The 72,089-nt window shown below is 33.2% G+C and overlaps 4 protein-coding genes across 4 annotated transcripts; 3 read left to right on the top strand and 1 right to left on the bottom strand.

Moving 5' to 3' along the window:
- The first annotated feature begins 934 nt into the window (after nucleotides 1–934).
- On the top strand, nucleotides 935–10,381 carry LOC139486495 (uncharacterized). The gene is made up of 3 exons (XM_071271394.1): nucleotides 935–1,021; nucleotides 6,889–9,041; nucleotides 9,967–10,381. Exons 2-3 carry the CDS (start codon nucleotides 6,950–6,952, stop codon nucleotides 10,290–10,292), a joined length of 2,418 nt encoding a protein of 805 aa, XP_071127495.1. The 5' UTR covers nucleotides 935–1,021; nucleotides 6,889–6,949; the 3' UTR covers nucleotides 10,293–10,381.
- A 4,899-nt stretch (nucleotides 10,382–15,280) lies between these two features.
- LOC139486496 (sialate:O-sulfotransferase 2-like) lies at nucleotides 15,281–29,481 on the top strand. Its single transcript, XM_071271395.1, has 5 exons — nucleotides 15,281–15,411; nucleotides 18,204–18,419; nucleotides 22,556–22,683; nucleotides 25,954–26,092; nucleotides 29,339–29,481. The coding sequence occupies exons 2-5, from the start codon at nucleotides 18,239–18,241 to the stop codon at nucleotides 29,347–29,349; spliced, it is 459 nt and encodes a 152-aa protein (XP_071127496.1). The 5' UTR covers nucleotides 15,281–15,411; nucleotides 18,204–18,238; the 3' UTR covers nucleotides 29,350–29,481.
- A 5,585-nt stretch (nucleotides 29,482–35,066) lies between these two features.
- On the top strand, nucleotides 35,067–39,878 carry LOC139486497 (beta-1,3-galactosyl-O-glycosyl-glycoprotein beta-1,6-N-acetylglucosaminyltransferase-like). Its single transcript, XM_071271396.1, has 4 exons — nucleotides 35,067–35,229; nucleotides 36,482–37,224; nucleotides 37,847–38,076; nucleotides 39,240–39,878. Exons 1-4 carry the CDS (start codon nucleotides 35,182–35,184, stop codon nucleotides 39,554–39,556), a joined length of 1,338 nt encoding a protein of 445 aa, XP_071127497.1. The 5' UTR covers nucleotides 35,067–35,181; the 3' UTR covers nucleotides 39,557–39,878.
- Nucleotides 39,879–58,250: 18,372 nt separating this feature from the next.
- On the bottom strand, nucleotides 58,251–60,833 carry LOC139487161 (uncharacterized). The gene is made up of 3 exons (XM_071272138.1): nucleotides 60,321–60,833; nucleotides 59,683–59,842; nucleotides 58,251–58,685 (listed from the first exon to the last, which is right to left on the bottom strand). Exons 1-3 carry the CDS (start codon nucleotides 60,646–60,648, stop codon nucleotides 58,562–58,564), a joined length of 612 nt encoding a protein of 203 aa, XP_071128239.1. The 5' UTR covers nucleotides 60,649–60,833; the 3' UTR covers nucleotides 58,251–58,561.
- Between the last annotated feature and the right edge of the window lie 11,256 nt (nucleotides 60,834–72,089).

The following is a 72,089-nucleotide window of genomic DNA, read 5'->3' on the forward strand; positions in this document are numbered from 1 at the left end:
GGAGGGGGGGGGGTTCGGACGAACCCCCCCCCCCCTTTGAAAACAAATAAGCACTGTTAAAGTCAACGTTCTGTTCGAATTGTGACTGTTAATAAAAGTTGAGTTCGTGAGTCCAAATAACCCCCCTTTGGAAATTCCTGGCTACGGGCCTGATGTGTAAGTACTGTATGTATTTAGTCACAAAGCAATATATACATGTATGTACGTAGTTTGTATCACTGATATACATGTTGATCGATTGATATACGTAACCAGCAATATTAATGCCATTTTGATCAGTTCTGAAATTGTTTCACATCATGCGTGTGTTATAAATGTACACAGGGGTGCATATATAGGGGTTTTGAAAAAGCACAGTCACACAATTTTCTTTCACGTCTTTCAATTCGTATTCTGTCTTAAAGTCATGTTTGTTCCCGTTTGGTTTCTGTCACGTCTTTTTTAACGCTGTTCGTTATATCCCGTTACCATATAAAAGGGGGTGGGGGAGTAGGTCGGGTCCTGCTCCCGCAATCCCGGGCTTAGAAACATGAAATCCCGAGGTCCCGAATTTAAAGAAATCTAAATTCCGACATCCCGAAAATCGAAAAAATACCGAAAATCCCGAGCTTAAAAACATTCGATCCCGGAGTCCCGATAAAAGTCATACCCCCCCCCCCCCCCTCCCCTCATATAAGATATCCATATGTACCATGTGTACCCGCACAACGCTTCGATTTGACAATTTGTGTAAAAGTAAAGAACATCAAAATTTGCAGCGATTATGTCATCATGGTTATTTATCTGACTGATCATAATTTATAAAGGAATATCACCATGATAACGAGCCTGAACAGCGCTGTAAAAATCGGTTAATGAAGCATGCATGTAAAAGGCTAAACCTAGGATTTCAAAAGACTATTATACACAATATCGATTTAATGACCTAAATACTGGTTTTCAGAAAACGTATAGCACACAGTTATGTAAACTTAATGTATCATAACCGGATAATAAAATACGTAATCTATCAGGAAGTCGTGTATGTATAATGCATTTATTTCCTTTATATGCATGTGATCGTATTATTTTATTTTACATGAATATGCACTTTTCAATGTGTTATTGATTGCACTTTTATATATTCGATATTTGACTAATTAATGTCGTCTGTCCTAGTATTACAGTGGCGGATACAGGGGGAGGGTTCCGTGGGTTGAAGCCCCCCTGATTTTTATGATCAATGCATTTGAATGGTGACATATAGTTGGAACCCCCTTTTAACAAATGGCTGAATCCGCCCCTGTATTAGATGTACAGTTTCTCGTATGTGAGGGGCGTTAGTCCGGAAGATTTTAGACGATTACCTCTGATTAACATAGAATTAATAAATGTGTATTTTATCTTTTCTCTGACTTGTTTTTAAAAGTGCAATTGCTAAATTAGGAAAAGTGCCATTAGGCCAATTAAAATTAATTGATAGATTATCATCCCCGCCCGCCCCTCGGAAATCGTCCTGCCCTGATTTTTTTTTTATTTTAAAAATTTACGACTTCTGGATTTTGTTCCTTTCCGTCACCGATAATTGCCAATAATTTCGTCTCATTCAAAACTTCATGTTTCAAATTTTGGTTTTCTTATTTGGGCCTTTTTCAAAAAATGTGGATTTTCTTGTACAATCAATATTTCTAAAAAAGTGTAAATATTTTTATCCAATTTTTAGATACACCATTTAGTTTTTGGTGTGTGTAACAAGTTCCAGCAAATTCAATATGAAATTTAGCTACAGAAATTGCTTCCAGTGGGTTTCAAAGGGTCCAAAAACCCCAAAATTGCTTGTACGAAATTGAAAAACTAGTCTTTTTTAAATGCTGGTTTTAATACCCAGCGGAAATTATTATTTTTCTTTTGTTATTATAAATATATAGGTATCACTGCAGGTATGTATACACAAATACAGGGAATTATTAGATTTTATTAGCATTTTTTTTTTACTTTTCATTTCGTACTTAAAAATATGTCAACTACATAACACAAATGAAATAATGTTGCCAATAAACAACTGATTATATCTCTTGTAAAGTTCTAAGGAAGTGTTCTCTACTTACTCTTCATCCTCTGATGACGTTCTTAAAGTTACAGGATGACATCATTGATTCATTTCATTATAGATTAGTTTTGGTGAGTACAAATTACTCCGTAATTTTATTCTATGTCAACTTTGTAACGGCAAAAACATTGATAAATTTTGGCATAAATATTTTTTTTTACATAAATCATTCAAAGTCTATAATACAGACTCTAATTCAATAAAAACCATTTATCTGGTAGTATTAGGGTCAAGAAAAACATCCAAAAACCACAAATAGGTCAACTACATAACGGTCAACTACATAACGTTATGTAGTTGACAAAAAACGTTATGTAGTTGACAATGCTGAATTAAATTCACTTTAAAATATGTTTCTAAAAAGGGTTATTTTAACCATGTTAACTGTTTTGAAAAAAGTGTGATGATTTTTATGGAAATATATATCAAGCAAAATGTAAATATTATTAAAAAAAAATTAGGGACCGAAACTAAATCCGTTATGTAGTTGACATATGTCCCATACTTGTTTCTATGTTATTTTTTAAAATATTTTTGTAGTTGCATTTAAGATTGCATATTTTTATTTCAGGTTGTATTGTTGTTAAACTATTCAATTTCATATATTAAAGTTGAAAATTGAATATTTTTTTGTATTGTTATTTCACAACTGAAATATCCACATTTTTTGAAAATGACCCATTTCTGATTATGAGAAGGGCATGAACCATAAATTTCGGGTTACGAGTAAAACGCTGTGTCCAAAAAATGTCTGGATCAAAGAAATTGACACAGACACGAACTTGTTAGATTTATGACCGTATATTCAGTTCAAAAAGTTGACAAACCTACATATTTTATTATAGCATTTAAGCTCTTAGATTTACCCATGGCTGTCGTTTTTTGTTGATTATCCTAATACCCGAATAGAATCATTAACCACCTCCTTTTTTTGTTTATATAAAAAAGAAGATGTGTTATGATGCCAAATCAGAGATTAATTTATTTAAAAGTTTGAATAATTATGAACAATTCCTTATACATGATAAGCTTATTATTACACTTGCAGATATGAAGAACACATCACAAGAGGGTTTCAAATGTAATAAAATTTAAAAAATAAAATCCTCCCACCCACCCCATTTTTTTGTCTCTTTCTATTTTGAGATCATGTGCACTGATTCTAATTTTACATATGGCACTTCTCAATTGAAAATTGTTTAAAGATAGATACATTTCTTTCGAAAAACAAGTTTTAAGTTTGAAATAAGTATCTAATTTACTACTCTGTGTATCTGTTCTTTTTGTGTTCCAAAATTTTACAAAACTATTATAAAGTTTTTGCTTAACTGACTTGATAAAAAAGTTGAGCATCACCTCCAAATTATGAATATTCAGCTTTTTAAAAATAAAATGTACGGATGAATACCAGCATTCAATATTATTATTAAACATGTTTTTGTTACACATATAGGTATCATACAGTAAACCATCTTTCATATTCTTTATTCTAAACCAATATGTTAGCATTGATAATACAACTGGAAAATATAAAGGGAATCTACCAAGCTCTCCTAGCACAGCTAGGTTAGAAGACTTTTTGTTTAAACCTAATATACTTCATATATCTTAAATTGGATTTATCTAAAAAATCATTCATATAAATGTGCTGTAATAAATATTCACTTTCTTTCTGGCATGCTGCAGAGCTAGTTTTAAACATACCTGTAATTTCACTGCCATACATTAAAATGGGTTTTATTTTATGGTCATATATATGTAATAGAGTAGAAATACTTGGATTGGAAGATGACAAAGATCTTTGCAATTTGAATACAGCTTTTAGTGATTTTTTGTATAATTCTTACTTTCCTTGCTTAAAAAGTCCACTAGATATAAATTTTAAACCTAAATACTTATAATTGTTAACACATTCTATTGTATACGTTAGTGCACGCCAGAGGAACGCTAAGCAATCGTTAAACGTGCGCTGCATAAGTTTGAAGTACGTCGAAATACAAAGGTATTCGCTTGGTGAACGCTACAACTCATGGAAATTTTTATGCAGCATAAAAATTTTCATCCACCTAAAGAGTGTGTCTAGCGTATACATGTACGCTACACGCAGGTTATACATACGCTACAAGCGCGTTTAACGCGCTACAGATAAGTTTGAGACACGTTTAAGGCACGTTGTATACTCTTCAAGATCGTTCGACTTTAACTACTATGCGGGTGTGTTTGTAAGAAACACCCCATAATAGAACTTCCAAGACACGACCGGGAAGCGTCTCAAATACGTTCAAGAAACTTTTTTCCTTCGTAGCGTGCATTCCATCTACGTTAGACAAACGCCAGGCATACGCCAACATACGTTTCTTGAACGCCCGATAAACGCTAAGGTATGCTTCTCGTACGCCAAGTACACACTTAAAGCTCGTTGTGCACACCTTACAGATATGATTGACAGGTTGAATGCATCCAAAATTACTAGCGTATTGGCAGCGTACATGATTTTTAACACGCCCGGCGTACGTCGGAGCTATACGCTAATGTGTGACGCCGGTATACGTACGATAACAAAAAAATGTAACACAGCAACAAACGACAACCCCTGAATTACAGGCTCCTGACTGGCAACAGACACATACATAGAGAATGTGGCGGGGTTTAAAATGATAGCGGGATCTCAACCCTCCCGGGGTCTAAACTTGGAAAGTGGTGAAACCGTACAACATAAAACTATTTAAAATCTGTTAATAAAACAAACTATAAAAATCATACAATTCCTAGATATAAGCTGGACAGAGAAATTAAAAAAAAAAAGAAACATAGAATAACAATATGTTACCCCCAACTCCAAATCCTGGCTTCTATCTTTAATACAAATGGTTGTGTAATACATTTTGACATCACAATGCATATATCCATGACACAGAATTAGTACTTGCACAGCAAAATAACGTAAAAGTAACGAACAGCGATATTAATAAGACTTAGTGTTCTTTATCTCTTGAGTCATTAAGAGGCTGCCAACACGCAGCAAATAATCACACAAAAAGGGTCATCACTTCATGTATAAAACGACCCTAGCAACTATTTGAGAGGAATTCATACCAAACTGACTATCACAACTGTGGATTAAAGAAAAAAAAATAAAATATTATCAACATTTCAAATCTTGCAAGAAATCAAACATTGAATTTTATTGTCATGATTTAGACTGATGATCACTCCGAAGTTAATTTGCAAAAAGCATACAGAAAGCTGTATAAATAGACAATAATAGTGCATTCACTTGACATATCAACGATATAAGGATGAGGCTTAGAAACGGGGAAATGCGAGGCTGTGCCGAGCATTTTCCCCGTTTCGGGCCGAATCCTTATATCGTTGATATGTCAAGTCAATGCACTATTATTGTCTTTATACTGCAATCTAAAAAAAAAAACATTTTCAATTGTTGTTTATTGTGTTAATGTTATTTTTTTTATTTAAATATTGGGAAAAATCTCCCTTTAAAAAGGCCTCATATCAAACAGACGGAGAAATATAAAACACGATGAAATGTACATCATTACCGCAATCAATGGTGAACGAATTCGTTGCAGAATAAAATATCAACAATAAACATAAAACATAATGATTTATAGCTTGCAAACAAAAACATATTAAAAAGTGAAATATGTTTTCCCGAAAATTGCAAAAGAAACAAGTTTGATTCGTTAAACGCATCGTTGTTTACATTGAAAACAAGAACAGGTTGAAGAGGTCGTATGAATAATTAAACATAATTTCGACAATTTCTATTTAAATGTTCATGAGGAAAAGTGATATCAGGTCAGTGACTGTATATGACATAGAAATATACGGTCAACGTATTTTGACTGCTCAAATAGAACGAGTGCAGTATAAACGGTGTTATATAGACAATAGTGCATTGACTTGACATATCAACGATATAAGGATGAGGCTTAGAAACAGGGAAATGCGAGGCTCTGCCGAGCTTTTCCCCGTTTCGGGCCGAATCCTTATATCGTTGATATGTCAAGTCAATGCACTATTATTGTCTTTATACTGCAATCTAAAAAACATTTTCAATTGTTGTTTAATGTGTTAATTTTATCATTTGATTGAATTATTGGAAACTTCCCCCTTTTATAAAAAAAAGCCTCATATCATGCAGGCAGAGAAATAAGCAACTCGATGAAATGTACATTACCTGTTGAAATTCGCAATCGATGGTGAACGAATTTGTTTGAAAATGAACTAAATTATCAACAATAAGCATAACATATAATGATTTATAGTTTGTTGACCAAGATTTCATTGAAAACAAGAACAGGTTGAATAGGTCGTATGAATAATTAATTATAATTTCGTCAATTTCTATTTAAATATTCATGAGGAAAAGTGATATCATGTCAGTGACTGTATATGAAATAGAAATATACGGTCAACGCATTTTGACTGCTCAAATAGAACGAGTGCAGTATAAATATAGATATACATGTAAAAGTATTTATATTTTAATTACCAGTACATAGATCCACGCTGTACATGACAAATGATCACTTTGATACTTTTAGACATACTGAACATTTAGAAATCTGTGTCTTGCATTTACGATTGCGATTGTCTTTATTTTTTCCAAAAGCTTTTTCGTCGCAGTTTTTGCGAGATATTTGTTATATCTCATTTAATTTTTGTTTATATGTATTATTTATTTGAATTAAGCTTTAAGCAAAGTGCGTGAGATTTTTAACTTATATTAGTGAAAATAAAACAATTTAAATGGCAACCATGTATTTTTTTTACAGATGAGTCAAAATTAAGGAGTATGGTTGCAAATGGTGTGTAGTATTTGAATACATAAACAGGATGGATAGTACCGTCGTACCAGGATTATTTGGACTGAATCTCAATCTGATGTATGTTTTAGACATCCAAATGATTGATGATGAAATAGAAGCACTTAAAAGACGACTGAAAATTGAGCATAAGTGTGTACATAATGTTCTTAATAATATGATTGCTATTTTGAAAACAAAATTACCAAGATTGCGATGCTATGCGAAGGAAAATCTTGAACATATTCTAAGGGAAAATAAAAACAATTTAAACGCATTGTCTGATCTAGAACAGATTTATAAGGGATTACATAGAATATCGGACTCAGAAAGATGCAAAGAACGCATAGAAAAAATCCTTAATAGTACGCATGAAGAAGATATGGTCAATAAAGCTGTTTGTCTTTTGGAACAAGGATATGCCTTGGTGCACGATATGTCAGCTAATATTGAAAACATTGCAAACAGCAAATTGACTGATGCACATAAACTGCTACAGGCGGAACACTACAAAAGCGAAAATGAACGAAGAAAAATGCTCCAAAAATGTGTTTTCCACAACAAACAAGCTATCAGTAATTTAGAACAATCTATGCAATGCAGTAGAACAAACGAATACTTTCTTCGCAAAATAACAGCCCTTCAACAATTTGAAAGGGCCCAAATCATCTGCAGCACATACCCATACAGAATAGTATGGTCGTATTACATTGGCGAGGCATGGAATCGTCATGTGGATTCACTACAGAGGCAAAAAACTGAACATAGAAAAAAAAATGTCTTGGATGCTTCCTGTAAGGCGATTGAATTATTTTTGAATGTTGCAAACATGACAGATGCCATTGATAAGAAAAGCACTTACATTTCAAGATCACTTGCACAAATAGGCAATATTTTAATAAAACGTCACAAGACACTTGAAAATAATCCCACAGATTTTAAGTTCTTTCAAGACGAGTCATTTGTAAAATATATCAAAGACCCAATGATACCATTAAAAAAAGCATACGACATGCAGAAATTTATGCCAGATTCATTTGTAACGAATAAATATGGACGTGCCTTATTTCATCTTTCAAAAGAGACAGATTCGAGTGACAAACAACAGCGACTTCAGATGGCTCTGGAAATACTTACTAGATCTACAGAATGTTTTACCATGAACTGGTTTGCTTATAGTACACGCATGCAAGTTGCCGAAAGTTTAGGCGATTTGCATTTAACGACAAATCGAAAATTGTCATGGCAATACTTTCAAGGAGCACTCAGCGATGGACATCAATGCTTCGAATCAAAGGGATCTGCAATTGATATGGAAATATTGGCAAGAATATGCCAGAAGATTGCAAAGTTCCCATACACCAACAAATATGGCGCCCATGCGGTTAAGGAGAAGGAGTTTCTTCACTACGCTCTTGATTATTTGCAGCACGGTATAGCTTTATCAGGTCCAAGCGAATACAATATTGCCAAACGAATGGCATCGTGTTTATACGACTTAGAAGAACTCGTCACAGCTACTGAGTGGATGAAACGGGCATTATCCTTATGTTCATATGTTAAGATATATGACTGTAAAATTACGTGTTTATATCTTCTGAAACGATACGGCATTGAAAGCAAGATTAATGCGGGTGACAAACCCTACTATCTTCTTCGAGAAATAATTTACATACTGCTCAAATGCAAAAATCAGCAGGCAAATACGGATGAAGTGTATGAATACATTATCAGGACCGACTACTCTGATCTGTGTTCTCTGATAAACGATGTGGTCACGGTCAAACAATTGCTAAAACAAACCGGTCTTGCAATAATTACGGAAATTTTGCAATGTGAAACTGCAATAAGTAAATTAGATATAGGACGACAGAAACAAATGGATCAGTTCAAAGAACAAATATCATCTGTCGTTCCACTAGACGATATTGAAATGGTTCTTGAAGAGGAGTTCGAACAATCTTCAGCACCTATTCCGATTCCTCTAGAGACTCAACTGGTACCCGATGGATATCAATACAGTTTCTTTATATCTCATAGCAACAGAGACAGTGACTGGGTTAACAATATGCTCCTATTCGAGTTAGAAAAGAAATTTTCAGATGAAGACGAAGCATTTAAAGGTAATTGATAGAATTCTAAAGATACAAGAGAGTCGTAAAGGGGATACCTTCATCATTCATGACCAATATTATAACGTTAACAATTCTCGCCAAATGACGATAACAGTAAATTTTTGTGCATGACAATAAAATGTTCACTTTCATTTGACGATTAAAATTCGGCTGATTTTGACGAATCACAATAAGGAGATTTTGACATATCAAAGCCAAAATGGACCGTTTGAGGCCTGACATTAAAGGGGTATTTCTACCTTCATAATGAGCCTCGTAGTTTATCTTTAGGTCACCGGTAGCTTCTTAACACAAATGTTGTGTGTTTATGCACACTCCGCCCGAACAATGTAATGATTTCCACTTCCGTCTTTTTACGAACAAGAATATCGAATACTGTCAAAGACCTCTCGGCTTCAATGAATGAAAAAATTACATGCCTGTAATAGGAAGGGAACGACCATTTAACTTAAAAAAAGAAGGGGGTTTCTTAAAAAAATATTCTGATCCTCAATTAGATGAACAAATTATTGTCATGGTGGTCAAACTGATGACATAAAAATATCCTGATCCAGTTTTCCCCTTATACCTGATAGTGTTGAAAAAACGTCGAAAAAACTAAGAAAATAAATTTTACTCAGACTAAATAGCACCCCCTCCCCCTTTTGATGTTAAATGGTAGCTAAAACATTTTAGAAAATAACCAAACATTTATAATTATTATCCTGGATCTGCCTATGAAATGCGATTTTGGTGTAACGTCATCGACAATATCTTAATAACACCCATTCTTAACAATGTCATAATATCTGTTCCTGTTGGAACAAATATATATACCCTTTATTCCTTATAAGGACCAAATACTGTGAAAAAAATTCTTTATGTTAATTGTTACGTACCAGATGAATGTAATAATTCTGTAAATCAATTTCAGGTTGTATTGCAGACCGGGATTTCGTTCCAGGAAAAACTATAATCAAGAACATCACAGAGGCAATCAGAAAAAGCTATAAGATAATACTTGTGCTAACAAAACATTTTGTTGCGAGCCCTTGGTGCGAGAACGAGATGGAAAGAGCATTAGTTAGACATATTAATGATAAAGATAGTTGTGTCATTCCTCTTTTATTAGAACCGTTGTCAGATGAGCAGTTTCCTGATTGTTTGAAAAATATTACATATTTAGATATGACAGATGAAAGTACCCGGATTCAAGAAATAAGCAGACTAAAGCGGGCTTTGTTAGTATGTACCTGGTGACGATATAATATATGTCAGGGGAGACATGTGAATATTTTAAAAAGCTCAAAACGTGGCAATACAATACAATAAAAAATTGTAATTATAGATTATCATTGAGATGAACAATGCTAATCTTATCATTGAGATGACCAATGATAATCTGTTCATCGCTATTTTACCTATTTCATTGTATGATAACGAACGATATTCCTTAGTTTCTAGCAACAATTTTCATATCACTCGACTCCGCTGAGAAAGGAAATTATCAGTCAGCAAGATCAAAGAAAAAAATCGTAAAATGGCGATAATATAAAATCCCAGTCGTCACGCTGGACATGTATTAATGTTCTGCAAGTTTAACGCCAATTTTAAGCGCCATTTGTTGGCGATTTCGTGACGGTCAGTTTTTTTACCTACCGAATTAGACTTTACCGGATTTGTTATCTCATAAGCATCACGACGGGTGGCACATGTGGAGCAGGATCTGCTTACCCTTCCGGAGCACCTGAGATCACCCCTAGTTTTTGCTGCGGTTCGTGTTGTTTATTCTTTATTTTTCTATGTTGTGTCATGTGTACTATTGTTTGTCTGTTTGTCCGTTTCATTTTTAGCCATGGCGTTGTCAGTTTATTTTCGATTTATGAGTTTGTCTGTCCCTTTGGTATCTTTCGTCCCTCTTTTTTTGGTAGGGGAAGCCGGAATGCCTGGAAAAAACAGCGACCTAGTCGATAAGGAAGTTGACAACCCTATATCTAGTGAATCAAGATTGGACTCGAGTGCACCCACACGAGCGGGGTACAGCCACAGCCACACGTTCTAAACCTTTTATATATATATATATATGAAAGAATTTGGGAAAGTCTATTATACTGTTTTGTTTTACAGATCACTGTCTTAGTTTAGGCAGAGCAGATGGTTTACTTGCAAACATGTTTAATCCAATCGCATCATGTACCGGTGACCTCAAAATATGACTTGGGAATACACAAATGTCATTTTGGTGGTTTTTTTTGACCGGCAGTAAAACCCTGGCCGAATTTTGGGGATTGATTTTGCTTTGTTGGATGTATAAGTACGAGCTCAGTCCATCGAGTCAGAATGTGAATGCTAGATCCGATGCCTTGCGTAGAGAGGGTGTCAAGCTCTCTGCACTTTAAAAACCATTGCAACAACTATTTTGTTTGTGGCCAGTTGCAGGGCAAAATGTTTGTCTCTATACAATATAATATACCCTCATTAAATATGGTGGTAGTCCAAACTTCCAAGACGTAACTCCGGACGGTCTTTATTACAGGAACTACCTATTGTACAGAATGTGTTGTTAATTTGTTCTTAACCTTAACATGCATGCATAAAATATGTGCCAATAAACGTTGCAACCAACAATCAACCATTTTGACTATTGTCATTGACAAGGGAGATCCAGAAATTTTCAGGGCAATGTCACAGCTTGATGTTTTACCTAACTTTTCCGGTGATGCAAGGAATTCGGGGGATTAAAGTATGCTCACTTTGGTCTTCCTCCGACCGACAGTACAATTATCGCCAAATTGTGGCGTCCGTTTGGCTGTGTCAATACTTCATGTAGCAGCCACGCCCATTTAGATTTGACAAAAATATAAAAAATTCAAAAAATTTGTACCAACCACTTTGTCAGAAAAATTGCATTGGTTATCTATTATGGAATAACGCCGACCGTTATATAGCAGTTTGACGTACAATAATTTTGATCATTGAAAAGCTTTATATTTCCTTAACAATACAACGTGATTAAAACGTTGAGCTGATTTTACAGAGTTATCTCCCTGTAGTGTTAGCTAGGTACCACCATAAGAACCAGTGTTACAACTCTCTGAGTGGTCAATATATGGCTTTTTGCACGGCGAAATTTCATTTTCTAATACTAGTCTTAATGCACAACCCCAAACACACACACACACACCACCACGACCTCATCCGGATCAACTATTATTATAGGACCTTGCTATTGTATTAATTGTAAATTAATAACGTACAAGCATGAACATCAGTCGATCCATTTAGTCATTTCTATTGTATGTTTCAAGTTGAAAAAAGTATGCAGGAACATGAGCTTCCTATATAGATTCAAACGTTAACATGCTTGTGCTGACAATTTAAAAAACGGCAAATGTTTTGAAAGTCTTACTTTTTGAGTTTTTAAATGCTTGTAGTTGCTGACTTTTGTAACATTTAATTTTTATCATTCACCACAAATACAACGTTACCACACTTTATTTTCGAATGACAGTTTACTCGGGCTTAACAAGTCCGGCTAACAAAATAAAAGAGTTCGTCGGAGTAAAATCTTGACGATTTTTACAATGGCAAATGTTTTGAAAGTCTTACTTCTCGTGTGTCTAAATGCTTGTAGTTGCTGATTTTGATAGCATTACGTTATTTGTTTTTCACCACAAATACAACCACACTTTATTTTCGAATGATAAGTTCACTCTGGCTTAACAAGTCGAGCTATCATAAAAAAAGGCCTACTTCGATACCAGTTGTAAAAATGGAAGCCATTGTAGCGATGACGCGCTGCCAATTTAACTCTTGAACACCGATTAATTTATCCACATATCACCATTACGATCCTGATATCGCCAGTTGTATTTTAAAAGAATTTTATATAATCACAGAAATCGGAAATAATATCAATAAAATTCTGTAAACATTATAGTCGACTATCGGTAACCCTCTCCCCTTTTTAGCTCATTTGGCCCGAAGGGCCAAGTGAGCTTTTCCCATCACTTGGCGTCCGGCGTCGTCCGAACGTTCCGCACGATGTTCCTACAAGACGACGTTACAACACCACGACGTCAACGAGAGTTTTCTGAAACTTTTGACGTTCATTTATTCAATTTGCAAGTTACATTTGCTTTTTTATGTAGTTGGTTGATTCTAAATCTGTCTCTATTAATTTTGTGATGTCTATTTACCATGAATTTATTTACCTCAAGTTGTGGAAATCGATTAAATAACGTTTACCCTTAATTCACCTTAAAATGTTGTATTGTCGTAAGTAATGAATTCGAAGGAAGGAAAAAAGGAACAGAAGTATACGGTTTTCAATAAATGAATTATAACAAAACTTTAATCGCAGGCTGCTAAAATTGCATGGTGCATCTCATCTGTCATCGTAAATTTTTCATATCTTGATTTAACCCTAATACAAATATATCCGACACTCTGCAAGTAAATAAAACAATATTTACCCTTCATTAATTTGAATTGAATTGTATTAAAAATTTGCTTGACACATAACTTGTCGAAATACAACCATTAAATAAAATTATTATAACCCGATCTTGAAAATTATTTTCCGAGTCATTTGAAGTTGCTTGCTTTTAAAATGTACTAATCTTCTCCTGAATCGTCCGTATATTACGGGGTTGCATTAATTCAATGAAACTGTTTTGTGGCTGTTTCCGATAAGTCTTTCAGTTACCTCCGTTTCATGCACAACATGCACCGTGGGTTTTTTTTTTTCGACAACCAGCTTTTTTTTTAATTTCACCACTATCAGGAATATACAATGGAACAAATTTTGCACATGTAACGTCGAAAAAAAGCGTTTGTTTGGATTTTTCGACGTTTTTCGACGTTTGGACAAAACGGTAGCCCGTTTTGTAATGTTTCGTAGCATTTTATTCCTGTAAGACCCAAACATGCAGTTAATAAAAAAAGAATCTAGACTTTATGTTCTGTTCGTGTATCTAACTTTTGTTTTGGTAAATTATAAATTACTTATTGAAATATCAGGTAAAAAAACCGCATCAATTGCTTGGACAAATGAAATATCAACTTGGACAAAATGGCTACCGCTTGAAAATCGAATGTGGAAAGATGGTTTTATAGAATCTACAATTTTTGAACTCACGAACAATGAGGCAAGTTTTTGTTCTTTCGGTAGATGTTATAATTATCTCACTTTATTTAGACATGTTTATATAGCTATGTCTACTTATAAAACTACCTTTCAGACGTTAAGTCAACGAAAAACGTCATAGAACATTTTTCTTATTCCAGCTTAATGTGCAGACACCGAGTCAAACGAAATTTGACAAAAGAACGGCTTTAATTTAACCAAGATCTATCTGCCCTGAAATTTTCAGATGAATCGGACAACCCGTTGTTGGGTTGCTGCCCCTGAATCAGTATTTTACGGAAATTTTGCTGTTTTTGGTTATTATCTTGAATATTATTATAGATAGAGATAAACTGTAAACAGCAATAATGTTCAGCAAAGTAAGATTTACAAATAAGTCAACGTGACCGAAATGGTCAATTGACCCCCTAAGGAGTTATTGTCCTTAATGATCAATTTTTAACAATTTTCATAAAATTTGTAAATTTTTATTAACATTTTCCACTGAAACTACTGGGCCAAGTTCATTATCTTAGATAGAGATTATTGTAAGTTGCAAGACTGTTTAGTATTTAGTAAGATGTACAAACACATCACCATCACCAAAACACAATTTTGTCATGAATCCATTTGCTTCCTGTGTTTAATATTCACATAGACCAAGGTGAGCGACACGGGCTCTTTAGACGAGCCTCTAGTTAGATCCGCCCACTGTGGATCCGCCTCTGTCAAGAACACAGCTATAGATCTCTTGAATAAAGTGCGTGTTGTGATATTTTAAAATATGTCGCCTAATAAAGTGTCAGTTACCGTTTCTGTGATTATCAAATAACTAGTCAACACGTTAAAAAGTTTTTATTATAATACTAGTTACAAGCTTAATTATCATTCTGAGCCTTCTCGTGGGGATTTTGATATAATATGTGATTACTTGACCGGTTATTTTTAGTGATTATTTGGTTAACAGACCAAATATTTCATGATTATTTATTTATTATAATCTAGGACTGTATTTTTGATGATTTGATTATCTTGTTTAAAAAATATAATTTAAAATGATTATGTGATTATACTGGACACCCCCACGAGGGGCCTCAATTCTGTATCTTTTGACGTTATCAGTGCCCCTCTGTTTTGTGACGTCACCAACCATGGGCCTTTGACGTTCTACACAATACACAAGTGATCACAAGTGTGTACATAGCTTTTTGGAACCAAGAGGGTTGTCATTTTTAAAGTTTGTCTGAAAAGGTAAGTTAAACGATATATTATTGAAGAAAGAGTCGGTAGGTAGTCTAGGTAGGTAGAGATTTTTTTTATTTTACATTGAGTCTATGGGTGAGAAATTCTGACTTCACAATCCGGGATCAGCTTTCTGACTTCACAATCCGGGATCAGCTTTCTGACTGATAAGCAACTAAATTAATTTCATGCCCGTATTACACTTTAGTGGCACATTTGCGTATTAAGTGGCACAAATATGGAACGGGCCAGTTTATAAAAAGTCTATCACATTATTATGACACTAGTCCAAATAATTCAGTCGGAAAGCTGACCCAGGTTTGACCCCATAATGGACGTCATGTGATTACCATATTTTTTACCAAAAAAAGTGAAGTAGATACATTGAAAAGATGGTAGTTGAACTTTTGGACATGGTTTAGTGAATTGAGAGTAGATTACCGTGAAGAGGAACACTGTGGGGATTATGAAATTAGTTTAGTGTTAAAGGAAAATATTTACTGAATCGTTTCATATAAGGTAGGGATTTTTAGCATTAAGTTGAAGGGTAGAAAAAGCGTCCCAAGCGGAGACTGTCGTGACCTAAAAAAAATTTCGTTAGCCACCTTCTTCTATACACCTTATCGCTATTTGTCCGCCATTACTGGACATCACACAGGTTCCCGTAAAATTTTGACGTCATAATTCAAAATATCTGACGCCACAATGGAAAAGTGATTGTTGTATGACGCCAATAGTTCAAGCGGAACAGATTCTCGGGTCAAGCGGAAATAGCGATAAGGTGTATTTATATGGATAGTCGACCTTCGTATGGATAGAAACAAGTGCCTGTGGCTTCCACCTATAAAAATACTATATTTGTCTCATTAGAAATAATTCCTTCATGTCATGCTCTATGCTCATACACCTTATCGCTATTCCCGGCTGACCCGTCCGCTTGAACTTTTGACGTCAACAACAATCACTTTTCCATTGTGGCGTCAGACATTTTGTTTTATGACGTCAAAATTTTACGGGAACCTGTGTGATTTCCAGCAATGGCGGACAAATAGCGATAAGGTGTATTTTAACATGTTAAGATGAGCATAGAGCATGACATGAAGGAATTATTTCTTATTCTAATACTACGACAACCACCTTGATAAAATTCTCGATATATCTATACTTAGCGCATACTCCGAGATGTACATAATAATGGCTGTTAAAATATACCTCCCACGTAAATCCACATGTATCGTAAACTGTGATGTACAAACGCTATGTCGATTTCGCTTGTTAAAAATTACAATTAAAAAAACCCTACAGAACCTTTATTCTAACTCTGAGGCATAACAAAATGAATTAATGCATTAATTATAGAGATCGGAAAAATTTACAAAATCAAAATAAATTAAAATTCTGCGAATTCCACTAATGTTTTTGGCGCATTTTTGGTCATACGAATGACAACGACAAAGCTGAAGATTTTTCCATTGCGTTTACCTTCTAAACTCGGATAATATTGCATTAAAATAAAATTTTGACAGAGTTAGGTGCTACTTTTTTTCTATTCTATTTCTACTTTGACTATTCACACATTAACTGATTTCATCAAGTCAACAAGGCGGCTCCTTCGTTACAAAATGTCAATAGTAAATTTGACGGTAGTTTACACGAGAAAAAAATGAAAATTAAAAATGACAAATGTTGGGTTTGAGAATTAAAATCACATTTTTCTGGCGGTTATTTAAGAAATGATTCATGCGAGCTACAGATTTATTAGATTTTTGTACATTTATCTAACAGTGGGTAAAATAGAACAGCCACACACACGGCATATCCACCCTCGCTTCAGTTTAATGACACTATTTGTCCTATTAGATTCGAAATAATTCACGGAAGCCCTAGATTTGTTGTAAATTTTCACATGGTCTGGGCCGTGATATTCGTTGATTCTTTCCCTCGCTAACGCTCAGGATAAAATTTGAATAACATGGTGCAGGCATTTACAACAAATCTTTGCATGGCTTCCATGAATTATTTATTAAATTAGAACCGGTGCAAATTTTTAACTCAATTTTTCTTTTTACAAGATTTTACAAGGAAATGCATTGTAACCAATGTCAATGGGAAGAATAAGTGTTGTCTGATACCCATGAACATATAACATATATCACAACATCTACATGCGTAATCAGTACCTTTGCATGCAATATTGAATACTTATTGACTGGGTATGAGTTGAATAGTAAGTTTATTGTCCCCCGAGGTGCAACTATTGCCCTTTATAGACATAGCCGAGGGCAATAGTTGTATCCGAGGGGACAACAAACTTACTATTCCACGAACATCCAGTCAGTAAGTGTTTTATAATATCGAAAAAGACAACAGACAATAAATGCCAGAGACAAATCAACTATTGTAAAATAAGAAGATACATAACCATATTGTTAAACGTTTACTTCATGAAATATTCTGAAATGAAAAGGCTATGTTCTGTACTGACGACAACCCTAGATACAATAGGTCTTGAGATTCCGCGAAATATAATGACGCTTGCGGTCGAATAGTCTCACGGAGGTCCAATAGTTGGTAGGTTTGTCCCCTCCGTAAAATATCCAGTATGCCTTTGGAATATAATACAAATATATATTGTCAAGAATTTCAATAACGGATGGGAAACAGACTAAATCGTTGGAAACTTTTGACCGGTCAAATAGTGCAACGCTTGCAATTTGAAAAATAATCAAAATATTGTGTACTTATTTTATATAGAAAATGATAACTGAGGTATAATAAGTAATATACATTTTTTTTTATAGAAGTTTTCCGGTTACTATTGACACCGATCAACAGAATGAAGACCTGTTTAGTTCTTGTTGCATTCTTACAACTTGCAATAGTTGCAAGTCGAGGGGAACATAAACCGGTGGTCAGTATTACAATGGATAAAGTTAAATCCAGACTAAAAGACCTCGGTAGGGCAGTAAAAGGCTTGCTTAAAACAACTGACAAAGAGGCTGATCCGGCAAGTGATGGTTTGTATTTGTTTGTGATCTTCCATTTGATTTATATAAGGGGGAGGGAGGCTAGGTTGAACAAATATTGTTCTGCAAACCTGCATTTTTTTCCCTTTTTTCAAATTCTATCCTAGACCCCAGCCCCGATCTAAAGTGAACCGATCTAGTTTAAATCGATAAAAATGTCCTAGTGTGAACGGGATCTTATTAAATAGAAAATGGGAATAGATTTAACAGAAACATTAACAAAAAATCTACCATTAAATCGCAATTTTACAATAAGTCTAAACCAAAATAAAGTTAGCAATTTAAAACTTACCCAAGTCGTATTTCCCCCTTTCTTTACCCTACAAGCCTTCAAGGAACTTTCCTATGATCCGTGGATTGCGGAACATCGTCCACATCTAAAACGTTCTCGTAAATTAATGACGTCATGTGTTAAAACAGTTATTGGCCAATCAAATCGGTATAGAGGTTAATCTGCACGCTCAGGGTGACCCTCTAACCCGAACTCCTACGTCGTTCGGGTTAATAAGGGTCACCTAATCTGTGCAGATTAAATTCTATATACCGACTTGCTTGGTCAATAACTATAACTTAACATATCTTATTGCAGTAATAAACAATTCTGGGTCATTAACATATATCATGGGTGTTTCAAAGCACCAATTTTTATTTTTATTTGGTGATTCTATAGAACATTTTGGAAACTTTATGTACAGTAATAATGTTACTAAAACTTGTAGTACACAGGTAATAAACAGCTGCGCCATGAGCGCATGATACGCCCGTCACGTCCGTCAAAGAATAAAGTTCAATAACTTCTCAATGTCATATAATACAAAAAAATATCTTAGTAATAGATATAAATCAGTCACCAAAGTTTAATGAAAACTGCTCTGACATAGCATTTAAGGGATATAGTCCTAAAACTTGAAAATCACCCCTTTTCTATGAATAAAATTCCATAACTCGGAAACCTAAAATCTAAAAATTAACTCTGAAATTGAATGGAAGCTTACAACAATAGATATAAACAATTTACTAAAGTTTCATTTCATGTTCTTCTCATATCTTTTATGATTGTATGATACTAAACCCCCAAAGGGAGGGGTTGTACTTGATTTTCATGTAATGAAGACATAATCTTTTAATCAGACTCAGTTTAATTGAGGTCAACAGCTGTCATGTCAGTAACTGTTATTAGTCATTCGTTCACTTATGTATCATTGTCATTTTGCTACGTTTCTTTTGTTACCTATTCTGACATCGGTCTCGGACTTCTTTAAAACTGAATTTCACTGTGCGTATTGCTATGCGTTTCTTTATTCTACATTGGCTAGAGGTATGGGGAGGATTGAGATCTCACAAAATATGTTTAACCCCACTGCATTTTTGCGCCTGTCCCAAGTTAGGAGCCTCTGGCCTTTGTTAGTCTTGTATGTTTTTTAATTTTAGTTCATTTATCTGTTTAAATTTGGAGTTATGTGTGAAGTCCATTTTCACTGAACTAGTACACTCTTGTATTAAGGGGCCAGCTGAGGACCACCTCCGGGTGCGGAATTTTCTCGCTGCGTTGAAGACGGGTTGTTGTCTCTTTGACATATTCCCGATTTCCATTCTCAATTTTATTCTGAAAGCATTTTTGAGTTATTGTCCGAAAACTGGAAAACCCCAATTTTTTAATGATTGAAGCCGCATATAACCAGTTAACATAAAATCTGAAATTTATAAAAAATTATATATAAACAATTCACCAAAGTTTCTTGCAATTTGGTGAAAGTGTTTTTGCGTAATTGTCCGAAAACTCCCCCTTTTGTAATGAAAAAAACAAAAAAACTCGGAAACGTAGAATCGAAAATTTATAAAAATCGAAAAAGAGCTCACGTCAATAGTCTAGATATAAACAATTCACCAAAATTTCATGCAAACTGGTTAAAGCGTTTTTGAGTTAATGTCCGACATGTTGATGACGGACGGACAGACGGACAACGGTATACCATAATACGTCTCGTGAACGGACGTATAAACAGAGGTGAAAACTTGATTGGTTGTTGTCTAGTTGCATTATGTTTATTATTATAGAACTGAGTATGTTAAAGTATGTTGAAAAATCAGTCTGAGATTAAAACAAACCCCACTCTCCACTTGCGTTTGTGAAAAAATCGCCGTTTATTTGTATTGTCTAAACGATAAATAGTAGTCTCGGATTGAATACTGGAATCTTTATTGATATTTGTTAACAATTTAAATAATTCTATACATTTAGTTAATTTAAGCAGTATAATAATAAATATTAGCTTATAAATCCTTTTCATGTTTTACAAGTCGTACATCATAGTTTTTACTTGTATTCCAAGCTAACTAGATTTTTTTATTATAAATCCATCAAAGAATTTTTTTTTTACAACAATCAGAGAGAATTATATAGACAATAACTGTTTAGTGTCTTTAAATGTCAGCTGTATTTGTACGAGGCTAGGAAACAAGGTGTATGCGAGCTTTTAGCGAGCTACTACACTGGCGGATCTAGAAATTTTCATAAGTGGGGGCCCACTGACTGACCTAAGAGGGGGCCCGCTCCAGTCACGCTTCAGTGATTCCCTATATAAGCAACCAATTTTTTTGCCCAAAACGGGGTGGGGGGGGGGGGGGCCTGCCGCCCCCTCCCTAAATCCGCCTCTGTACTACACCTGTTTCGAGCCGAGTACAAAAACAGCTGATATTTGAAGACACTAAACCGTTATTGTCTTTATCCTGCAATTAATTCTGTATATTGGTTTTGAAAGACACAAAAAATAACATATTTAGCATTTATTTTCGATTTGTAATCCCTTGAGGCCCGCTTAGTAATATCAAAATCACACATTACGCTGAAGACGGGTTCGCAAAAAAAAGAATCTCGAATGGTCAACAATACATCGCTCAAGGTGAATAATTATCTATTTTAACATAACAACTAATTTCAACAGTAAAAATAAATAACAAAACATTGTCAAATTTGAAACAGAAGTGTACGAGTTGTCCTACGCTTCAGACTTGACATTCACTAAACATGCATGCTGAAATTGACATGGTTGATTTTGTAATACAATCATACACATATTCAAGTTTTGAAATCAAAAATTGTCATCGTCATTGGAATGCAACTGGAATACTCATTCTGAGGTCACACAGGTTCAAACAATACTCAGTCCGGCAGTGGGCGGAGCTTTAAAGCGAGTATACAGATACAGCATAGCGATATCTGTAGGTCTGTATCTGTTTAGTAGGACACCCAATTGCAGTATAAATTAAAGTATATCATTCAACAGTTAATGCTCCAAAACAAGCCATCGCCGGCTTTTAAATATTTCAAAGTTTTTTTCATGAACTTTAAGAATTTTGCATTAGGCACGAGGATAACATGGTTGTTACCGAGACTCACCTTTGATAATAATAATGTACCTTCTTGTATTTATTTTATCATTGACAATCAGAATTATTCCCATATTTTATATTTAAGTGTTTTTCTATTTGGTACTATGAAAACTTTGGCATGTCATTTATCATTGTCCCTTGGTGCTTCTTGCAGTCGGGTCACCTTACAATATGTATCAACCCCTTCTGCATCAGGCACGAGGATGACATACCAGGTTTATGCATCTGCTCAAAATATCATAACCAATTTTCTATTTTACATTCATGCATACCATACATGTGAGTCTATCTCCCACCTTGTCATGCAGTACCGTCCCTTGGTGGCTTTTGCAGTGCCAGTTAAACTAAACATCCAATACATTGCCAACTTATTTTAGAAAATTTCATGTCGGGGTGTACCTGAGAACTGAGCTTTTATTGTTTTACTTTTATGCCCCATTTAATCTGGTCTGTGCGTCCGTTCGTTCGTCCGGCCGTCTGTCCCGCTTCAGGTTAAAGTGTTTGGTCGAGGAAGTTTTTGATGAAGTTGAAGACCAATCAACTTGAAACTTAGTACGAGTACACATGTACCTATGATATTATCTTTCTAACTTTAATGCCAAATAAGAATTTTTACCTCATTTTCATGGTCCACTGAACATAGAAAATGATAGTTTGGATGGGGCATCCGGGTACTATGGACACATTCTTGTTTTATTTTAATAAGCTTCAGATGATTCTTTTTTATATTTAAGGTTACATTGGCTGTTACAAAGATGACGGCAGAAGACATTTGAAATATAGAATAAAGAGCTTGGGGAATTCTATAACCTTGGCTAAATGCCGTGAACATTGTAAAGGATATTCATACCTGGGCATGCAGGTAGATATGATCTTACAACCTAATTTAATTTATAGTCGGTTTCACCAAAAAAAATTACGATTAAGATTTATCGTAAGTATACTGAATTGTTCATGACTTACGATCAATCTTAGTTGTATGGTTTTTTTTTTGTGAAACCAACTCCAGATATTTAATTTGAAATAGACATTTGTCTTCAACTAAAATCGTAATTACTTATACTATTATGTAGATATTTATATTTCTACATGTAACAAGATCGAGGCAAAGCTGATATATGAAAAAAAAGTACCAAATAATGTATCATATATAAGATATAGATTTAGATTACCATTGTGATAGATATAATAAGATTTGGTATGAGTGGTACTGAGACATATCTCTATCCAAGTCACAATTTGTAAAAGTAAACCAGTCATGATAGGTCAAAGTACGGCCTTCAACACGGAGCATTGGCTCACACTGAAAAGCAAGCTATAGAGGGTCCCAAAATGACTAGTGTAAAACCATTCAAAACGGAAAACCAATAGGAGCCAACCTCTACCCAATAGTGAATACAATAGTTTAAAATCACAACATAAACAGACACACTATGAATTACAGTGTTCTAGGATTTTTGTACATTTGCAACTTTCCACGCAAAAGTTGGTATCAAAAATTCACTTTCCCACAAGTTTAATGAACTTTCCCTTAATTTTATACTATTTGAAAAATGTTTTCATAATTTTCTTATTCCTTTTATCGCATGTTTATACATGTAGTTAAATTTGAAATTATGAACTCTGTTATTTCCTTTGAAATTAATTAGTTGTCAAACTAGCTTCTGATTGTGTTGATAATTCAATGTCAAGTTCATCAAGATATCCTTCAGCGCGATGAGACGCGTCAAATCCTACCTAAGATCGACAATGGGAGACGAGCGACTTTCAAATCTATCTCTTCTTCATATACACCGACACCTCAATGTTGATGTTGATGCGAGTATAACTGATTTTATCGGCAGAAAAAACCGTTGATTTGACTTTGAGTAAATGTATCATTGCCTTTGTGTATGAAACTGGATCTGAAAGTTATCAGTCATAAAAGTTCAGAAATATTAGATTTGTTTAACCAATTTTTGCCCAAATTTGAGTTAAAAGATTCGTTCAAAAAAGTTGAAAATCTTTTCCTTTGACCCTCTGTGGGCCTTAATCTACAACTAGTCTGATCTACACTGGGCATATTGTAATATTTTTTTTCCTTCAGATTTTTGATTGTACACTACTACGTTAATTCAGGTGTTAATGTAAAATTATTCATAATTCTTCGAACTTTTCTTCATGAATATTATCATGATAAAAACCAATTAATATGATATTTTTGTACACAAAATTATGCAACTAAAATGCTGAAAACCGTTTTCCCAGAACCCCCTACCAGGGCTCTGCCCTGGACCTGCTGGGGGCCTTAAGCGGCCCCCAGACCCCCTGCCGATTTGTGCCTACAGTTGAGTTGATACTTAGCTACGCCCCTGGTCGTCGTCGTTAACTTTTACAAAAAAATATTCTCCTCTGACACTACTGGGCAAAATTAAACCAAACTAAGCCGCAATCATCATTGGGGTATCTAGTTTAAAAAAATGTGCCGGGTGACCCGACCAATCATCCGAGATGGCCCCCATGGATAAAAATAGAACATAGGGGTAAAGTGTAGATTTTGGCTAATAACTCTGAAACGAAACCATTTAGAGCAAATCCGACGAGGTTAAATTGTTTATCAAGTCAACATCTATCTGCCCTGAAATTGTCAGATGAATCGGACAACCAGTTGTTGGGTTGCTACCCCTGAATTAGTAATTTTAAGGAAGTTTTGCCGTTATTGGTTATTATTGAATACTATTATAGATAGAGATAAACTGTGATCAGCAATAATGTTCAGCAAAGTAAGATCTACAAATAAGTCAACATGACCAAAATGGTCAGTTGAACCCTTCTGGAGAAATTGCCCTTTATAGGCATTTTTTACCAATTTTTCGTAAATTTTGTAATCTTCTACAAAAATTGTCTTCTCTTAAACAACTGGGCCAAATTTAATCGAACTTAGCCAAAATCATTATTAGGGTATCTAGTTTTGAAAATATGTGCGCTGACCTGGCCAATCAACCAAGATGGTCGCCATGGCTAAAAATAGAACATAGGGGTAAAATGTAGATTTTGGCTTATAACTCTGAAACCAAAGCATTTAGAGCAAAATTGACACGCGGTTAAATTGTTTATCAAGTCAATTTCTATCTGCCCTGAAATTTTCAGATGAATTGTAAAACTGGTTGTTGGGTTGCTGCCCCCAATTGGTAATTTTCAAAGAAATTTTGCCATTTTTGATTATTATCTTGAATACTAGTATATATAGAGATAAACTGTAAACAGCAATAATGTTTAGCAAAGTAAAATCTACAAATAATTCAACATGACCAAAATGGTCAGTTGACCTCTTAAGGAGTTATTGCCCTTTATAGTAAATTTTTAACAATTTTCATTAATTTTGTAATTTTTTGTAACTTTTTACAAATTATTGTCCTCTGTAACAGAAGGGACAAGTTTATTATTGAAAGAGAAAACTGTAAGTGGCAAGAATGATCAGTAAAGTGAGATCTACAAACACATCACCATCACCAAAACACAATTTTGTCATGAATCAATTTGTGTAATTTGTTTAATATGCCCATATACCAAGGTGAGCGACACAGGCTCTTAAGAGCCTCTAGTTTGCGTTTAGATCAGATAGATGCTTGAAATCACGGACTTCCCTTGCTTAGCTAGCAAGCGTATTTATGACTGTGACCGCGAAACATGTGCGCACATTTCTCTCTCCCCTAGACATGATTTACACGAACAAAAACGATCTTGCTTTGAGACTTTGATTAAAATAAAAGAATACAATTGTTTCATCGACCGTTTGATCTGCATGAATTGGAAGTTTCTGTAATTTAATTTTATTTACCCACTGACAACAAATGTTTGAATTTCCACTTTCCCGTGACCTAAATCAACGGGTGACGGGAAATGGGAATTCTAAAACACTGTGATTTTCAATTGAAATGACCTATAAACTCAATCAAAAGACATATTAACAAACACAAGTGAATATTATTACTGATCGAATAAAGACTTCATTTTGTAAAATTATAATCATTACATTTTTCATATCCTTGAAATACGTCTTTTCATTCCTTTTTATTTTGTACACATCATATATACATGTACTGATTATTAATTCAAAGACATTACAATTTGTTTTGCATTTTAAATTTAGTATCGGACATTTTGTCTTTGTGGACATAAATTAGCAAACAAACGGTATACCAGGGTACCAGAAACAGATTGTAGCATGGCTTGTGCTGGTGAAAAAAAGCGAAAGTGTGGAGGTGGCTTTAGAAACTCCATATATTTAGGTAAGTAAATCAAATGTCATTATGAATAGTTGGTCCATCAATACTGAACGTTAAAAAATAGATTTATTTGATATAAATAAGGAATTAGAAATGACATTTTATTTATGTAATTGCGTCCGGATAATTGGCCGTTTCAGAATCTAAAGCATCATGGGTAATTTCATTGTTCGTACACCAAATTGAAAATAACGTTACGTCATTGGTTGAATTAACATTGTTTATAACGTTTTAAACCAATCAAAACGCTTTGGTGTACGCTTTTGAAAATATTTCCAGGATGCATTAGATTCTGAAACGGCGAATTGCATGATTTTCAATGAGAAGAACTATCCGCGACTAAAGGTAAGCAAACAGCTTTTGATAATGATAACAAAACAATATTGTAAATTTCATGTAGAGCTATTGTTTTCATATCTTTTCTTAAATTCCATATATATTACATGTATGTTTTTAAATGTATTTTCATTGATATTATTAATAAAAATTTTAGATTTAGATAGTTCAATTCGGAACTTGTATGGCATTATATGAAAATGACTGTTTTAGGCTTTCTGATTGCTTCAAACACTAACACGATGAATCTAAAAGAACACGTCACTAATGAGGCTCCTCATGGTGGTGTCCAAGTAATCACATAATCACAAATATTTTTCCATTATCGCTATTTTACGAAATTTTCCTTTGATCTACTGACTGATAATTTCCGTTATCATATACTTATAGAAAATAACGGTATAATTGTACCCCGTGATAAAACTTATTTGTACATATATTTATTCATTAAATTTGAAGAATTGCTTTAGCCGTGTGATATGACTTTAGTTATCAACTGCTTTCGGTTTATATTAACTGCGTCCGTTTTATATCAACTGCTTCCGGTTATTATCGCAAGCTCATCTGCAACGTTATCGCTTGACATTTCGACGTCATTTGGCAAATTTCGGAAAATACACCTCGATGGTACGTTTTTTTTAATGTAAAACATAACAAAGTTGGATTAAAAAATATTAGAAATCAGGAAAATGTATAATTATTAAAAAATGCAAACAATTATTACAACAAATGCATTGTTTTAAAGTTTAAAAAAATAGTTTTAGTCTGTACGTCTTCTGCTGAAGTATATGATAAAAAGAACATAACATGTCATTTTTCTTATCAGACCCCTTATCAGCCCCATGGTCATAATCATCCTTCGAGTCTGAAGATTTTTTTGTCATTTTTCATTAAGCACTGTTAAAGTCAGAATGTTGCTCCCATAGACTCAATGTAAAATAAAAACATGAAATAAAAAAAAAAACCTAACTACCTACCCTATTTTTTTTTTAGATGTAACTGGAACCACACATACTATTATTTTGCCTAATTTTGGTGGTGATTTATTTGTATGTGTTACTTAATAGTTATCAAAGGTACCCGGATTATAATTTAGTACGCCAGACGCGCGTTTTGTCTAAATAAGACTCACCAGTGACGCTCATATCAAAATATTTATAAAGCCAAACAATAACAAAGTTGAAGACCATTGAGGATCCAAAATTCCAAAAAGTTGTGCCAAATACGGCTAAGGTATTCTAAGCCTGGGATAAAAAAGTCCTTAGTTTTTCGAAAAATTCAAAGTTTTTTGTAAACAGGAAATTTATAGAAATGACCACATTATTGATATTCATGTCAACACCGAAGTGTTGACTACTGGGCTGGTGATACCCTCGGGGACGAAACGTCCATCACCAGTGGCATCGACCCAGTGGTGTAAATAGTTATCAAAGGTACCAAGATTATAATTTAGTACGCCAGACGCGCGTTTCGTCTACATTAGACTCATCAGTAACGCTCATATCAAAATATTTATAAAGCCAAACAAGTACAAAGTTGAAGAGCATTGAAGATCCAAAATTCCAAAAAGTTGTGCCAAATACGACTAACTTAAGGTAATCTATGCCTTGGTTAAGAAAATCTTTAGTTTTTCGAAAAATTCAAACTTTTACAATCAGCAAATTTATAAAAATGACCATATATATTTGATATTCATGTCTTAATATCCTTTTGTTACATTTAATATGCATCAAGTAAAATCTTTAAGGAAAACCTTTAAAGACAATTCTTCTTGCTGTTTGCTGTTCAAGAAAGGTAATAAAAAAAGGTCGAAGTACTAATTGCAACATATTCCCCTACACCACCCCCGCCCCACCGCCAACACCCCCCCCCCCCCCCCAAACTCTTCCGCATCATAATAAAAAAAAAATCATTCGAAATAAAAGGAAGAAAAAAACTATATCAAAACGTTATAGAATTACGATATATTCAAACTACTGCCATCGCCATAGTTATACTTTCATAGCCACAATTTCCCAAAAGTGACAATTTAATATTACATGTTTTTAAACTCTGTTTTACAAGATATTAATCAACGGCTGTGTCTCACTATTTACTTTGCGACTACACACATAGTGATTATATATTTTAACCGGATCAATGGCCATAACTTGACACTTCATTGATGAGTGTATCCCAAAACACCTATCTATAGATGGACTGGTCTATGATAAGCGAACCGGTTAAATCCCGCCCAGTCAAGTGGAATAAATCGATTAATAGAGTGATATGAAAAATTATCGCCATTTTATGAAAATTTCCTTTGATCTTGCTGATTGATAATTTCCTTTCTCCGCGGAGTAAAGTCATATAAAAAAATATCGCTAGAAGCTAAGGTGGCACATGGCGAAAGTGAGAAAATCAATCGATATGAGATGACCAATGATAATCTGCGTATCGCTATTTTACTTATAACAACGTTATTTTATTGACAACGCCACGTGCCCCCTTAGTTTTTAGCGAAAATTTCGTAAAATAGCGATAATCTATTATTATCGCTAGAAACCAAGGACGCACGTGGCGTTGTTAATGAAATTGACAATGAAATTGACAACGTTGTCATAGTTAAAATATCGATAAACAGAGTATCATTGATAATCTCAACTCGATTGCTTTTCCCACTTTCCCCGTACCAGCTCAAGCGAGAAAATCAATCTAGTCGAGATGATCAGCGATGATCTATAAATAATCAAATAATAAAAAAGTCCTGGATTATCCAATTAACAAATAATTATGAAATATATTTGTCGTGGTAATCAAATATTCACATAATCAAAAACCCAACGAGGAGGCTCATTAATTCATGGAAATGAACATTGATTTTGTTTTCTTAATTTCAAATTCTAATACATATATTTCTATTTTGTTTTTCAGTTAAACCGTAAGCAAAAAGAGAAATGCAGAAAACACGCAGAGATCATTTTCAAGATAAAAAAAGATAATGATTTATTGCTATTGTTTGTTGAAATTATTGCATGTTGAAAATTTTTAAGGGTTGAAGAAGATCTGTGAAGAAATCGGGTGGTTTGTTAGTTTTGTCTTCTAAGGATGTACTTAGCTGAAATTTAAAAAAGAACACCTAGAAATTAAAGTTGGTACTATAAATAAAAAGGATTTAAATTAAGGAACAAAATGAGCCGAAAATTATTGATAGGTTGTGGAGCTCCTTTTTCGAGATATTTCATTTTTTTTAATGGCAGGAACAATGGAAAAGGCTTACTTGGGAATTTTACCTTATATTTGAATTGGTATTAATTGGGTCATAAATCAAAAGAAGAGAAAGCTAAAATCTTCTTAAAATTTGGTATATGAACTTTTATAATCTATTGAAGTCTAATATGAAAAAAAAGGTGTTAAGGGCAAAATAATTTTCCATGTATCTTTGGAACCTAATCCTCACCTACTTATGTTCTTATTTGCAGTGTCTATGTTGTATATTCCATATCTCCTTATATTCATATCGTATTCTATATTGAAACTCAATCACTCTGTTCAATCGAACACTTTTTAGTGTAAGAGTTGTCCCCCGAAACACTGTTTTTCTCTGTGTGCATCAATAATGAACGTTGCAATCGTAAATAAAATCGACCAATGTTATTCTTTTCCGAATTGCTTGTTTATTCCCCAGGATGCTTCAGTCAAGTTTAATTGAAGCGATACTTGGACTCCAAATGACAATTATTTCCACTTTCGTTTTGACATGAGTGATAAATTAAGAAACAGCCCGTGAACTGTAAGTAAGAGAGAGCCAAGATATCTTGATTTGAGGTCTGGGTCCACTAAAAAGAAAGTAGTCTCAAGGTCATAAAGATGTCTTGAAAATTTTACTTTTTGCTTGTGTATTTATCTTATCTCATACTTTAAAAAGCTGGACGAAGAAAATGTACATTCAGTCCGAAGCGATTTGAAGATATATGATAGAAGTTATTAACTTTAAAAGTTAAAACTTTAAGTGCATTCATTATTGATTATATTTCATTCTCCTACAACTTAAAGCCGTATTGTCTTTTGCAAAGGATATGGTTATACATGCCTTTGAAAAGTTACCTTGTGCAATCCGGAAGTAGCCATTGTTGTACTTATGCGAGGACAAAATGCTAAGAAACAAAATGTTTTTTTAGTTCAGAATACAGTAACCTTAAACAGACACCAGAAGTCATTATAAGACAACCGAATCTAGCTAGTTATTTCCCTCCTTATTTGAAAGAAAAGCATACAGAAACTACAAAAAACTGCGAAATCAGTATAAAGTAAACTATCTAGTGGCAATTCGAATGTGACCTGTGGTAAACCGGAAGTGGATTTTCATTTCCCTTATTTCTAATTAAAGTACATATCTGGGAACATTATATTTATAGATTATCGTTGATCATCTCAACGAGATTGATTTTCTCGCTTGAGCTGGTACAGCGAAAGTGAGAAAAGCAATCGAGTTGAGATGACCAATGATAATCTGTTTATCGCTATTTTACCTATGACGACGTTGTCAATTTCATGTCAATTTCGTTAGCAACGCCACGTGGCCTCCTTAGTTTCTAGCGATATTTTTTCCATCTCAAGCAAGAAGCATGATATGAAAATTATCACAAAAAAAGATCAAAAGAAAAATGCACAAAATAGCGATAACTATGTTTATATAATTATATATATATATATGTTCCTGTACATATCAACCATATATTTTTTAAATCAGTGCAAAGAAAGCTGTCACATGAGACTGGAAGTGACATTTTCTTTTTATCGATTAAATTTGTTTTCCAACATGTCGCTAAGATTTGTTTCCTGCATTGAATCAAACAGTTTATGCGCTTACATTTGACCCTGCTTATCCGAACAATTTCCTTGAAAGAGTTATCTCCCCCTACACTATATCTTGTGTGTGCATCTTCTTTGTAACAAAACAAAATTATCGATTTTTTTTATCTGAAATGGTCGTTATCACCCCTTTTTAAGCTTTGGTCGACTAGGATCTGCTAACATTTTACAGGACTGGAGTAATCTACAGGTCAATATTTAATTTATCAATATTTGAGCTTAACTCACATGACGTAAGCCGGATTGACCTGTGTTCTTTTGATTTGAAACCCATTAGTCATACCTTGGAAACTAAGCTCAATGTCAATTAAAAAGGTAGATTTCTTAATTTTACCCTTTGCTCGTGTGCATCTCCTCCCAAAACTGTAAAAACTAGTTACAAAAGAACTGATGAAAAAATCTTTGGAATTTTCAAAGAAGAAAATGGTACATTCGGTTTAAAGCTATCTTGTAACATCTAACAGGATGGCTTTCAAACAATAAAAAAAAGAACCACAAGTATTTCCATAAAGGTCAACAAACGGTCAACATTACGACATATTTCAACATGCTGAATAAAATTGGAAATGGAAATGGGGAATATGTCAAAGAGACAACAACCCGACCAAAGAGCAGACAACAGCCGAAGGCTACCAATGGGTCTTCAACGTAGCCAGAAAATCCCACACCCAGAGGTATTCGTCAGCTGACCCCTAAATAAAATTGTGCACTAGTTCATTGAAAATTGACTTTACACTAAACTGCAAAACATATAAATGAACTAGAATTAGAAAAATATAGAAGACCAAAAAGGTCAGAGGCTCCTCTGAATTTAGAAAACTTGTAAATTTGCTGTAGAACTCATCAGCGATCTGCCTTCAGCACCATGTTCATACATAAGAACCATTAGTGTAGAGGTACTCCCGTGATAGTGTGGACAACCGCAATACATATGTTGGTAATGATACTGAATCATTTATCTTTAATTAACATTTTTGTCATAGGCTATCGATAACAACGATTTTCCGCTCACTCGGTCTGTCAAATGTGAGTCTGTGGGCGTTACAGACGAACGTTCATCTGAACTGACCCAGTCATTTGATAACCTGAGCGCACCAAGAAACGGTCTCGTCCATATTGTTATGAAAAAGATAATATTTCTCTACGTGGCTGTGACATAATGATATAATGTGAGAGCAGAAATTTAAAATCCTTACTATGCACTTAAGCTTAATACTGTTGAAGTGCAGTTCGTTTTCAGTATTTTGATTAATGTGTCTTTAATGATTGTTTATTATGAATTGGCCTTCCTCTTCCCCCTTTATTTTTGATTTGCAGGTATTAGTTGATACAAAAATATAATCTTTAACTGCACAAAACCGACAACATATGTTTTAAACATGATAAATGTTTGAGATTACGTGAAACATTTGATCTTGGTATTTTATTCAATCAATTGTATCCGGTTCACAGGGAAATAAAGGAAAATATCAGACGGTCACATTATAAAAGACATATTTTAAACGTGTTCGCTTGGTGGTACATGCATTCACAATGATTTGTTTATTTTTCTTGACACACAAATATTGACAGATACTTTAAACATTTGAATTCTTTATGCTCATTTTTGAAATAAAAAGAACCTACCTCATAAAAGCGTAAAACATACAAAAAGTGAGATTAAGAAAAGAGAAACAAAAGATACCAGAGGTCCATTCAAACTCATAGATTGTAAAAAAACTGAGAACGCCATGGCTAAAACAGAAAAACAAACAAATAATAGTACACAAGACACAACATAGAAACAAAACTAAGCAACACGAACCCCACAAAAACTGAGAGTGATCTCAGGTGCTCCGGAAGGGTAGGCAGATCCTGCTCCACATGTGGCACCGGTCGTGTAGCTCATGTTATTACACAACCGTTATATATTCTAATTCGGAAGGTCACATTCGTAAAAAGGGGAACGGGATAGTAGTTACGTAAATTATAGTTATACCTTCTGCACAGCTTGTTGTCGGTTTAACAGTTTTTGACAAGTATAAAGTCTTAGACCAGAAATCAGCAGCAAAATGTTGAAAACTAATCAGAAACACAGTGATGCTGAAAACACTTGCATGATAGCAGCCTCCGAATTTTATTTAGTCTTGTGTCAATACTCTCACATATCCCGTTGAGAAGTGTTAACACAAACTAATTTATTTTCCTATTTGTCAGCTTTATTCAGATATGGTTACATATTAAATTGAGAATGGAATTATGGAATATGTCAAAGAGACAACAACCCGATCAAAGAGAAGAATACAGCACAAGGCCATCAATGGGTCTCAATGCACCGAGACGATCTCGCACCTGAAGGCGGTCTTCAGCTGGTCCATAAACACAAATGTGTACTATAGTTCAGTAAAAATGCACGTCACACTAAACTCCGAAACATATAAATGAACTGACCTAGAAAAACAATAACAATACCCAGAGCATTATGCACAGGAAAACTTATTTTATAAGATGTCAAAATAGTTAACAGAAGAAATTAAGCAAAACCACAATTATTATGATGCATAAATTAATAAAGAACTTCTTGCAGTTACTGACATGCAAGCTCCAGACATCAGTTGAACTAATTGAAAGCTTATGTCGTCATCATATGAAAATCGAGCTCAATCCCTCCCGTTAGCGGTTTAGTATTATACCATCATCAAGTATATGAGAAGAACATAACCCGTATCATGCCATCAACTTGTTTTAGAATAAATGTGGTTTTTTTTTCGCTGTAAAGACCCTATGAGTGTATCAATATCAATACCAAATGACCTGACAAGAGTATCGTGCACGTGGCTACATCCCTCCTGAATAAGTGAAATAGTGTTCTTCTTCAATCTGATTAAAATATTTTTTTCCAATGGGTGTTTGTTACTTGACTTGTCCAGTGTTTTAAGCTGACCTGTACAGATTAGTGTTTTTTTTTTGGTGTGTGCATATGTCTTGATTTGCTTGGTTTGTCATGCAAGCAATTCCGATTATAAGTGTAAAACCACCAAATCATAGTACGTCACATCCGGTTGCATACGAAAAGGATCTGAATATATATATATTATATTCCCTTGAATTTCAAAGTTGTAGTAAATTAATCCTACATTTCATTACATTAAAACAATTCTTGGTCAATAACATATATCTTGGATGTTTCAAAGCAGCATTATGTTTTTATTTGTGTTTTTATAGAATGTTTTGGAAACTTGAGGTTACATGGTTATTAAAGCTTGTACATTCTACACAGGTAAAAAGAGGTGAACATTTTATAAGTTAACTTACAGTAATGATTATTTTGTTATATGCAATGAATTGTTATGTTAAATTTTTTGTCTATAGTACTGGACAGGATAACACTTTACTTATGCCAAGTATTTCTTAATTGGAAACCAAGATAAATTATGCACAATTTTTTGAAAAGTGCAAATCTAACAAAGACTATTAGGAGAAAATCAATGGTGTTATTACACCGATACACTCTCCTTCAATAAATTCATTTGCATTTTGTACCTCGTACAATGTAGTTTTGTCTCAAAATTCCTGTTCATAAAGTAATCATGCACGTTGAACATAATATATGCAACAGACAATCGCAAATTATCGAGAAATGATTCGCAAACTTTATTTATAAAACCATTACATAATGGATTATACAATGTTGACCCAGTACTAAATACATGAAAATAAAGTATAAGTTTAGTTTAAAAATATACAAATATTATTATAATCTGAAAGGATTATTTGCACCTGCTGCAACGTAAGTATCTAATAACCCACATATGAAAGTTAGTACAAACTGGTTTGAATTAATGACTGATTATTGAACAGAAGACCGATTTTAAGTTGTACATTGTAATGAATGACAAAACATTCAAGGGAGTTTTTCCCTGATGGTTACCTCTGTAACGGAACAGATACAAATATATCGTATGGAGAAGGTATGTAGGACGTAGCTTCAATCTTATCTTTTACATAATTTTGACTAATGTACCCCATTTTTTGACATTTTTACCTATTTTATCTGTCTGTTTTGCCCAAACATCGGTGTGTCAAAATAATGAAATTTTACAAGTGAGAGGTTTGGTTAGCTATAAAAATAGGTTTAATCCACCATTTGATACATACGAAAACGCCTGTATCAATTTATGAATATAACAGTTGGTATCTATTCGTTTGGGGTGTTTGAGCTTTTGATATTGCCATTTGATGAGGTACTTTCCGTTTGAATTTTCCTCGGGGTTTGGTTTTGTCTTTACCAAAATTTAACTTTTAATTTACATTAAAAAAAATCACAAAAGAAGTACCATACATAAAATGCAAACAAACCATTTTCGAATGAATATTTCAAATAAAGAAAGAAATGGACAAGTCTCAAATTAATGATTTAATCACATTTCCGGTTTCAAACGATAGCTTGCAAACAATAAAAAGAGTACTGAGATAATAGCATCGTTATTTCCCGGTTTCTGATAATACCAAGATGCATGACATAATTTGGTTTTGAGTCTTTGAGGTAAATCATGCTTTTTCAAATAATCGTACAAACGAATCATCTGTCTATATCTGTTCAAGCAAAACTAAGTTGAATTTCATTTACGAAAGGAGGACAAAATGACATGAAAAATATGTCGATTTAGTCATAAGTACTAATTTAATTAGATTAACCTGTTCCTTTTCGTATGTACATGATGATTTTATGATGTAGTGTTTTTCAAAATGTCCTTTCTTTTGAATATTCGTTGTCATTTTATAATTTAGAACATTACGAATCGTTTGGTGTATATGTATACAAGAATTGATTCAAACATTTTTTTTTATTATTTTCCCAAAATTTTCGGTTCAATATTTTATCAATTTATAGGTATTATTATTATGTTTTGTCGGAGTCGTTCCATTGTAATATAGGTATATTAAAGGCATTGTTAACATTACTTACTACAAGTATACCGGTGCTGATGTGTATAATAAATATGATAACCAGACGGTCATACTATACATCAGTAAAACGTATACAAAACCCCGAACAGACGGACATTCTGTTTTAGATGAGAATGAAACAATCTAACTCTCAATTCTAATTTGATTATACAGCTACAAATATTTAGTTATTTATATGATCAGCAAGTATATAACATTTTGAAGCTTTTTGACTTTTTCACAATGATGCCATTAATTCTGTGTATTTTTCAGTTCTTTCCCCCGAGATCTACAAATTTGATTGCAGCTTGTTCCATTCTAATTTTGATAACGGTGTACATCTTTGATACTGTGGTCATGCGTACTGATATGTTTTACGAATTTGATGCAAATGACAGAACACATGGGATGTTCTTCAATAAGAATATGTTAACGAAGAAGAGGCTCGTTGATTCTATAAATTGTCGTGCACTGCTTACAGGAAATAAACATGAGATTAACAGGGCAAACAGTATGGAAAACGAATATCTAGACGCGTTATCGCCTATATCTTTTATCAGTCGGACACGTGACTGTAAGAAGTTTCTCCGAAACAGAGGCTACTTTACATCAACCCTTTCCAGCGAGGAAGAAGACTTTCCAATAGCTTACAGTGTGCTCATATACAAATCAATTAATCAATTCGAGAGATTACTTAGAAGTATTTATCGACCTCAGAACTTCTATTGTGTTCATGCTGATACGAAAATGTCCGATGTGCGCCGAAAGGCACTTGAATCAATAGTCAATTGTTTTGACAACGTATTCATGTCTTCTAAATCTTATGACGTTAAATGGGGTAAAATAACAGTATTGCAAGCTGACATTATTTGCATGCAGAATTTACTGAGATATAAGAAATGGAAGTATTTTATAAATTTAACAGGACAAGATTTTCCATTAAAAACTAATATGGAAATTGTTAAAATTCTGAAAGCTTATAATGATGCAAATGATATCTCTATTTCTAACAATCAGTAAGTTAAATTTAGAATACAGCAAAACACTAGAACAACAATACTTATAACTCCTATGGAAAGGGGAAGTTTCATCAAAACTGACAAAATCAAACTTTTTCAATTAACGGAACATGTAAAAAAAAATTAAAATTAAAAAAAATGCCATATTCCTCGGTACAGGCCTTTTCCAAAAAATCATGGAGTTTATCTGCAATAAAGAAATTCTCTAATCTTAATCTCAACACAACAGGTCTTTATCTGTCTTGCATGTTTCATTCGAACTTGACGCCAATTTGATGGTTCATTGAACAGTGTTAGTTTATTTTGATTCCCATGATACTTTTACTAATAGGTCACAACAGATTGTGTATATGATTATCAAACTAATATCTTATCAGTCTGACCGAGTCTATGTGAAGGTGACTTTATTTGCATGAATTTGTGAGCTAAGTTTTGTAGATATTACTTCAAAACTGTAAAGAATGCAATTGAGGACTTTGATTTTATCGTTCGAATATTTTAGGATCTATAATCTGAATATGATCAACACCATTGTGTTTAATATTACAATAACCACCGAATACAAATAATGTCTGTTGTGTATAAATCATAAACATGTGATGACATTATATTATTTCAGAGCAAAATTTGCGCATCGATGGACAAATATAAAATCCTCCCCACCTGGTGTATTACCATACAAAGGTAGTTTACATATAACTGTTAATCGACAATTTGTGGAGTATGTCACTACTAACAAAACAGCCACTCAACTTTTGAAATGGTTGGTTGGAACAATTATTCCAGACGAAAGTTTTTTCTCCACCCTCAACTTCAATTCGAATCTTGGAATTACAGGATCGTTTCAAGGTATTTACTATAGTACATACCTCAAATGAAGAACTTAAAACAAACTAACTTTTTTTTTTAAAGAAATGAAAATATGGTATAATTTAAATTCATATAATAATTTAATTTTGGATGTAACATGTCTTATGATTGGCTGTAAGTTTTTTGTCTCTCAGCTCATGAACATAATTTTATCATGTAACCATGACGTTACCAACGTTTTTTCATCATTTACTCCTTAAAATTTGAATTTAGAATTAAATTATAAGGAATGACTGTAATATTCTTTCTGTCTATTCGGAATAACCTAAAAGAGTGTTGCACTAATTTTAATAACCCGCTACGCGGTTTATTCAGTAAATAATTTTTGATTTTATTTTTAAATGGACAGAAATTTTTTTTTCAGTTATTCTCAATTCTAATGATGTGTATAACTTTGCAATACTTTTGATTAATTTAAAATTAATTATCAAAGGTACCAGGATTATAATTTTGTACGCCAGACGCGCGTTTCGACTACATAGGACTCATCAGTGACGCTCAGATCAAAATAGTTATAAGGCAAAACAAGTACAAAGTTAAAGAGCATTGAATATCCAAAATTCCAAAAAATTTTCCAAATACATCTTTGCCTGGGATAAGAAAATCCTTAGTTTTTCGAAAAATCAAAGTTTTGTAAACATGAAATTTATAAAAATTACCACATAATTTATATTCGACATGAATATAAATTATGTGGTAACTGTGCTGACTACTAGGCTGGTGATACCCTCGGGGACGAAACGTCCACCAGCAGTAGCATCGATCCAGTGGTGTAAATAGTTATCAAAGGTAACAGGATTATAATTTTGTACGCCAGACGTGCACATTTGATATAATACATACAACTACATTCATGGAGATGGCATATATAGGCTTTTAATGTTGCCCAATCCAATTGGCATTTTAATTTTATAATTCAGTAAAGATGTTAATAAGAATATAAGAGCAACATTTTCAATAGTTATGGAATCTCGATAACAACAATTATACTTTCAATTTAAGGTTTACGTTTTTAGATACACACAATATACAAAAACTATCTGAAAAGATGAATTTTCTTACTCCTCCGCCTCCTCATCATTGAATGTTATCATGTTATCAGATCAATGTTATTAATATGCCTTTTGTTTTATTTTTGATAGGTGAATTGACTAAAGCTATGGTACTGTATAAAAGCATGACAAGATATAAAATTTGGAAGACGGATAAAAGTTGTAATGGTCAATATGTACATGACATATGTATTCCAGCGGTGGAGGATCTGCCCAAAATTCATAGTCGCCCGGAATTGTTTATCAACAAGGTTTACTGGGATTATGAGCATTATGTTCTAGACTGTCTGGAAGAGTCTATTCGGAATAGAACTATCGATAATATCCTCGGGATGATTGATCTAAATATATCCTATTACTCTAGTTTATATTTTGTAAAGCATGCTTTGAGAGTCCACAATATATGAAAAACCATTGTATGAGTTTTATTTCTAATATCTGATGTTGTATTTTTATTGAAACATGATTCGAAAACAGGGCAGTAAAAATCCAACAAAAAGTTTTCACACCTGTGACAAAGATTTATGTAACCGATATTCTATTGACAAACTATATCAGAAGTCATTTAACAACTTTAAGGCAGTTCTTTTACAGAAAAAACTGCGAACATTTGTGTATCTATCAAAAAATTTGATTGAGAATTAAGAATTCGCAACAACAAAAAACGCCATTTTGTTGTAGAAGTTCGTTTACCTATATTGCGAGAAATAAAATCAGCTACAAAATGTATACGGTTTCCATATACAAAAGGAGTCACGACAGAGGATATTAATTTCTGCCAATCTAGGAATGAGGAGAAATGTCTTCTGTTTCAATAACAGAGAAGTGAAAAATACCAGAGGGACATTCAATCTCATAAGCCGAAAATAAACTGACAACGCCATTTGCTAAAACCAGCAGAGTAAAGAAAGAGAACCACCATATAGACATAGATTTTAAAATGACAAAAAAATAACATTTTTGTTAAGGTAATTGTGCATGATGTATAATTGATTAAATTGAACATTTCTTTTAGAAAAAAACTAATATTACAGGATACTACATGAAAAACTTTTCAGGTTATGACGAATAGACAGAAAAAGTATATCAATCGTTCCTTATAATTCAATTCTAACTTCCACTTTAAGGAGTAAATCATGAAAAACGTTGATCATGTCATGGTTACATGATGAAATTATGTCCATGAAATGTGAGACCATTATTTTGTCCATGAACTGTGAGACAAAAACTTTCAGTCAATGAGAAGACATGCTACATCCAAAATTAACCACTGAAATACAGGCTCTCGACGATGACCAGCCACATAAATAATGTGGCTATGTCAAACATTCATCAAACCATCCCCTAATTATGAACAGCAGTTTAACAGATTAACAAATAACAGCAAAACCTTACTAACAAACAAAAACAGACATAAATAAGCATTCACGTCCAGTGAAGGATGTTTATTCAATATTGTCGACATCGCAATATCTACAATGTTAACACGATAAAGTGTCAACATTGTTTACATTGTTTGAACCCTTATATAATGTATACATCGTTGACATTGCGATGTATACAGTGTTAAAACGATGTTGTGTCAACATCGTTTACATTGTTTGAACCCTTATAGCAGATACATTTGCTTGCATTAGTTTACACTGACCATATTTGAAGTGCATATTAAAAAATATTAATCTGGTAAAAAAATTAATAGATTTGGTAACAGAAGATGTTGTATAATACCAAGGACAGCAACATTTGTAATAAAAAAATAGAATAAAATGTTTCATTCACTTTAAGTTGTCAATAATTCCTCAAAATATCCACTTACTACAAATAGTAGTTTTTATAATTCAAGAGTGTGGGTATAGCAAAAAATCAACTTATTCGGTAATTTATGATCAATAGTAAAATATGAAGGATTTAAAGAAAAGAGATTGAGTTTGAATCAGTTTAGAGTACCAATATTTTCTATTTTTATTCAGAATATTTTGCAGTCGCAAAAATGACTAGCTTTGACTTCTCAGAATGGTTTGTGTATAACGTCATTTTTTACACACCAAAACCACGTACCATAAATGAACTTTGTGTTGAAGATCACCAAGTGGTATGGTATATCAGTAAATTTGGTAACTCAGGATTTAATGTACATGCTTTGTTTAAATTAAAGCAATATATTTTTTAAAAAAAAGTACACTTTTGTGCAAGCCTGCATTGAAAAAACAGGTCATCAGTTATTTTCAAAATATTGAGCTAGTAACAAGACTTGGTGGGAGTTATATAGTGAACACTACTTTCCCAATGCCCATGTTGAAGAGCTTATGAAATAAAATCAAAGACAAATCTTGCAACGTCTTTTCCGACATAAAATTCCACAGGCACTTCCAAAATTAATAAAAAAAAACCTGTAGGAAGATCTATGACAAGTTAATCGGAAAACAAGAAAATATACATTTTCATATGTTTTAGGTATGTTTATAGAACCAAACAATATCAATAAAAAAAAAAATGAAACGGATAGATGCGTCCCCAGCTGTATACACAATCATTTTGAACTTTACATTTGTTAGCTAAGGATATATTTACAGAATTTGTTTAAATTAAAGCAATATCATTACAAAAAGCTTCATCAGTTTTTGTTTCGGTTGAAAAAGTCGAAGTTTTTTTTCAAAATGTTTAGCCAGTCAGTATTCTAGGAGGTAATTCAATAGTGTATCACTATTTCGAGGATGTAAATGTAAGAGAGGTGATAAAACAAAAAACCAAATATAAATCATCCAACGTCTTTTCTAAAATTGACATGAAATTTCACAGGAACTTCAGAAATTAATAAAAACAAACCTCGTATAACCTGAAAAAAGATCTTAGACAAGTTAATCGGAAAACACAAACTTATATATTGACATGTGATTTAGTTGTCTCTAGAACCAAGCAATATAAATAAAAAAGGTGTCAGCAGCTTAATTCACAATTTTGATTTTTATCTTTAAATTTCTTAACTCAGGATATAATGTTCATGATTTAAAAAATTAATGCAATATTTTTATACAAAAAATCTACATAATTTTTGTTCCGGTTGAAAAACACATCCAAATGGTTTTTTACCCCGAAATGTTGAGTTAGTCAGTATTCTCGGATATAATAATCTATTAAATCAATATTTCCCCCATGCAAATGTTAACCCTTCCCTTTCCTTAATGTCACCTACCTAATTAGACTATTTACCGGATTTGTTATCACATAAACAACACGACGGGTGCCGCATGTGGAGCAGGATCTGCTTACCCTTCCGGAGCACCTGAGATCACCCCTAGTTTTTTGTTGGAGTTCGTGTTGTTTATTCTTTAGTTTTCTATGTTGTGTCGTGTGTGCTGTTGTTTGTTTGTCTTTTTCATTTTTAGCCATGGCGTTGTGAGTTTGTTTTAGATTTATGAATTTGACCGTCCCTCTGGTATCTTTCGTCCCTCTTTTAAAGAGCAGTTAAAATCTAAATCAATAACAAATCATACAATTTCTTTGAACTAGTCAAAAGCATTCTTGGTATGTCATGAAATATTGTATCAACATTTTCCCTCATACAAGTGTCGAAGATACGAAAACAAACAAAATTAAGGACAAATCAAGCCATAGATAGATAAAGGCAGATGTGTCTTTTTTCCGATATTGACATGAAACTTTACAGGCACTTCCGAAAATGATAAAAATACCTTGAATGTCCCACGGGAAAGTCTAAAACGCGGAAGTTGGATAACACGAAAATCTTAATTGAAATGTGTTTAATTAATGTCACTGAGTACTCCAATTTGCTATCTTACTGATTAACTTAGAGACTACCCAGTTTGTATGTTGATGCCTTGTCAATATGTAAGTCTTTCAGTATAGCTAAAGATATTTTCAAATACACAATCGTTCATAATATGATTTTAGCAGAGGAGGTATCAATTGGAAAAACTTCAAGATTGAAAATGTACAGAAACGTCGACATGCGACGTCCAAAAAAACCAATATCTTTTAAAATTAAGCAATTAGAATAGGTTACAGGCAACATTTCTTAAAAAAAAATAATAGCAAACATGAAATATTGACAAGATGTTCTAAATATTTGTAGAAATAAAACAAAACGTCTGTTATTACATTTTTAAAGAATTGACGGCAACTGCATTACAGACTACATTTCGTCTTTCACTTTGACATGCATGTTGCTAAATAAAATGTAATATCACTGTTTCATATATGAAATTATAAAGAAAAAAAACCACATCGACATCACCCCAACCCCTAAATCAACCCCAAAACACCCTAATCGACGACCACCACCCCCAAAACAAGAATAAATAAAACCAAGAAAAAATAAAAAACATCAGTGTGAAGCAGATTTAATTTAGAACAATGATTTTAATCAATGTAATACACCCTGCACAACACCAGCCACAGTACTGATTGCGACATGTTCACGGCTCACAATGTAATACACCCTGCACAACACCAGCCACAGTCCTGATTGCGACATGTTCACGGCTCACAACACCAGCCACAGTACTGATTGCGACATGTTCACGGCTCACAACACCAGCCACAGTACTGATTGCGACATGTTCACGGCTCACAACACCAGCCACAGTACTGATTGCGACATGTTCACGGCTCACAACACCAGCCACAGTACTGATTGCGACATGTTCACGGCTCACAACACCAGCCACAGTACTGATTGCGACATGTTCACGGCTCACAACACCAGCCACAGTACTGATTGCGACATGTTCACGGCTCACAACACCAGCCACAGTACTGATTGCGACATGTTCACGGCTCACAACACCAGCCACAGTACTGATTGCGACATGTTCACGGCTCACAACACCAGCCACAGTACTGATTGCGACATGTTCACGGCTCACAACACCAGCCACAGTACTGATTGCGACATGTTCACGGCTCACAACACCAGCCACAGTACTGATTGCGACATGTTCACGGCTCACAACACCAGCCATAGTACTGATTGCGACATGTTCACGGCTCACAACACCAGCCACAGTACTGATTGCGACATGTTCACGGCTCACAACACCAGCCACAGTACTGATTGCGACATGTTCACGGCTCACAACACCAGCCACAGTACTGATTGCGACATGTTCACGGCTCACAACACCAGCCACAGTACTGATTGCGACATGTTCACGGTTCACAACACCAGCCACAGAACTGATTGCGACATGTTCACGGCTCACAATTCTTTATGGACAGGGTGTCTGAAATAAACAATGCAACACAAGTAAGTCACCCTGCCAACAATTTGATAATTATCCATATTATGAAGTTCAGATCGCCTGGTATATGTAAAGGATAAAAATAAAATTTGGTCATGTTGAAGGTAGTATGGGAGTATCTGCACAAATTACTTATTATTGGAATAATTAGTTAACTAAATGAAATGATGAAATATCAACATAAAATCGTATATCTTTTCCCACAAGAACATAACATAAAACACACTGTACATTCTTTTTACTGACATACCTACCCTTTGATTCACTTACAACATGTACAAGTTAAAAAAAATGAAATCGACAGAAATAATCTCCCTTTTCGAAAAGATCAATTTGTTTAATTAAATGAAATGTTTTCTTAGTAAACTGCATCCTGCTTTATAGTCTAGACCTATTGGATTTTTTTAAAATCCAAGATGGCGGAAGACTCGCAAAATCATTTTAAAGGCAAAAAAAAATATACGTTGAAAAATGCAGAGATGAATTGATTGATGATTTCTTAATGACGCACGCATCAGCACATAAACAGTTAAACCACGGAGAGTAAAGTAAGACAATTCTATCGTGTGATAAAACAAAATTAAATTAAATTAAAAACCAATTCTTGAGAAAACCATTGATGGTCTTTCCACCAGTAAAGATTTTTTTTTATATTGAAATATTAAAATTTGTTTTTAAATGTCAATTTTAGCGTCAACTGACAGCTTATTGAACGCTGATTCCAAAAATATATGGTTTCTAAACAAAAAGGTGAATATAAGGGAGATAATTTTTACTTCCGGTTTAAAAGATGATATTTCCGGTAATTTTTGATAGTTTAATTCACACTGATTCCAAAAATATATGGTTTAATATACTTTTACATTAATTTCGTTAAAAAAAAGCTACTTCCGGTTAACAAAAGGTCACTTCCGGTTGGCCTTTTCAAGATCACGTTTATTGCAACCTATTGCAAACAGTCCCATGTCTTTATTATGTATACATATGAGGTAAAAGCAAAGGTCAAAATCTAGAACGTTAATTTGACCTATGACCTTAAGCTCAATTTCACGGTCAACAACCAAGAACCTCAAATCCGAAGACCCTAGGCCTCTACTTTATACTGTTAATGAGTTATATTACCATACAACTAATATAAGATATTAATGGGGGGAAAGTCACATCAAATGATTACGTACCCTTTTAACTAAAATGTATGTGTAAAGACATGTCGCAACTCACAATTGTGTAAAAATATTTTGTTGATATCTTATATGATTTCTGAAAATAGGAGATAACAAGCCAAAATCAAAATTTTGAACATGATTGTGACTTTTGGCCTAGACCTCATTTTCATTTATTTTGGACCAAGGACCTCAAATCAAAAGACCCTAGGCCTCTGTTACTTATGTTTTTTTTAGTTGAAAATTCATTTCACCTATATCAAATACAAAAGGAGAAATAACTCTCATATGGAGTCTTCATAAATCTTCGGTCAAAATAAAACCAAACATCCTGAGGATATAACGAGCAATTTGGAAAAATGAATTTGTCGCTCTCTTTTACGGTTGCAGAGGAGATCTCATTACAAGAAAAACAGTGTTTGGGGAGATAACTCTTACAAAGAAAAGTGTTAGGTCAAACAGGTTCACTGTCAAAAGCGTATAGACTGTAGGATATCATATACAAAAAAACCAAGCGACATCTTTTGAAACATTGAAACCGCAAGAAAAAAATTAGGTGGAAGAAAAAAAAAATAATAATCAGAAGAAGAAATTCAATGGGTCTTTCCACAAATATATGTAGTACCATAAAAAACAATACAAAATAAAAGAATGCAATGCCTCAAAATGACAATCCTTACGCTTGTGTATCTTGACATGTTTTTTTTTTGAAACAGTACGGTCTACCATATGTGTGTTGGTGTCAGTTGTTAGGAAGCTGTTACAAAAAAATAACATAAAAAAAAAGAATAAAAAAAAATCGAATATCAAAAGACGTAAAAAAACAAACACGGTAAAAGAATGTTGATAGACAAACAACAGTTTATTTATTTCAGTCCATTTGTCAATAGGAAAAATGGAATGTCATATTTCAACAAAACTTGTTTAATATTATCCCTAATGTTCTCTTATTTTTCTGTACGTCAAACACTTTGGTTGTATTATTATATTTGACATTTCTTCTTATCCTTATGTATTTAAAAAAAAAATTCAGATGATAGCGAGTCATCTGTTTTTGTATCTGTTAAAATGCCTTGAACATTATGAAATAACACTTGTGTATTTTTTACCACAATCTCTTGACCTTTTGATGTCTTTTGCATGTTTTTCTTTTTTATAGTGTTGTCTGATTTACGTTGATATTTTCCTGCACTCATATATATTAATGTAGAGTCTACCAGAAAGATAATACCACGGTTAATAAAAAATGAACAAAAAATTTTGCGACATATTTCATCAAAATTATCTGACAAAATAGAAATGACCTGCTCCAAACGGAAAATTATTGAAAGAAAATGGACTATTGTCAATAGCAAATACAAAATTTCCATTATCATCTTTCAGATCATTTCCACCTTTCCAAATATTGGTGGTCGCAGCTACAAAAAAGTTAAAGACAGTTATACACAAGTGGTTGATCCATGTGGAATTGAGGTCGTACATTACCTTTGATAGCAAGAAAAATAATATCTGTTATATTTTTTTTACATTTATACGATTTTTGTAGTATAAGATCGTCGAAAGAACTATAGTTTTAAATATAATCAGTTAAATGAAATTGTCCCCGCCTTCTATTCAAAAAACAGTTACATAATCAAAATATAAGTAAGAAACAATTAATCTGAGTAAATATTCTAATTTTATAAGTTCCATTCAGTTAGTAAACGAGGAATGTATAACAATAAAGTTTTGATTTGTTGTTGGTCGTTTATGTCCAGTGGTAAGATTGTCATGCATATTTAGGACAACCGGGTAAAAAAGGCGTGGGTTTGAAAACTTTATACATAAACAAAGAAAGTTTGAATGCTAGTGGTAACTTTCATATAAAAGACAAAGGTGTCGATGTATAATATTCTCAACATGAGTACCTTATAATTATTTAATTTATATCTTATATCTTATATTATATAGTTTAATAAGGACTTAAGAAAATCTGTATATATCTTATTGTCATTAAATGACATACAAGAGCAGTCAAAATAGTTTTAGGCTTATTTTATCTTATAGAGGTAATACAATCATTAATTAAAACTGAAATTCTACTGTTGCAGACCCAACTTAATGAAATCAAAAATCACACAATGTTCCATCGACCAATTTCTAAGTTCAACGAGCCAATTTGAGAAATTGAATCATAACGAAGATCAATCCTCTAGATAGACCCAGGAAATTCAGACAAAACTATTATTGTAGAGTTTTATATCTTATATTTTTACTGTAAACAAATGCCTGTCTTAGTATTGATATGTTTACTTGTATAAGCATTATTTGAATCTAATAAACAGTCAAATAATTATAATGCAAACCAAAAAATTTAAAAATTGATACGCATGAATGAATTCAAGGTATATCTCAAAATGAACATTACATAATATATTTTAAAAACAGTTTTTGTCCAGATAGGAGGGTGCTATGCATGTATCTGTTATTTCTCTTCAACTCCATACATTTAATTATTCTATTATTGGTTAAAAGTCACTAATGTTTTAATAATATTGCGCTTTGAGACTTTAAAACATTGAATATATATATGTCACTTCAACATAGTTCTCACTATAACATATTTCAGGTTGCAAATGCCACCAAAATGTAATCTTTATCATAGCTTACGAAGGGAAAATGTTGTTCTAACTTCGTTGGCCTCTGCCTCACTGTTTGGTACCCACAGGATTGCCCCTTTGGTCATGGTACATGTCATCTACAATTAAAACGGTTTTTATAATTAATATTAGAAGTGGATGCCTTTTCTTCACTACAACAAGAAAGTGTCTTCGTTTAACTTGATTTTTTTTTGATTTTTATGTGTTTTAACGCCACTTTTAAGCACTGCTTTTGGGCTATTTCGTGGCGGCCATTATTTTGGTTTTTATTGGTGGAGGAAGCTTGAGTGCCTTGGAAAAATCACTAACCTTCGATACGAAAACTGACAATCATATTCAATTAAGATTGGAGTCGAATGAACCTGCACGCGTGGGGTTCTAACTCACAACCTCAGTGTTAACTGCCTAGTGATTAAATTAGTAACCACTTAGACTACTCGGCCACCGGGGCCCCTGATATTTGTTTAATGAAGTATATATAAAGGTAAACGGCAGAACTGGATTTAATGTCGACCTCTCCGCTATTATTGTACCTCTTGATAAAATCAACAAACAAATCTTGTGAAATAATAGACTTTGTAGAAATTATAGATATAGATTAAGAAAATGGATTATTAGGACATCAGCTTAAAGTCGAGCTCTTTTGAATTGTTAAGAACTACTTATGTACAGGTAGAGTACAACTCTTTGGTATAGTTATCAAGGTATATAAAGTACAATTCAGACCATTACAGAATTGCCGAGTAAGAATCAGTACAGTCGAGTAGAAAAACCGCCTATTTTAGACTTTATCTGGTTTGTAGTAATTGTATCTTTGAACCTAGTAAATGTTTGACCCTACCTCATACCTTCATGATGAAAAAGAATGCCTCAGAACAGTAGTTGCTAGAAAGAATCTTAAAAAATGTAAATGCGTCAAAATATAAATTTGCTTTGTTCTGAACATGTTTCATGTAAATATGAGAAAATGATAAAGCCTTAAGCATAAAAAATACTCACCAGGGCATCACACCACCTTTTCTTGGTAGTGCCGCTGAACATGTAACAATGAGGGCTGACATTTTGATTATTCAGCAACCTGTACCCAGCAGGACAACTTGATGGAACACATGGGCTATTAAAATGACAAACGAGAGGTATTTATTATTTAAAATAAATTGTCAGCATTAAACAACAAATTGATAAATTACACGTAAAACATGCAGTTAGATAACAGAGAACAACATGAAAAACATTAACAACATGAGCAATATTGTTATTACAACAGGAATATTTTTATAGATATAATTAGTTACTTGGTGTTTTAGTGACCTAATATGATATATATATATTCGAATCCCGGCGAGGGAAGAACCAAAAATTTGCGAAAGCAAATTTACAGATCTAACATTGTTGGGTTGATGTTTAGACGAGTTGTATATACATTATGTACACAGCCATGTATCGCCATCATTGATGGCGATCCGATGGATACATCTGTAACAGTTGTAGATTTGTCACTGAATCAGACGTACTTATATATATAATTATTTTCTGTGACTGTATATTACATTAATTTGTAGGATCCTTTACTATGATTTTCTTGATAGAGGGTTACTGCTCACAAGGAAGCTATTAAACCAAAAGTTCCAAATGGTGAAGTTGAAATCATCCCTTCGTAAATTTTACGGACGCCATCACGAGTTGGTTGACCGTTATGGAATAACCGTTTCACAAATGATATCGGATATGTTCCTTACGTCGTAACTACAATCCCCTTCCCTTTCATGAATGAGACCTACCGAATTAGACTATTTCCCGGATTTGTAATCACATAAGCAACACGACGGGTGCCACATGTGGAGCAGGATCTGCTTACCCTTCCGGAGCACCTGAGATCACCCCTAGTTTTTGGTGGGGTTCGTGTTGTTTATTCTTTAGTTTTCTATGTTGTGTCATGTGTATTATTGTTTTTCTGTTTGTCTTTTTCATTTTTAGCCATGGCGTTGTCAGTTTGTTTTAGATTTATGAGTTTGACTGTCCCTTTGGTATCTTTCGTCCCTCTTTTACTATAGATAATTTAGCTATCTGTAACAATAACATCTTCATGTCTTATATATCATGTACTGTAGTACGCCGCTAGATTAGAACTGACGAGGAAAGGTAACACACGGCCAGCGAAAGCTCTTTTTTTGAGAGCCCCGGTGGTCGTGTGGTCTAGCGGGACGGCTGCAGTGCAGGCGATTTGGTGTCACGATATCACAGTAGCATGGGTTCGAATTCCGGCGAGGGAAGAACCAAAAATTTGCGAAAGCAAATTTACAGATCTAACATTGTTGGGTTGGTGTTTAGACGAGTTGTATATACATTATGTACACAGCCATGTATCGACATCATTGATGGCGATCCGATGGATACATCTGTTGTAGAGTTGTCACTGACTCAGACGTACTTATAAATATAATTATTTTCTGTGACTGTATATTACATTAATTTAAAAATATGGTATGCAGTTGTGGTGGTCAATGATATATGGTATGCAGTTGTAATGGTCAATGACATACGGTTTACAGTTGTAATGGTCGATGATATATGGTATGCAGTTGTATTGTCAATGATATATGGCATGCAATTGTGGTGGTCAATGATATATGGTATGCAGTTGTGGTGGTCAATGATATATGGTACGTAGTTGTGGTGGTCAATAATATATGGTATACAGTTGTGGTGGTCAATAATATCTGGTATGCAGTTGTGGTAGTCAATAATATATGGTATGCAGTTGTTATGGTCAATGATATATGGTATGCAGTTGTGTTGGTCAATAATATCTGGTGTGCAGTTGTAATGGTTAATGATATATGGTATGCAGTTGTGGTGGTCAATGATATCTGGTATGCAGTTGTAATGGTCTATGATATATGGTTTGCAGTTGTGTTGGTCAATGATATATGGTATGCAATTGTGGTAGTCAATGTTATATGGTACGCAGTTGTGGTGGTCAATGATATATGGTATGCAGTTGTAGTGGTCAATGATACCTTGTATGCAGTTGTAGTGGTCAATGTTACCTGGTATGCAGTTGTGGTTGTCAATGATATATGATATACAGTTGTGGTGGTCAATGATATATGGTGTGCAGTTGTATTAGTCAATGATATATGGTATGCAGTTGTAATGGTCAATGATATCTGGTTTGTAGTTTTTGTGGTCAATAATATATGGTATGCAGTTGTGGTGGTCAATAACATCTGGTATGCAGTTGTAATGGTCAATAATATATAGAATGCAGTTGTTGTGGTCAAAAATATCTGGTATGCAGTTGTTGTGATCAATGATATATGGTATGCAGTTGTAATGGTCAATAATATCTGGTATGCAGTTGTGTTGATCATTGATATATGGTTTGCAGTTGTTATGTTCAATGATATCTGGTATGCAGTTGTGGTGGTCAATGTTGTCTGGGATACAGCTGTAGTGGTCAATGATATATGGTATGCAGTTGTAGTGGTCAATGTTACCTGGTATGCAGTTGTGGTTGTCAATAATATATAATATACAGTTGTGGTGGTCAATGATATATGGTATGCAGTTGTATTAGTCAATGATATATGGTATGCAGTTGTAATGGTCAATGATATCTGGTTTGTAGTTGTTGTGGTCAATAATATATGGTATGCAGTTGTAATGGTCAATGATATCTGGTATGCAGTTGTGGTGGTCAATGGTGTCTGGTATACAGCTGTAGTGGTCAATGATATCTGGTATGCAGTTGTGGTTGTCAATAATATCTGGTATACAGTTGTAATGATCTATGATATCTGGTATGCAGTTTTGGTGGTCAATGATATCTGGTATGCAGGTTGGCAGTGATATCTGGTATGCAGTTGTGTCGGTCAATGATATCTGGTATGCAGTTGTGGTGGTCAATGATATATGGTATCCAGTTGTAATGGTCAATGATATATGGTATGCAGTTGTAATTGTCAATGATATATGGTTTGCAGTTGTAATGGTCAATGATATCTAGTATGCAGTTGTGAAGGTCAATGATATATGGTCTGCAGTTGTGATGGTCAAATGAAATATGGTATGCAGTTGTGGTGGTCAATGATATCTGGGATGCGTGGTGGTCAATGATATATGGTATGCAGTTGTAATGGTCAATGATATATGATATGAAGTTGTACTGGTCATTGATATCTGGTTTGTAGTTGTTGTGGTCAATGATATATGGTATGCAGTTGTAATGGTCAATGATATCTGGTATGCAGTTGTGTTGGTCAATGGTATCTGGTATACAGCTGTAGTTGTCAATGATATCTGGTATGCAGTTGTGGTTGTCAATTATATCTGGTATGCAGTTGTAATGGTATGCAGTTGTGGTGGTCAATGATATCTGGTAAATAGTTGTAATGGTCTATGATATCTGGTTTGCAGTTGTGGTGGTCAATGATATCTGGTATGCAGGTTGGCAGTGATATCTGGTATGCAGTTGTGTCGGTCAATGATATCTGGTATGCTGTTGTGGTGGTCAATGATATATGGTATACAGTTGTAATGGTCAATGATATATGGTTTGCAGTTGTAATAGTCAATGATATCTGGTATGCAGTTGTGGTGGTCAATGATATATGGTCTGCAGTTGTGGTGGTCAAATGATATATGGTATGCAGTTGTGGTGGTCAATGATATCTGGGATGCAGTTGTGTCGGTCACTGATATTTTGTATGCAGTTGTGGTGGTCACGGTATATGGTATGCAGTTGTAATGGTCAATGATATATGATATGAAGTTGTAATGGTCATTGATATATGGTATGCAGTTGTAATGGTCAATGATATCTGGTAGGCAGTTGTGATGGTCAATGATATATGGTATGCAGTTATGGTGGTCAAATGATATGTGGTATGCAGTTGAGTTGGTCAATGATATGTGGTATGGAGTTGTGGTTGAAAATGATATATGGTATGCAGTTGTAATGGTCAATGACATACGGTAAACAGTTGTAATGGTCAATGAGATATTGTATGCAGTTGTAATGGTCGATGATATATTGTTAGCAGTTGTAATGGTCAATGATATATGGTATGCATTTGAGTTGGTGAATGATATCTGGTATGCAGTTGTAATGGTCAATGATATATGATATGCAGTTGTGGTGGTCAATGATATCTGGTATGCAGTTGTGGTGGTCAATAATATATGGTATGCAGTTGTGGAGGTCAGTGATATCTGGTATGTAGTTTTGGAGGTCAATGATATCTGGTATGCAGTTATAATGGTCAATGATAGCTGGTATGCAGTTGTAATGGTCAATGATATATAGTATGCAGTTGTGGTGGTCAATGAGATATGGTATGCAGTTGTGTTCGTAATATCTGGTATTCAGTTGTAATGGTCATTGATATATGGTATGCAGTTGTAATGGTCAATGATATATGGTATGCAGTTGTGGTGGTCAATGATATATGGTATGCAGTTGTGTTGGTCAATGATATCTGGTATGCAGTTGTGGTGGTCAATAATATCTGGTCTGCAGTTGTAATGGTCAATAATATATAGAATGCAGTTGTTGTGATCAATGATATATGGTATGCAGTTGTAATGGTCAATGATATCTGGTATGCAGTTGTGTTGATCATTGATATATGGTTTGCAGTTGTTATGTTCAATGATATCTGGTATGCAGTTGTGGTGGTCAATGGTGTCTGGGATACAGCTGTAGTGGTCAATGATACCTGGTATGCAGGTGGTCAATGATATATGATATGTAGTTGTGGTGGTCAATGATATCTGGTATGCAGTTGTGGTGGTCAATGATATATGGTATGCAGTTGTGGTGGTCAATGATATATGGTATGCTGTTGTAATGGTCAATGATATCTGGTATACAGTTGTGGTGGTCAATGATATCCCGTATGCAGTTGTGGTGGTCAATGATATCTGGTATGCAGTTGTATTAGCCATCTCATTTATATGCAAATAATTGGTCCCACCCCTCAGTCATCATGGTCATGATATATTAACTGTGAAACTTATACTTATTTGCTTACATAAGCCATCTTAAAAGTAACCACAAGAAGAAGGTCAATGATATCTCTTATATAGATGATTCGTTCTTGAGGAACCACTAATGTCATGCTTAAAGATAGTTGGTATGCAGTTGTATTATCGAAATTTGCAAGTCTCTTAGGTAGATTATATTATTGTTTGGTTTCGGCAGCATAATTCATGGTTCAATGATTTTTCGAGAAGCATAATATACAAAAAAACATAAAAATGCCTTGTACAAGTCAGGAATATCGCAGTTTTTATCTACTAGTAGTAGTCTATGTATGTTAATTGTCGTTTGATTTTTGTTGCACTTCAATGTTTCTGTTGTGATTCGTTGGTTTTGTTGTGATTCGTTGGTTTTCTATTATAGTTGATGTGTTTCCTTCGGTTTTATTTTGTTACCCGGATTTGATTTCTCTCAATCGATTTATGACTTTTGAACAGTGGCATTATACTGATGCCTTAAGCGTAATATATCGCTAACAAGAGTTTATATTCTATATAAAATTGCAATTTCAGCGCTTTCAAATGTGCATTTCATTCCAAATACATGTATTTATAAAGTGTACAATACATGTTTATAATAGCTATGCCATGGGCTGAATAGACAAACAGCGATGATCAAGTATTAATACGCGATTGATGTTTATTAGAAATATAAATTTTATAGGAATTTGCAGTGCATGTGCTTTCAGGCGTACAACTCATTCTAGGCAGTTATTAAATTTAGATTGAAAGTGTATTACGTCAATGCCCAGCAACATTTTTCATGTTTTTGAAAATTAGTTCTGATCAATCATTTTTTAATTAGTTACAAGTTTAACTTAAAATGTAAATTTTTTATACTAATACATTGTTAGCGTTCTCTAGTGAACAATAATATGTCAAGATAAATATATAAAAAAGTTATTAAATCATTGTGCATTAATATTTTTTTAACATGAGTGACGATCTTTGAAATGTAAATCAAAGAGGTCATTGCAATGTAAGTGATTTCTAGTGGACAATTATTTCCATATTTGTTTTATCTAGATTCAAGGTCTATAACATCAATGCAGTGCAATAAGTCGAATACCATTGCTAATCAATTATTTCAGAAGTTAATTTCATTAAAATTGTTGATTATACATATCATTGTTCTAAGTAACCAATCACTATCCTTCCCTCACCACTTTCTCATTTGAAAACAAGTTTCATCCCCCAAATTACATGAATAAGTCATGATTCTGTTGTTAGTTTCTTTGTTGTAAATTAGGTTAACGTTGATTTAAAATGTATCACTTGAATTGTTGTACATTTGCATGTTATATCAGGTTTTTTGAAAGCTTGCTGTGCATGCTGTACAGTACGCGTTCAGCTATAGCTAATGATAAAAGACCGAACGATGACCTGTTGATTATAATTTCTACGCCATTTGATCTCTAATGGAGACTTGTCTCGTTGTTAATCATACTGCATCTTCCTCTTATGATATTTCAGTGTGAAATTATTTTCAATCTTTCGCAACCCATCTTACCTGACATCATTGGTTTTTTTTTAAAAGCGTTTACAATGTATCTGTGACTGTTAAACAAATATTGAACAAACTATCATTGATTTTTCTTTTTTTTTTTATTTCTTTTTTCATTAGCTTAAGCAAAGGTTTACAGAGGAACCTAAACTGATATATCTAATAAATCGTACCAAATAATGTATATGATAAATCTATGAAATGTTACTTATACATAAAAAGAGTAGCAAATACATGATATACCAAAATAAAAAAAAGTCTTTTGAGAATATTTAGATGGAACAAAGTGGCAAAACATTCAAGCTCTGTTGTGCGTAAGTATACAGCCCGTAACAGAGTAGTGATCGAATTCGCGTTTCTTTACCGTCAGAATAAGTTACGTTATCGACAAACTTATTTCAGAAGTGACATAATTTAATTTTCTTCATCGACAAAATATTTCATGTCCAACGTTTAAGTTTTCATTGTTTAAGTCGAAGTTTTTTTTAACACAGTAAAACATTTTTAATAATCAACCTCTGTCATTGGCATTTTCATTAAAATTATTTCAGTGTTTATTTAAAGTTAAATTTATTTTCAAATCTCTTCTGTTTAAAATTGTAGAAACTTCCTTTTAAGATTTCTGTGGTAAACTATCTATTCTATAGTTAGGACCATTTTATAATAAATACCCTTTTCGTACAAGAATACTTTCTTTATAGAAGTATAGATCTGCTGGTTATAGATTTTTTTTATTACTTTCATTATTGTGACGACCCGCTATAAAATTCAGATTAATTTATAAATGAAGTTGTATATACATTTTTGGTCATAAACACAAATATTTTAAACAGTTTGACAAGTGCGTCAATGTTACAGTAGTCTGTTTACTGTAAGTTACTAAGCTTGGCCCGATTCATCTGTCATTTATGGAAACAAATTCACCACTTTCTGAGACATTCATTTTTATTTCACCATCAGACATAAAGCTACATTTGTAACTAAAGGAAAACTCTCAAATTAAAGAACTTTGACATGATATACTGAACTTTCTTATAATCAATTAATTAAACGACTGCTTTTCTTAGATATGTGATTTTTCATGGTCAAACTTTTTCATTGTTGAGGATTTTTATTGTAAAAAAATGATGTTTTTTTTTTAAAGAAATCAACATTCAAAATTTAGAACTTCATGAACATGTACAGGAAGCTGAATTATTGCACATCTATGTACCACTTAAAATTGTACTTCGATCTGTTGAGTCCTTAAAATGTTTTGACCGTCCTAAGATTTAATGTACGGAAATGTTTCGGTAAATTGAGTCAAATCCGAATTGAATGTTTACGACACACAAAAAGAGAAACCAGAATATCTTGATGACCAAACGTATGTACACGTTGGGGCGATTTAGAGCTTTTCAGAAGGAGTGAGATTCCACCCTTGTTGAAGCCTTGTGGAGACCTCTAGATTTTTAAATTCCGTCCGTTTTTCTCATGGATGGAGTGTGGTCTCTCTGTAAATTACCCCATATCTTTTCATTTTCCTATTTACCGAAGGTTCCATGTGAAAATTTCCATTGGATGATATCTGTTAAACTAAATGTACAAAACAGGCTCAAGAAAAGGCGAAATTTCTTTTTCAAACCCGAACTAGAAATCCATATTTTTTCGAATAGAGCACCTTACATAATGAGTTCATGCATGTGAAAAATTATATAATCATACACAAGAAAGAAACCCTGAACCGGCTTTCAGCAATAATTTTTACCTATTTAATATTAAGTAAATATGAACATGTACAAGTATTTAATAAAGTACAGATATAACAAAGAAACTGCCCGGTATCCGACGTAAGAGTACACTTTTTACTGCACGCGTAGTCGGGTGCGTTCACTACGAGGACACTTATACCCAACTACGCGTGAAGTATGAGTACAATATCGTCCCATACAGGACTTTTTCTATGTTATCCTAGTATATTATCTGACAGTTAAGAATAGAATCTTGTCAAATTTTGAAGTTGAACATGTGGGAATTTTTTTTTTTTGCTACGGACCATTTAATTTTCATGGAAGAGAGGGCCTGGTAGTTTTTAGAAAACAATATTCTGACCCTGATTTTGACTTAAAAAATCTGCTGCCTCAATATTTTGATATATAAAAAAAATTGTCAACAACAAACTACTTTTCGCCCAATCGAAATGGTGCATGGACATATTTTGTTTCATATTATTAGAATTATTTTCAATATTATCGGTATTAAAATTGATTATCGACACATGAAAGTTTGTCAGCATTGTCAATCTTTTTAACGTTAAAGTACCAATAGTTCGGTCTCTACTAAATTAAGTTTGTGGATAACGTAGCTAATTTTGACGGTAAAGAAACATCAATTCGATCACTTCTCTGTTACGGGCTGTAACACTATCAAAAAGTAAAATAAAAAAAATAATGAACTTAGAGGAAGATCAATTGGGAAAGTCCATAATTACATGGCAAAGGTACCATGTACTAATAAACTTTGTAACATTCATATAATCAAAGGCTGTTTTTGTTCCTTTTTCTACTCTTTGGGTATACAATAACACTATCAAAAAGGTACCATGTACTAATAAACTTTATAACATTCATATAATCAAAGGCTGTTTTTGTTCCTTTTTCTACTCTTTAGGTATACAATAAGAAACGTAAAGCAGATTTGACATGATCATGAATTATAAAAATCATTAGGCAACAAATGGCGAAGATAAATCTATAAAACTCTTCAAGCAATATGAAATATGAACGTAATCAGCCATATTTTCATTACATATTATCAAGTGGCTTTACAATAAACAGTCAATACACGTGTTGCGCTGTACATAACACTTTGTATAAAATCTCCATCCAGTTTGTGATATCTTAGGAATGGCAGTGACGACTCCTTGTCCGAATGAAAGAAGCTCACACCTATAATCCATAATAAAACAATATCTTAAACATATTGCTTATTTGTTGTATGTAAGACATTAAAAAATGTATATTAAACAATAAATAAATTTGGTGTTTTTACTGTCTTCTGATTGGTTAAAATTATTATTTTTATTTTCAATGTTGTCAATTTTGATGACGATACGCCCACTCTGACGTTGTGTATTTATACGCCAACATGTGTGTACGTTGTTATTGTTAATATAAATAATATAAAAAGTTCTTTGAGCCTTATTTTTGATAGAAATTTATTTATAATGAATGGCAATAATTTATTTTGATTTTATTGAACCATAAAACTAATTTTTGACTCTTCAAATTTTACATAATCCGCTTCGCGGATTATTCAATGTGAAGAGTCAAAAACTAGTTTTATGGTTCAATAAACTCAAAATAGATAATAGCCATTCATTAAAACGAAACAACCCGTAAAACAATAGTGAAAAACTCAGAACAAACACAGGAGAAAAGGGAAAAAAGAATTTAAAACTGTCTATATACCATCCTATATTGCTTTCTTGTATATAAATTTGCAATTTTACTCTAATAATTGAAATGTTAAATGTGTGTTTAATGTGTGTCGAAATGTTAATACAATATAATACAACAAGTTGTAGAATAACCCAAAAAAGTAGAAATGATATAATCTTATACATGTTATATGTTTGTTGTTTTAAATAACTTGTGTATCGTATTGTAAATGAAATCCAACAGACAAACAGACAAACAACAGTTAAAACATTACATAACATCCTGACTAACAAACCTGAAAAAAGACTGAGCAATCCGAACACCACTAAAAACAAGGGTGATTTCAGGTTCTCCGGAAGTGTAAGCTCCTGCTCCACATACACATATCAAATTATTGATCGTTTTCAGATTCCAATTTAAGCATTTATTCTGTGTATCTTGATTCTGAAATGCGACATTGTTTCTTTTTTTACCCGTTTTTTCTGCTAAGAATCATGCACAATACCTGTTGTCGTTATAGTTGAACCCCATACATTGTTCGTCTCTCTTACATTCTAATGCACACATCGTTGCAGAAAGAATCATGACTGGTTTATATATGTTAAGGTCAACTCGCTCGTTCGGTGGACTACAGTTGATGAAATGGTTAGATGCATTTCCATCAACTGCAAAAGAAATATCATTTGATTCTAAATATTTACAATCATGATTCAATATGCAACAACCATAACACAGCAACCACTTGAATGTGACAATCTAATATGAGTCTGAAAAGTACAGTCCTTTTATTTGAACGCATAAATCCGTAAATTGTACCAAACAGAAACACTTTCTGAAAGTCTTTTCTAAACAAAATAAATGCAATCAATAATTATTAGCTTAACTATTACACATATATTCAATATATATCCAGGAGCGTGCGGCATGGTTATGTGTGTTTTTGTGGTGTGTGTATGGTCGTGTGTATACATTGGTAACGTTGTATAATATATAAAGTGTTAAAGGTCACGTAGACATAAATAAGGTTACAGAACGTTTGTAGTGTATAATAAAGAAAAAATAAGTACAAAAAAACATCATTGGCACATAAATATGCCATATAAATTCATTATCTATATTTAAGGTGTTTTCCTGCATAATTACCAGTAGCGTGTATTATCCAGTCGCCTGCAGTATCATAACTGTTTAAAACGCCAATACTGCTTACTGGGAACGGGTCTGAATCTGCCCATTCACCAATAATATCAACTCCAATTACCGATCCTCTTCCATGTTTTATAATTCCTCCATCCCAACTCACCCAGAAATCTCTGAACTCCCCATAGTTTAGACGATGACGATCGATTACAGTATCCCAATGTAAAGCAAATGGTTTTGGGAATAAATTATCATCAGTGCGTCGTACCAGCTTTGTTTTGGTGTTAGTATGTGCACCAAAATTAATGTCGTAGAATGGCATTGCGCTATCCATAATGGCAGAGCTTGATAAATATACATTTGCATCTCTGCTAGCCTTCACTTGAAATTTGAAAGAAGTGATTTTTGAACCCTCGATGCCATATTTTTCCAAACGCTCAGTATAATCCAATATATCAGGTGTTCCACTGGAATGAAGTAGTTTTTCATGAGTGTTTGTGGTAAATGAAAATTCAACTTTGACACCTAAAAATAAAATTCTTTATTTAAAATATATTATGCCATTGTAACCCATGGTATAGCGTTAGGGTTGTTGTTGTTGCGTCAAGCCTTTATAGATTTGTAGTAAATATTGATTCATATTTTGCTTATCCAAAATTTCGACACGGCAGTACATGTATTATAGAAACTTAGCCAATTAACTCATGATGTGTACCAGGATTAAATTACGTACTCAAGACGGGCTTCTCGTCTACAAAAAAAAACTCATTAGTGAAACTCAAATTGAACGTTAAAAAAGCCAATTTGTGTACAAATTTGAGGAGCATTTAGGACCTAAAAATACAAAAGGTTTTTGAAGAATACTTCTAAATTGAATGTAATTTTTATTTTTTCCTGCGTTAGAAGATACTAAGTATTTCAAAAACTATGTATTTTAAGCAGTTAATCGTGACAAGGGATAGGTTAAAGGGCAATACTAAAACATTTCCTAGACTTTACTATTACAATAGTTGATTACGAACGTATTACCATTTATTTTCCTCAGAATATGATGTTTTGGGTACAATATGAAGGTATTCGGTGTTGAAAAAATATGATACTTTAAAGGTTTTTACTTTTCAACTTTTATGCTATTGACTTATTTAAAAAAATACTATTTGTAACTGTTAAGACTTTTAAACTACCAATTATGAGGTTATCATAACGAAAAGCTATTAGGTGTAACTATGTATTAATACAAACAGTTGTATAGTATAATGGTTATTAAAAATATTCCATATATTTTCTAATAGTAATATTGCTGTAGGGTTACTACTCCATATCTTGTCAGCTCAGTATACGTACGTACTGATATGATCTATAACACAATTGCTACCATCTTCCATTAATAAAGTAATACATTAATAAGAAATGAAGGTTTCAACACTCTCTGGTTAATTTGACCTCAGATTGTATAAGCTCTTATGTTAAATGTTTGTGTTCTTTTCGGTCAAGACGTGATTAAATTTTTCGGTTCTTATGTAATGTATGTATTCTTGGCTTTCTTATGTTCAACTTCCAGCGTTCTTGGTGAAGTTTCATCATGAAAAGCGCCAATTTGAAGAGTAAATTTTATTTTTAAGATCATTATTTATTAGAATATGTATAAGCGAGTTTGGCAATAAGAAATTTGCACTTAAGTTCTATATATTCATGACAGTAGACATTTATTTTCCTTACAGGCTTAAGCTTGTTACTTTACAAAAATAATTGTAAAATGTATTGTATGTGCCTATTGTTTAAACTTATAAAACAACAACGATATAGTTATCATAAAATATGGTTGCATTATATCTTCATGATCGGATTTTAATTTACAAAATATCCCAAAGATCCCGAACGTTTATCTGAATTTTTTTTTGGAGGGGTGGAGTGGGCTAAGGGGATTGTGTGGTCTTAAAACCTCATAATCATGATAATTCGTATTGATTTTAAGTTAAGACACAGCCTATACAATTTAGTTATCCAAGGTATCAGGATTTTAATTTAGTACGCCAGACGCCCGTTTCGTCAGAAGACTCATCAGTGACGCTCATATCAATATAACTTAACCTATCTAACTTGAAAATTGTTGTCCAGTATATATGCAGGAACGATCCACTAAAATAGAATCAACTTTTTTTTTTAGTTTTTTGTGTGAGACATCTATAATGATATTGAGCTGATTTGCAACGAATAATGCATATTTGGAATGCTTTTTTTCAACTTTTTTCGCTCTTTTGTTACTTCAATTTTTACTGTTTTTTTAATTCTAAAACGGTTAGATACCCAAATACAACTTGTGCAATGCCAAAGAACAAAACTTCTTAGAATAATGTTCAAGTGAGAGTAAAATATAGGGTTTGTGTGCGGAATATAAATTCAGAGCAATTCTGCATCTATCTTGGATTTCTATAAACAGTCAATTTACAATCTTAAATGACATTTTTTCACATGGATTCTCTTACACATCTTACTTTGACGGTCATCATAAATTTCTCAAATATTGATTGTAAAATAACAAAACCGCATGAATTCAACATCGACTTACTATTTTCTTTTAAATATGCGACCCATGAAGTTTAAGTACATTAAGAAAAACTTCGGGAACTAAATTTAGGAAACTAATATGTGTTAAATACTTTTGATTTGCAAGTATTATTGCTTTATAGTTAAGACCAATATGACACATTTTTACAAGTAAGGTTAAGCCTATATATATACTTCTATGATTTGTTATGCTTTTTATGAAGAAAAAAAACCAGATTTTACAAAGTGCTACTGTATTATTTTACATTTTAAGTCAATTCTTGCAAAACAGATTTCTTTCTTTAATACATATTAAAGATCTATCAAATAAAAAAGAAAGATGCCAGAGGGACAGTCAAACTTATAGATCGTCAATAAACTGACAACGCCATGGCTAAAAAGACAAACGGACAAATAATAGAACACAACACACAACATAGAAAACTAAAGACTAAGCAGCACGAACCAACCAAAAACTGGGGGTGATCTGAGGTGGTTTAGAATGGTAAGCAGATCCTGCTCCCCAAATGGCACCTGTCGTGTTGTTTATGATATGACAAACCTGATTAATAGTCTGATTCGGTAATCAATAGTCTGTAGGTCATTTTCGTGAAAAGGGAAGGGGATTTTAGTTTAGACCTAAGATACATATCCGATATCATCTGTGAAATGGTTATTGCATAACGGTCAACCAACTCGGGATGGCGTCCGTAAAATTTTAACATTATAAAATATATGTATCAATGCACTAAAAGTGAAGACGACGGGGATGTTAGTCATTAAACCACCAATTATCCCATTACAGCTCTTATTCATTTAAAATTTGACCTCAGATTGATTTGGCTATTATATTACATGTTTTATGTACTTTTGGTGATATACTGCTTCATCTTTTTTCGGTTCCTATACATACTTGGCGTTCGAATGTTCGACCGTCAGCATTCCTGATGAATGATCCTTATGATAAGCGTTCTTATGAAGTAAAACTGAGAATGTAAATGAGTAATGTGTAAAAGAGACAACAACCCGACTAAACAGTACAAAAGCAGAGAACAACTAGTATAGTGAGACAATCATGCATTCGCAAGCGGACTACAGCTGGCTTCTTGATAAAAGTATGCACTAGTTTAGTGAGAAATAACGTCATACTAAACTCAAAAACATATAAATGAACTGAAAAAATACATACAATACTTAACAAACGTCAGAGGCTCCTGACACAACAATCGGGCGGAGTTAAACAAATCTAAACCCTCCACCTATATCTCTAATTAGGATATTATAAACAAACACACAGCAAATGTTGTTTTCCTTATTTTAAAAGAACATTATTTGTATGGATATGTATATACGGCATGTTTGTAAAAAATAATGCAATCAAGCTTAACATATTCAAGAAAGTGCAATCTAATTGTTCCTTATAAGCTTTTGTAAGCTAAGAAGTGTCATAAATATTGTTACAAGAATACATAAAACAAAGAAAACAAAAAATATATCTAATGTTCCCAATGCTAAAGTTGTTGAAAAGAGGAACGAAATATTTGCGCTTTGTACCATTTTGTACGGGTTGATATATATAAAATATTCCAAAAATCATGAACGTATATCAGACCTTTTAATAATTAGGGGTTAGGGTACCTGTATTTGATAACTGTGGATTCATTATCATTCGTTGGATACCAATTTTCGTGGATTTTGTGGGTACAGTTACTCCGCGGAAATCAAAATTTGAACTACTGATCAGTTTTCTATAGGTCTGCAGACTTCAGCAAATTCACGAAATTAAATATCCACGAATACGCAAGTTTTCCTTAATTCACGAAAATTGGTACCCACGAAATTAAATGAATCCACCGTATACGTATTGCCACAATCGCGTAACCCGTTCAACTGTTCTGAAATGCTTTCAATTCTGCTCTTTGGTCTCGTTGACACATTCCCTATTTACATTGAATTTCTCAATTCTAAACTCACTCTTTAATTTTGCAACAAAAACAATACACTTTTATCTATAAGTTTTTTGCATGCTTTAATTGTATAATGAATAAGAGAGGCAAGAGTAAATTCAGAGCAATTCTGTATTGATCTTGGATTTCTACGAGCAGACAAATCAAATTACAATCTAAATGACAACCCATGGAACTATGATGTTAGTATAAATTATGATTAGGCAAAACAGCAACCTGGAACTATATTCGGGAAACTAATCCATTTCTTAGAGCAATTTTGTATATATTTTTTTTAAATCTTTTGATTTAAAAACATCATGGCATCTATAACATGTAAAGCAATAGCTTATACGTATACGTGTCACACATATATTATTTCGATTACCATCTGATAAAAGGTTTTTGGAAATTAATTTGATGGTCTCATATTAGTTGGGTATGATTAAAGAATAAATAAAGGCAACAGTAGTATACCGCTGTTCGAATTTCATAAATCGATTGAGAAAAAACAAATCCGGGTTACACACTAAAACTGAGAGAAACACATCAAATATAAAAGGAGAATAACGACACAACAGAAACACTAAAGTGCACCACACACAAAAACGAACTATAATATAACAATGGCAATTTTCCTGACTTGGAACATGACATTTTAAGAAAAAATGGTGGGTTGAACCGGTTTTTGTGGCAAGCCAAACCTCCCGCTTTTATAACGATGTTAAATATAATTGTGCTACTGTATCATTTAAAATTTAAAATCTTTCAAAGAAGATATCTTTCCTTCCATACACTTTTTGTCATATTAATCAATCCAATGTAAAGGAGAACACGGGAACGTTGTTTACTAATCAAACATTCCCGCACTGCCACTAGTATTCAACTACTGTCTAAATTTACTAGTATAAAAGATTTATGGAAAAAACACCACATAAAATGACCTCATTACTAAATGTACTACTTAAATCCTTGCGAAACTTATACCTCCATTTTTTTAAAGAGAAAGTGAGCGTGTTGTTTTGGTTTTTTTGGGTTTTTTTTTTGTTGTTTTTTAGTTTTAGGGAGGGTGGTCTTTTTGGTTCATGTTTTCAGTATCGTAATCGCACAAATATATCCAGTGGGCATCACAATAGTATTGGTGGAGATTAACATTTTTCAAAAGGTCTGTAAACATATTTAACCTCGTGATAGTAGTACGTGTGTAGCCGCACTAAAGAGTTTATGATTTAGTATGTATTGTTGTTTGCTGTCTGTTATATGTTTTACATTATTTTGTGTCATAAATTAGGTCGTTGACATTGTCATTTACATTTTGTTTTTACATTTTGCGATGTTTAGGTATATTATATATGTCTTCGTGGTATATTGCATGTTGGACATCGTGCTTTCTTTTATTGTTTTGTGCTTGCTCATTGTAAAATAATTGTTAAAGAACTTGCATACATTTAAAATTATTCATTTTAGTGTGATCGATATGACTCATTGAGACTGTATTATTTTATCTTTTAAAAAATGTATACTATTCCTGAGATAATTTAAAATTACAAAACCGATCCTTCTATCGAAAAATTATATAAGTTGGGCGACTAAGTTTATAACATTGTATTTTTAGTCGGATATGAAATTAAGTCTTTCTTATCCTATTATTATAATAATTTGTCATCATATCTTAATTTCCAATTTAATAGAGTAATCAATTTCACACCTATTTTCGTTAAAAGGCACCACGGGTCAAGTAAAATTCACTGTACATACCTAATCATCTCAAATTAAAGTCCCGGAACTGTCATTTTTGAATTTTCTAATTACGAAACGGAATTTTAAGATGATATCACCAGCACAATAGTCAGCACTTTGGTGTTGTCATGAATATAAATTATATGGTGATTTTTTATAAATTAACTGTTTACAAAAGTATAGATTAATCGAAATATTGATGAGTTTCTTATCCCAGGCATAAATTATCTAATTTGAACTAGATTAGAAATTTTGGGTCCTTAATGCTCTTTAAATTTATATTTGTTTGGCTTTCTAACTATTATGATCTGAGTGTATTGCTGAGTTTAATGGAAACGAAACGCCCGTCTTTCGTAAACAAGTATTAGCCTTATATAATATGACAAACATTTGTTTGGTAAGTTAAGTTGTTTTGACTAAAACACATTTTAAAAATCAGCGTACCACAGTGTAATTGAAACGAAATTCAATGCACGTCAGACCAAACTTTAAAAAAATATTTTCTAATCTCCTAATTTGTTCTTCTGTATTCTTGCTATTAATCGATTCGTATACAGAGTCAATTTCACACTCGAGCAAATCGAACTTTCTGAGGTTTTTTTTGTTGAAATTATAATATTATTTTGTATATGTTTGTTTCCATAAGTTATTTTAAACTTATTGTGACTTTTTTTATTCCGGCGATGTTTCTGTTTTTACTTTGGACGATGTTGTTATACTTGACAGAATAAATTCCTTTTTTGAAAATATTTATTTTCGAAAACGCTTATACATCAATCGTCTTTTGTTGTCTTTACAATTTAGGTAAACCGAAGTTGTTTCCGAAAGTATTCAAAAAGTAAAATAAGAAAAGAAATGAACTCCAAGGAAAATTCAAAACGGAAAGTCCCTAATCAAATGGCCAAATTAAATGATGAAACACATCAAACGAATGGACAACAACTGTCATATTCAGGCATTCTCAAATGTAGAAAACGGTGGCTTGAACCTGGTTTTGTAGCGCTAAACCTTTCACTTGTATGACTGTCGCCAAAAAATTCCATTAAATTTACAACGATGCGTGAACAAAACAGAATTGTCTTATACACCGAAACAGAAGAAAATCGGCCCATCATCCTTCAAAGTAAAAAATAAAAATAAATAAAATTCGAAATGATAATTAAACAAATACAAATCATGTAGCTATGTGAATAATTGTCAATATCTATGACACACCATATAAATAAGATCTTATTGCATTATTGTATAATCTGAACAATTTAAACTTATTCTGAATATGTTTACCAAATATTTATCTGATTAGAGTACTTACCAGAACTTCTTTCCAAGAAAGAAAGCATAAACAACAAACGGGTTTTGAAGTATTTATCCATATAACTTTGTAATGAGTATGACAGTTGAAGTTGGCGACTTCCAGAAAATGTTACTTTAACCTCGTTCTCAGCATTATGTCATAAGCATGCTGTTCAGAAATATATGTACGCTTTCAAATGTTGATTTTTTCCCCCGGAACACGTCAATGTAAATTTCAGTAATATTACGGTTATAAAGTATTAAGTAGGATAATTACAGATCTGAATTATTAAAAAGAATGAACATAATTATCCGTGTTATTAAATTTACTAGTTTCATCCTAAAGTCAGGTTTATAGTCTTTGAAATGAACAGTAAAAAAACAAATAAAACCCTTCGAATGTGTGTTTCCTGTGGATGAGATTTAATTTGAAATTGCGGATCACATCAGCTGTTAAACGATCGTCATGTCATTGCAACCATTTTTATAAAAATGCATATATATAGAGAGAGAAATACGACATAAAAGTGTACCTGATTTACCTTTGAAATACTTTATTAATAGTATGCAAAACAATATTTTTTAGAGACCCAAAATTAATAACTAAATATAAAATAAATTACGTGAGATACTGGTATTGAAGATAACTACTACCATACATGCAACTGTATTTAATAAAGAATTCATAATATAATAAAACAATTAGACAAATATTTGCCTCTTGTGGGGAGAGTTGAGGGGCATGTTTTTATTTTAGCTTCAAAATCAACAAATTATTGCAAAAAATAAAGGAACAGGAGTTTTGTCTCGCTGTATCTCCCCTATAAACATAAGCATTCAGTTGCATTGGTTCCTAAATACGAAAATATCTACGATTTTTTTCTTAACAAGTCCGGCACACAATTCAACTATTTGATTTAAGTTCGTTCCTTTGATGTCTCCAAAAAATTCCAAACGACCCTGTTTATTCTCAAACGTCTCATTGCAAGTTCAACATACACACGACACTCTGATATTCTTTTATTTAAATATTTACATTTCTTTTTCCGCTCGGCGATTTATGCCTTAATTGATGTCCCTTATATGGTGTAACAATTTGTTTTCAATTGACCTTTGACCACTGAACTTGAAAATTAATAGGGTTCTATATATTCAAAAGGGTAAAGTATATTCCAAGTTAAGTCAAAATCGAGTTTATAGTGTTAACAAGGATATCAAAATATCAAAAGGATATCACATAAATAAGTATAACAGTAACCTTGACCTTTGACCTCAAAAATGTATAGGATTCTAGATATTCATGAGGACTAAATTTGACAAACAAAAGGACAGACGGTATCGTAACAAGAACCCCTCCAATTTTGTTAGCAAGATGATGTTAACCATTTGATTCGGAAATACAGGCACATTTTAGTTTAAATGATGGCAATATGAGTAGGGGTTAGATGAAGGAGGCACGAATGGTCTCTGTGTTTACATAAATAAAAGCCGGTTATAGGGTATACGATTGTAGCTGGGGAAACGATGATAACTAAATCTAAAGTTATTTTCTTAATTTTATTTAATGTCTTGATAACTTGTCATTTCTTAAGTTGACTAAACGTACTAATATCTGTTACTGACCGCTAGTAAGTAAATAACATCATCTGAATGTTTCAATGAACCTTGAAATATTTAGTTTTTACAATGACTTTGAGCTAGCTTTCGGTAAATGGAAGTTGTATTACATGTATCAATTAAAAAAGTGATTCAATTGTCATACATGTTGTTATTCCGTTCAGGATTACCAATCCGAGATCACAGATTAGCAATTCATGAGAACAGATTAGCAATTCATGAACACAGATTATCAATCAGGGATCACCGATTAATAAACTGAGATCACGGATTTCAATCCGAGATCACAGATTTTAAATCCGATAATCACGAGTCAATTTTTTTTTCATTGTTCCTTTATGGCTTTCGTAATTATACGTCTACACCTTTTACCCAATTGTTTATAAAACGTAATCAGGATAAATTATTTACAAGATAAATATTAATTGATCTTAACATGTATCTTTTTAACCTTTACTGGTTCTTAAAATAAATAATTTTATTTTGATCTTCTCCTGCGTACTTTAATCATGTTAATAACTATAATTGTTCAAGATTAAATTCAGAGGCATCAAACACGCTTACCCATACATGTAACAAATAGTTATCAGAGGTACCAGGATTATAATTTAATACGCAAGACGCGCGTTTCGTCTACATGAGACTCATTAGTGACGCTGAGATCTAAATAGTTATAGCATGTATATAGAGAGCCAAACAAGTACAAAGTTGAAGTGCATTGAGGACCCCAATTTCCTAAAAATTGTGCTAAATACGGCTAAGGTACTCTATTCCTGGGATAAGAAAATCCTTAGTTTTCGAAAAATTCAATGTTTTGTTACAGGAAATATATAAAAATGACCATATAATTGATATGTATGTCAAAACCGAAGTGCAGATTACTGGGCTGGTGATACCATTTAGTTTTGTACTTTTAGAGATGATCTTACATCATATTGTTTTCATCCTTCATCCAACACGACACCAGCAGTAGTGCTACAATTTAGATAATCGATAAAGAAAGAATCGTCGATTTATCATACTTCTCCATACGTCCTTCATCAACATGCTCGTAATTCATCAATGATCTGTGACCGAGCCTCCTATCCTATCCCTGACGTATTTGTCTTCTTCTTATGTATTCATTACTTCCATCTCAGAGCGTTCCTTTTTTGTGCAATTTTTTATCCAGCATTTCCTGTAACACTTGTTTCTTTAACGGCGCATCTTTACAAGTGTAAAGATTGAGGAAGGTGCTAGCGCCACTTACAGTCGATGTCACATATATGCCTGTTTGCAAAAAATCTACGCACCCGTTTGATTGAAATGTACACCAAGTTATAGATCTATTGTCTTAATCTATTGTTATGATTTGAAAAATTGAACTTTCACCTTTCGCTCACTAATGGATCTACCACTTTCAGTATTTGATAAACAGGAAGTCGAACAATACAAGATGCGAAAATACAACAAACGTTACAGCTCACTTTCATAATCTGATATATCAAAAAGCTTCGATTTGTTGTCTCTAAAACAACGACTTAAAAGTCGTAAATGACCTAAACGTGTAACAATATCTGCGTTAAATGTGATTGGACACCTTAACGCGTGAAGCGTGCTTACATGAATATACAAAGGAAATTTGGTATGATTGCCAATGAGACAACTATTGTCCAGAGTTTTCATGAAATGGCTTCACTTATCAGATTAATAAAAAGCAGAAACAACATCAACAACAAAATAAAATATACAGTACGTGGCAGGGTAATTTTAAATCCGTAATTTCTGGTACAAAATTTAACAAAACATCTGAGAAAATATTAAGACAGACAGACGGAAAGACTGATGAGCCATTGGCAGAAGGGAGAACGGATGAAGGGAAATGAGAAGAAAGTTACGAACAGACGTTAAAAAAGGGAATATTCCTCCTACGTAACGGTGATATGATTAAATTCAACAAAACACATCTGCTTGTGGATAAGAGTTGTGTCCCATACACTGTATAATATTTGTAGTTATTTTTTTATCAGATGTTTCGAAAATTGACTTTTCAATATACTGTTGTCAGGTCATTAAAGATTGCATATTTTGGCGTTAATATTGATTCACTTATAGGGTCTTTGCATCGGAACTAAACACATTTATTAAAAAAACAGTTGTTGGCATGACACGGGTTATGTTCTTCTCATATATGTTATGATGTTATGATACTAAACCCCTAACGGGAAGGATTGTGCCTGATGTTCATATGATGAAATCGTAATCTTTCAGTCAGTTTAATTGAAGTCTGGAGCTGGCATGTCAGTTAACTGCTAGCAGTCTGTTGTTATTTATGTATTATTGTCATTTTGTTTATTTTCTTTGGTTACATCTTCTGACATCAGACTCGGACTTCTTTTGAACTGAATTTTAATTTGCGTATTGTTATGCGTTTACTTTTCTACATTGGCTAGAGGTATAGGGGGAGGGTTGAGATCTCACAAACATGTTTAACCCCGCCGCATTTTTGCGCCTGTCCCAAGTCAGGAGCCTCTGGCCTTTGTTAGTCTTGTATTATTTTAATTTTAGTTTCTTGTGTACAATTTGGAAATTAGTATGGCGTTCATTATCACTGAAATAGTATATATTTGTTTAGGGGCCAGCTGAAGGACGC

Source organism: Mytilus edulis, chromosome 8 (assembly GCF_963676685.1).
Source record: "Mytilus edulis chromosome 8, xbMytEdul2.2, whole genome shotgun sequence".
NCBI lineage: Eukaryota > Metazoa > Mollusca > Bivalvia > Mytilida > Mytilidae > Mytilus > Mytilus edulis.

What these genes read in the sequence shown, in the direction of transcription:
- LOC139486495 (XM_071271394.1), top strand. Translation starts at nt 6,950, where the DNA reads ATGGATAGTACCGTCGTACCAGGATTATTTGGACTGAATCTCAATCTG. An exon ending in TGAAGACGAAGCATTTAAAG is followed by an intron (nt 9,042 to 9,966) that starts GTAATTGATAGA and finishes AATCAATTTCAG; the next exon opens with GTTGTATTGCAGACCGGGAT.
- LOC139486496 (XM_071271395.1), top strand. Translation starts at nt 18,239, where the DNA reads ATGAAGACCTGTTTAGTTCTTGTTGCATTCTTACAACTTGCAATAGTT. An exon ending in GGCTGATCCGGCAAGTGATG is followed by an intron (nt 18,420 to 22,555) that starts GTTTGTATTTGT and finishes TTTATATTTAAG; the next exon opens with GTTACATTGGCTGTTACAAA. An exon ending in ATTCATACCTGGGCATGCAG is followed by an intron (nt 22,684 to 25,953) that starts GTAGATATGATC and finishes TTTTAAATTTAG; the next exon opens with TATCGGACATTTTGTCTTTG.
- LOC139486497 (XM_071271396.1), top strand. Translation starts at nt 35,182, where the DNA reads ATGGTTACCTCTGTAACGGAACAGATACAAATATATCGTATGGAGAAG. An exon ending in AAATATATCGTATGGAGAAG is followed by an intron (nt 35,230 to 36,481) that starts GTATGTAGGACG and finishes TGTATTTTTCAG; the next exon opens with TTCTTTCCCCCGAGATCTAC. An exon ending in AATTACAGGATCGTTTCAAG is followed by an intron (nt 38,077 to 39,239) that starts GTATTTACTATA and finishes TATTTTTGATAG; the next exon opens with GTGAATTGACTAAAGCTATG.
- LOC139487161 (XM_071272138.1), bottom strand. Translation starts at nt 60,648, where the DNA reads ATGGATAGCGCAATGCCATTCTACGACATTAATTTTGGTGCACATACT. An exon ending in CTGGATAATACACGCTACTG is followed by an intron (nt 59,843 to 60,320) that starts GTAATTATGCAG and finishes TTTCTTTTGCAG; the next exon opens with TTGATGGAAATGCATCTAAC. An exon ending in TTCAACTATAACGACAACAG is followed by an intron (nt 58,686 to 59,682) that starts GTATTGTGCATG and finishes TATGGATTATAG; the next exon opens with GTGTGAGCTTCTTTCATTCG.